The sequence below is a fragment of the Manis pentadactyla genome, chromosome 1 (genome assembly GCF_030020395.1).
Source record: "Manis pentadactyla isolate mManPen7 chromosome 1, mManPen7.hap1, whole genome shotgun sequence".
NCBI lineage: Eukaryota > Metazoa > Chordata > Mammalia > Pholidota > Manidae > Manis > Manis pentadactyla.
The window spans coordinates 128714312-128786400 of NC_080019.1; positions in this window are offsets into that span (position 1 = coordinate 128714312).

Here is a 72089-nt window from a genome sequence, read left to right on the forward strand (position 1 = left end):
GTTCATTCTTTGACTCTGTTGTCTTGTTTATGGCTTTGATATCTAAATAGATGCTGCTGCCAATTTTTAGGATTAGAAAATAAGGGATAAGACATTGAATTCCTTTAAAGGTTCTCTTTAAATTTTCTCAAGCATGATATAAAAAATAGCTACGTTTTAATCTATCAAAAGTCTGTTTTAAAAAAAGTGATATAAAACTTCTACTTTGTATAACTTTAAATATATATTTATATTTAATTTAATTTTGTTGACAAGAGTAAGATAGGTAGTTGTTTAGATATTGGGTTTGTGTATGTATGTGTGTGCATCTGTATATATAAAAAAGGGAAATAATATTAAAAGATGACTTATCCTCTAGAACTGTCTTAAAAGGCATCATCTGTTTTGCTTTGTTTCATTGTATATTTTCCATCATCAATACCCTAGATTTATTGTGTCAAGGTAAAAGACTCTGATGAGTTTACAAACTAGTATCTTGAGGGAAATAAAGCACTCTAGTGAAATGGAAAAAAAAATGTTTGTGGAACAGTAATGGCCTGACTAGTTTGGAAAAAATACAATATTGTTGGAGTCATGCATTCTGGAAACTGATATAGAAGACCCCATGCTGTTCTACACATTGGATCTAATTTAAATTCATAATGTTTATAATGCCACCTGCTACCACTGCCTTTCTTTCTATGAATTGTAATGATTATATATGGCATTTAGCAGAGCTTGATAAACTCTAGGGGGAAATAGAGGGTTTTGTTATTGTTACTTTTCTTATTATTGAAAAGAAAAATATATTTTTAGCTTCTATGGCCATATAATCTGAAGAATGACATGAACATACATATTTCATTACATGAGGACTTAATAAACCAAATTTTGTGATAGGGGAATATACATTTTACTTTCACCTTATCATTCCTTATAATAAGATTGGAAAGAAAGAAATTAATTTCTAAGATATCATTGAAGATTTAAAAAATACCACTATAAATCTGTTCCTTTTAAAGTTGAATGATAAAATGTATGCACATTGCAGTTGAATTAGAACTATTAAAATTAGGAAGACTGGATTTTCATATTTAGGTTTTGTTTTGGCATGAAACATAATGTTATAACTATAAATGAATTTGAAAGTAAACAGTGCTGATTAAATAGATTACTTTAGCTGATTAGTGCATACAAAATGATGTCTTATGATTTCGTTGTCACTTAGCAATGATATAAAATATTTCTCCATATGTTTTTCAAGTGAACAATGTGATAAGATGATAACTCTTTAATTGGGTCTTGACTGCTTCGTCCATCTAATGCTTGCTGTAGCTTCTACACTAATGTAGTTGCTTATATGCTAATGCTTGTTAACTTGGCATTTTCCAGATATGTTGACAGGAGAAAATTAAAAATGAATTTTCTAAATGTTAGTTAATTATAGATAATAAATTTTCTTATGCAAATGTGGAAATGATTTAATTTTTCAACATATATTGAGCCAGTAAATTAAAGCTTACCTTTTATTTGAAATGTTAAATTGTCAGTCAGAATGAAGCTTATTCAATTATAAGAAATTATAAGTTTCTAAGTGTTTTTTTAAAATCATTTCCCTTAGAAGGAATCTAGGAATCCAATTATGGTCCTTTGAGGCACCCTTTAGAGCTTTGAGTCAATGTTGTAACATATTTATGCCCTGAAATGAAGCCCTCAATGGTTAAGGTAGATCTTAGAGTAGGTAAAGCATATTAGAAAATTCTGAATTTTTACTATGTCATTCAAGCCCACAAAAGTTATTCCTTTTATTTGAAAAATAGGTTCAGTATGATTAGTTTTATTTTCCAGTACAAATGATAGAGACAAATCTAGCTATAGAAAATATATTATCCATGTGATAGGACTATTCACTATAGCTACCTTTCTGTTCCTCCTTCCAGCTAGAATGATGTCAAATTTACAATTTTTCTTTCATTTCTTCCTGTCTCTTTCCCTCACATCTACTTTTCCTCCTCCCCTACCAATTCCACAGAGTAATAGAGGTGACTTATTATAAAATTCAACAGCAAATATAGAAAAATTTAGTCTGAAATTTACACAGGAAAGAAGGGAATGGTAACAGAATAATGGTATGACATAGTCACCTAGGATGACATAATTACCATGGTCTAGTATTAAATTTAAATCTGAATATTTTCTGAGATAAATACATGTGTACATCATAAACAAAATGTAAGAAGGTATAGAATTCTGTTTCATGGCCTCCTCTCAATTCTCCTGCTAAGCCATGTTCCCCCTGCCACAGAGCCGGACACCGCCCACCTCCCCAGAGTCATTTTTGCCTGTCCCTAAATGCACTACCTCCCTTTACCTTATGGCACTCACTCCGCCTTCAGAGCTCAGCTCACATGTCAGCCATGTTTCGTTGTTATATATTTTTTCTTACATTTATTTCATAGCACTTTTCACAGTTTGTAAAAATAGTCTTACTTTGTAATGTTTGTTACTGCACTGGTTTGTAAGCTCCGAGAAAATAAAGACTGTTTCTAATTTTTAGTTCACACTATAATATATAGACACATAATATATGATCACACAATATTTATTTAATGAATACAAATAATTTATATGGATATAAATATGCTGTTCATTTAATGAGTGGACATATGTATGTCCTTATAAGGACATATTACACATGTCATTATAAAGTAGAGATTGAATAAAATAATAAAGTTATTTGTAATGGCTGATTTGAAGAGGTATCAATTTTTCTCATAGTCATGTTTCATATGAGTTGTGCTGAAAGCTAAAAGCATACGAAAATGAAAAAGAATGAACAAGGCATTTGTTTTGTGAACTTGCTTGGCTTCCAAGGCCAATGAAGTCAAGGTATGTGGCCTTTCAGTCATCAAACTAGACAAGCAGAACTTAGATTACAGAGAGCAATGAGTGGTTGCAAAGCACTCTGCTATGTAATGTGGGGATAGATTTGTTTGTTGATTTGCAAAGGCAAATGTTGAAGTAATTTTACAAGCAATACTGCATGCCCCATTTAGGTATCAATTCTGTATAACCCACATATCTGTAATGTTGTACACATCTGATGGGATTCTTAAGTGGGAAAGTGTTTATGGAGAAGCTTACCCGAAAATAACCCAAGATATATATAGATAAGATAACAACCACTATTTTTGAAGTGGTAACATTAAATTTATCCAATTAATTATAATATCTGTGATAATTTTACAGTGACACAAATAGAGTTCCCTTTAGGCCAATGGCATCTCAAGCACATCGCAGCAGATTAATAAGGAAGACTTCTGCCTGTTGGCATGGCTTGGTTTCTCTAACCCAAATGCATCCCAATTCCCGTATTTGGGGAAGGAAGCCCATTGGGACCATTCTTCTGTTGTTTGGGAGGAAAAAGCTCATTTAAAAACTGCCTGCTTTTGACTTCCTTCCCTATATGTCTCAAGATCTCTTTTTTTCCTTCATTTCTTAAATAATAATCACCTTACAGATAAAAGATGGGTCTCCACCTAAAATCTGATTCCAATGTCATCACATGCACCAAGATGGTATGAAAAAGATTTTTTAGTCACATAATGAGGCTTAATATGGAGAGTAGGATGGGCTTTCCAAGTTGTTCAAAAATATGACAAAGAAAGAAAAACAAGCATAAAAGAAAATTAGCAAGCAAGCTTGAGAGAGCAGAGGAAGGAGACTGGTTTGGGATTCTTTTTGCAGCTAGGTGGTAAACTAGGAGTGTGGGGTAGGATAGCAGGGACAGGGCACAGTTTGAACCTCCATTTGAACCTCCTACTGGCACCGAAGAGAAAGTACCCAGGCTTCCTTCTCAATTTTCTCACATGTAGAACATAAAAAAAAGAGCAGTAAAATATAAAACATAGAATCAGACCGTTTCTCTTCCTCCCTCTTGTCCCTTCTTTCCTCTTTCCTTTGTTCCTCATATGTGCACTGGACATTTTTCTTTGGTGTGTCAATCTCTTTTTTGTTCTCATTCTAATTTAGAATTGTCACATATCTCTTATGAAACCCTATATTGGTAGAGAAACTACAGCCCTTTTAACACTATTCCAAGCAAGACAATTTATCCAACAAAGCAACTCCTGTATAACATGACTTCATGTAGTTTTTTTCCCTTCTGAGTATCCTCAGTAGCCATTCAAAGGACGTGCCATGTACAGAAATAAACAGAGTTGATTCATTGATTTGAGCACCCTCCTAACATGTCTCTGAATTATTGAGCCTTATAGCAAACTATGATATTGCTGAGTAAAATCACAAGTTGATAATTTTACACTAAAATAAAAAATGTTTTCCACAATATTTTAACCTTCACAATATTATAAAGCTATTATGTAACTGTGTGTCAAGTCAAAAAAAAATCATAAGATAATCTAATTACCAAAATTCAAGTGGTTATGTAAGTTGCTCATAAAATACTATAGTTTTTCTTTCAGATATTAGGGCTTCTCTTAGGGCTTAGATTCTGAGTGCTATTTCTTTAACCCATAATTTTAATCATGAATTTGTAGATAAACAATTGTAGTTCAACAGACTCTTAAAAATAGCTAGTTATATCTTTACATATCCATGATTCATTTTTGTCACCACAAAGTAGAATTTAATATTTAATAAATGTATAACTGGGTAATGAAGGTACAATTTCAAGTTTATGATTGATTCTTCACAAAGTCAGTCATTTAGTTGTAAAGACTAAAAGATGAAACGACATTGCAGTTTTCCCATTTGCACCATTTTTTCTATTTGCACCTGTTTCCAAGTGGAGATGACTTGATGTTACTCTCTGTCTCCTAGGCTATTAACAGCTTTTGCATCTATGTACTGCTTCTGATTTCTCTCTTTCATTCACATGATGTTTATTCTCAGATAAATCTCCTACTGTTCTTACCCCTTTGAATAAGCTTTATAATTTTCAGCATATTTAGATTATATGATCAATTTTCCATGTTTCTTTTTAATATATTGTTCTAATTCATGAATAATTCTATATACTTTTTTCAGTACTGCTATTACTTTTCCAATATATTCAGATGCTTCCATAAAAGCTTTTTAGGAACTGCTGCTGTTTGTATTGAAGTGACCTCCCACTTACTCGTACAATAGAGAGAGAGAAGTTGGAAATGGCTAAAGGCTACTTATTGAACCATAGGGACTATATTTTGAACTTTTAAAATGTTATGTTACTACCTTTTAAACAACAAATAGAATTTTATACCTGATAAAACTGTACCTTAAAGAGGATGTTACTTTTAAAATTCATTTAATTAATACATGCTCAAGTAGGGAATTTTTAAAGCAAACTTATTTGATTCCCAATACCTCATTTTCCCATCAAACCATATTCAGATCTTGGCTGTCTCAATAAACTTTATTTCTTTTCCATTAATTTTTGTGGCTACTTTAGGAATTAAAACATGCCCTCTTAAGTTACTACAGTATACTAAGAGAGATAGCATTATATAATTTTATATAAAATACATGAATATTATACTTTGATTTACCATATTTTTATGCTGTAGTCATATTTATATACAGAATGAAACTAGGAAAAAAATATGTTTTCTATTTAAACAGATGTGTTTTTTAAAGAAAACAAAGCAAAAATGATAATTTAAATTTAAAAAGTAAACATTTACTTATTGTTTCCAATAATCTTTATTTGTTCCTGTAGTTACATCTTGTGTTATTTCATCTGTTTTCTTTTGGTGTTATTTAGCTGCAAATTGAACATATTGTGATTTCTTACATTAACATATTCTTTGCTTTTGCTTATGTGTCAGTTTATTTATTTTGTCTTTTTTTCTGAAATTTAACTTAATGCAAAACTACAAGTTGGAAGCTTTGTTTCAGGACTTTAATGATGTTCTATTGTTTTTTTTGATTCCATTATTTTTTATGAGAAATCATTATTAATCTTGTCTAGTAAGTAATGTATCATTTGTTATTCTCAGGTTGCATTTAATATTTTTACTTAAATTTTATTTTGAGCAGTTTGACTATAATGTGTGTCCATGTGTGTTGTGTTTGTATTTATTGTTTGGGAGGGTCATTGAGGTTCTTTATTCACCTCATTTGGAATATATTTGGCCTCTATTTCTTCAAATGTTTTTGCTGCTACATTCTCTCTAGTCTCTTTTTTGGAATTATGATTACACATATATTAGGCCATTAGATATTTTTCATAGATCATCAAGTGTCTATTTTTTCAAATGTTTTTCTCTCTATTCTTCAGGTTAGATAATTTTCATTTATCTTTACCCAAGATCACTAACCTTTTTTCTATAATTTACAATTTACTGTTAGGTCAGTGCAGTAATTTTTTAAAGATAGTTTACTTTCCTCTTCTAGAATTTTCCCTTATTCTGCTGAAGTTCCTCATATCTTCATTTATGACTAGCATTCTCTCCTTTAAGTTCTTGAAAGTATTTATGATATCTGTGTCTACTAATCACCACACTGGGTCACATCAGGAATGGTTTCCTGCTACAGATTTTTTTTGAACTATGTCTCTGTTTTTCCTGTTCAGTCATTTTTATTGCATACAGAGCATTTGAGGTGATATGTTATAGAGATTCAGTATTGTGTTTTTCTCCACTGAAGAGTGTTTTTTATTGTTGTTCTTGTGGGCCATTAGCTGGGTTGACGCTATCACATACGTTTCTTCTTAAGTGAGCGGGAGACAAAATTTCTGTTCAGTTCTTCTGTGCTTCTAGTTGGTTTTAACTCAGCTCTTTGTAATGTCCTTATATACATAATTTAGGAATCAGTAAAAAATTTGGTAGGGTTTAGTTACAGTGTTTGGAAAGTAATTTTGTATGGGTCTTTCCATTCTATAACATTTCTTCTAACTTCCAGGAGCTCTGACATTCTTGAATTCTGCTTTCTGATTTTTCAGAAAAATAATATGGTAAGTTTCTGCTTTGGTTTTACATGCCCTACTCCCTACATATGGGGAATGGCCTCAGGCTAAAAAACATTATAAACATGAAAATTACTAGTACTGTTTAATTTTTTCAGTGTTCAACTCCTCTCTAGTTTCTGTTTCTTCTGGCCTCTCTACATCAGCATCAAGTAGTTGTATTTCATATCTTCTCCAGAGTCATGACTGTTAACTGTGTAAAGGTTGATTTTATGTAAGCTATTTTGCCATATGTAGAATAATCCTCCTACCACACTTATTTACTTATTTATAATATATTTTTATACCCATTTTGTTTTATATATTTGTAGTATAGTTTTTTTTGTGTGTGCCCCTTTATCCCCCTCAACTCCCCACCCATCTACCCAACCCCCACCCCCATGGTAACCACCAGTTATTTCTCAATGTCTATGAGTCTACTGCTACTTATTTTTTATTTTTATTAGAGTGTCATTGATATACACTCTTCTGAAGGTTTCACATGAAAAAACAATGGGGTTACTACATTCACCCTTATTATCAAGTCCCCCCTTATGCCCCATTGCAGTCACTGTCCATCAGTGTAGTAAGATGCCACAGATTCCCTACTTGTCTTCTCCGTGACCCCACACACACCATGTGCACCAAACATGATGCCCCACAATCCCCTTCTCCCTTCATCCCCACCTCTCCTCCCCCACCCCTCCCCTTTGGTAACCACTAGTCCCTTCTTGGAGTCTGTAAGTCTGCTGCTATTTTGTTCAGTTTTGCTTCATTGTTATACTCCACAAATGGGGAAATCATTTGGTATTTGTCTTTCTCTGCCTGATATATTTCACTGAGTATAATACCCTCTAGTTACACCCATGTTGTTGCAAATGGTAGGATTTGTTTCTTTCTTATGGCTGAATAATATTCCATTGTGTAAATGTACCACATCTTCTATATCTATTTATCTACTGATGGACACTTAGGTTGCTTGTAAATAGTGCTGCACTAAACATAGGGGTGCATATGTCTTTTTGAATCTGAAAAGTTGTTTTCTTTGGAATTCCTAGGAGTGGAATTTCCGGGTCAAATAGTATTTCTACTTTTAGTTTTCTGAGGAACCTCCATATTGCTTTCCACAATGGTTGAACTAATTTACATTTCCACCAGCAGTGTAGGAAGGTTCCCCTTTCTCTGCATCTTTGCCAGCATTTGTTTTTCTTAGTCTTCTTCATGTTGGCCATCCTAACTGGTGTGAGATAATATCTCATTGTTGCTTTAATTTGCATTTCCCTGATAATTAGTGATGTGGAACATCTTTTCATGTATTTATAGTGCTCTAGTCTCCTGGTGAAATTTTACCAACTTATTGTTCAAGGACCTTTTAACTGTACTTTACATATAGTCTTTTTAAAACAATTTATAACACTGTATTTAGCCTTTCACAGTCTTTCCACTCACTATGACTTTGTTAATGTCAAGGATATTTTTACCCACCCACCTTGATATTTAGTACATGCAGACTTATATATGAAAAAATACTCAAATTTATCCCTCTAATAGGTATTAGTTTCCAATTTGATTATTTTTAATAGATTTTATTTATAGAATAATTTTAGATTTACAGAAAAGTTGAGATGGTAATATAGAGAGTTACCAAATATCCCGTTTCTTCTATCATTAATAGCTTTCATTAGTATGGTATATATTAGTTATAATTAATGAATCATTATTTATTAAAGTCCATAATTATCCAGATGTTCTTATTTTATAACTAACATCCTTTTTATTGTTCTATAATCTGATCCAGGACACCTCATTACATTTAGTTTTCAGGTCTCCTTAGGCTCCCCTTGGTTGCGACCATTTTTCAGATTTCTCTTGTTTTTAATGGCTTTAATGATCTTGAGGAGTACTGGTCAGGTATTTTGTAAAACGTCCCTACTTTGGAATTTGCTCGGCATTATTCTCATGGTTAGATTGAGTTGATGGGTTTTTTGGAGAGAGACAAGATAAAGTGCTGTTTATACTATAAACATTTATCACAATTGATGTGAACCTTGGTCACCTGGATGAGGTATGTCATGTTGCTTCACAACCTTTTTCTATACTTTACTTCCACATCCCTTTTCCATAATTCACTCTTAGAAAAGAAGTAAATACACACAGTTCACTTACAGACTGTGGAGTTATTATGCCTCTCTTTGATAGAGGACTATTTACATAAATTATTTGGAATTTGTGATGGTTAATTTTAGGTGTCAGTCTGGCTAGGATAGGTGTCAGTTGTTAAACCAAACACTAGTCTAGATATTGTGAAAGTATTTTGTAGATATACTTAATATTTATAATCAGTTGACTTTAAGTGAAGAAACTATCTCCATAATGTGGGTGGGCCTCATCCATTTAGATGGAATATTAGGATAAAAATAGGTTTCTCAGAGCAGAAGAAATTCTGCTTCAATATGATAATATAGAAATTCTGTCTGAGTTTTTAGCCTCTGGCATGTCCTATAGATTTTGAGCTTGCCATTCCCCAAAATTGAATTAGCCAATTCTTTAAAAATCAGTCTGTATTATCTACCTATCAACCTATCATCTTTCAATTGAGCAATCATTCATTCATTCATTATTTCTTATTGGTTCAATTTCTCTGGAGAATCCTGTTACAGAATTCATCTGTACAGAAAGTTTGTCTTTCTCTTAAATTTGTTTACTTAATAATTAATTTATATCAATAAGTCCAGATGGCTATTTACTTTATACTTTGGTTTAATAATCCAATGCATCCTTTATCCATTGGATTGCTTTTGATTTTTTGTGAAAAATCACTTGACTATGTATTTGTGTGAATCTATTTCTAGGCTTTCCATTCTTTTTCATTTATCTATGTGTTTATTCTTTTATCAAATATTATGCTGTCTTGATTGATTACTGTAGTTTATAGTAAGTCTTGAAGACAGTTAGTTGAGTTATCCAACTTTGGTCCTTTTCTTCACTAGAATGGTCGGTTCTTTAGGTCTTCATACATTTCCATATAAACTTAGGACTAGCTTGTCAATATTTACAAAATACCTTGCTGTAATTTTGTCTGGGATTGTGTTGAATCTCTAAATCAAGTTGGTAAGAATTGACATTCATCAATATTGACTCTTCCAACTCGTGAATATGGAATACCTAATTAATTATATATTCTTTGATTTCGTAATTAGAAGTTTAAAATTGTTCTATATACAGAAAATTCAAAATATTGGTAGGTACTTTACCCAGGTATTTACTTTTGAGGGGTTGCTATTTTATTCAAGTTCCAACTGTTCATTTCTGGTATCTAGGAAGGCAATTGACTTTTGTGTATTGTGTACTGTGTACTGTGTACTGTGAACTTCCTATAAACACTTATAAATTCCAGGAATTTTTGTCAACTCTTGGATTTTCTACATAGAAAATCATGCCATCCAATTTTTAACACTAAATAGGATGTTATCTATAGGTTTTTATAGATTTTAACAATCAAATTATAGAAGGTCCTTCTATTTAAGAATTTTTATTCATGGATTTTATCAGTGCATTTTCTACATCATTGACATAAACATATAATTTTTCTTTTTTCTTTTGCTGATGTATTTGATTATAAAAAGTGAATTTTGGGTGGTGAACTAGCCTTGAATATCTGGAATAAAACCCACTTTTGTGATACATAATTCTCTTTATACATTGTTGGATATGATTTCTTAATATTTGTTGAAGACTTTTGCATCAGTGTTTATGAGAATAGCTGCCTGTACTTTTCTTTTTTTGCAATGTCTTTATCCGGTTTGGCATAAGGATAATGTTGGCCTTAGGATGGTAGGATGTAGGTCCTCTTCTTGTAATTTCTAGTAGATATTGTGTAGTGTTAATATCATTTCCACATTAAATGTTTGGTAGAATTCATCAGTAAAACTATCTAGTTCTGGTAATATCTTTTTTTGGAAGTTTAAATGAATTGTTGATTCAATTTCCTTAATAGATATAAGCCTATTCAGATTACATAGCTATCATTGTGTGAGTTTGGTAGATTCTGTCTTTCAAAGAGTTGGTCCCTTTTATCTAAGTTATATAATTTGTATGCATAGAGTTTTTCATTGTCTCCCTTTATTATCCTTTTAGTGTTCATGGGATCACTAGTGATGACTCCTCCATTTGTAGTATTAGTAACATGTGTCTTCTCTCTTCTGTCTTGGTTTCTATATAAAAACCTCATTGGAGATCAGAAGGATTAAAGATGGTGGCATGAGAGGAGAGACAGAGGCTTCCTCCGAAAACTGGATACAATTAGAAAATTTAATTGGTGCAACTAATCCTGAGAAAGCAACAGGAAAGAGGACGGTGTCAGACTGCACACACCTGGAGAAAAGAGCAGACCTCACTGAACGGGATAACTTATCGGAGCTGTGGCTCCGCAGGATTAGAGCCCCTCTCCCACCCCAGTTCACCAGCGGGAGGAAGAGAAACAGAGCAGAGAGGGAGTGGAAGGCTTGGGACAACTGAATACCTAACTCCTGAGATCTGCTCTAGGAGCACAAACCTACATTTCATGGTGCTTTCATGAGACTTGCATGACTACCGGTTTGGAAAGTTAATACAGGAAGAGTTCCTGGGGAGACTGGGATTCTGGCTGCTTGTGGAAAGCAGGGATCCATATCTGGCTGCCCTGGGATAAAAACATACCTGTGTGACTAGTCCACTGGCTCAGGCAGTGGAGACAGGCACAGCAGCCGGGAAGTGGGGAACAGCTCCCTCCTCCCCCCAGGCACCAGTACAGCTCCCCTATGACCCCAGACATTGCTTCAGGGGATGAGCAGCTCCAGAATAGAGCTTCTGGACACTAGAGGGCACCATATACAAACATGAAATGCCAAAGGAGCCTTGTCCAGAGTAAAATTGTTAATACAACACCCGAGAAAGATTTAAATGATATGGACCTCGTGACTCTTCCTGAAAGGGAGTTCAAAATAAAAATCATCAACATTCTAGTGGAGGTATGGAAAGACATCCAAGAACTCAGGAATGAATTCAAGTCAGAGATCCAATCATTGAAGAACACAATGGAGGGTATTAAAAGCAGATTGGATACAGTGGAGGAGAGAATAAATGAAATAGAAACTATAGAAGAGGAATACAAAGAAGCTGAGGTGCAGAGAGAAAAAAGGATCTCTAAAAATGAAAGAATATTGAGAGAACTGTGTGACCAATCCAAGCGGAACAATATTCACATTATAGGGATACCAGAAGAAGAAGAAGAGAGAGAAAGGAATAGAAAGTGTCTTTGAGGAGGTAGTTGCTGAAAACTTCCCCAATCTGGGGAAGGAGATAGTCTCTCAGGCCATGGAGATCCACAGTTCTCCAAACATAAGGGACCCAAGGAAGACAACACCAAGACACATAATAATTAAAATGGGAAAGATCAAGGATAAGGACAGACTGTTAAAAGCAGCCAGAGGCAGAAATAAGATCACATACAAAGGAAAGCCCATCAGGCTAACATCAGACTTCTCAGCAGAAACCTTACAGGTCAGAAGGGAGTGGCATGATGTATTTAATGCCATGAAGCAGAAGGGCCTGGAACCTAGATTACTTTATCCAGGAAGATTATCATTTAAATTTGAAAGAGGGATTAAACAATTTCCAGATAAGCAAAAGCTGAGAGAGTTTACCTTCCACAAACCATCTTTGCAGTCTATTTTGGAGGGACTGCTATAGATGGAAGTGTTCCTAGGGTGGGATAGCTGTCACCAGAGGTAGTAAAACCATGATAAGGAGGGTGGAGCAGCTGATTGCGAGGCAAATGCAAAATTAAATTGACTATCCCCAAAGTCAATCAAGGAATAGACAAAAAGTACAGAATTTGATACCTAATATATAAAGAATGAAGGAGGAAGAAAAAGGAGGAGAAATAGAAAAGAACATTTAAATTGTGTTTGTAACAGCATACTAAGTGAATTAAGTTAGACTCTCAGATAGTAAGGAAAGTAACCTGGAACCTTTGGTAACCACGAATCTAAAGCCTGAAAGGACAATAGGTACATACCTATCAATAATTACCCTAAATGTAAATGGACTGAATGCACCAATCAAAAGACACAGAGTCACTGAATGGATAAAAAAACAAGACCCATCTATCTGCTGCTTATAAGAGACTCACCTCAAACCCAAAGACATGTACAGACTAAAAGTCAAGGGATGGAAAAAGATATTTCATGCAAACAATAAGGAGAAAAAAGCAGGTGTTGCAGTACTAGTATCAGACAAAATAGACTTCAAAACAAAGAAAGTAACAAGAGATAAAGAAAGACATTATATAATGATAAAAGGGTCAATACAACAAGAAGGTATAACCATTATAAATACATATGCACCCAATATGGGAGCACCAGCATATGTGAAACAAATACTAACAGAACTAAAGAAGGAAATAGAATGCAATGCATTCATTTTAGGAGACTTCAACACACCATTCACTCGAAAGGACAGATCCACCAGACAGAAAATAAGGAAGGACACAGGGGCACTGAACAACACACTAGAACAAATGGACCTATAGACACCTATAGATCTCTATACCCAAAAGCAACAGGATACACATTCTTCTCAAGTGCACATGGAACATTGTCCAGAATAGACCACATACAAGGCCACAAAAAGAGCCTCAGTAAATTAAAAAAGACTGAAATTCTACCAACCAACTTTTCAGACCACAAAGGTATAAAACTAAAAATAAATTGTACGAAGAAAGCAAAAACGCTCACAAACACATGGAGGCTTAACAACACGCTTCTAAAGAGTCAATGGATCAACGACCAAATTAAAATGGAGATCCAGCAATATATGGAAATAAATGACAACAACAACACAAAGCCCCAACTTCTGTGGGACACAGTGAAAGCAGTCGTAAGAGGAAAGTTTATAGCTATCCAGGCATATTTAAAGAAGGGAGAACAAACCCAAATGAATAGTCTAACATCACAATTATCAAAATTGGAAAAAGAAGAAAAAATGAGGCCTAAAGCCAGCAGAAGGTGAGATATAATAAAGATCAGAGAAGAAATAAACAAAATTGAGAAGAATAAAACAATAGAAAAAAACAATGAAACCAAGAGCTGGTTCTTTGAGAAAATAAACAAAATAGATAAACCTCTAGCCAGACTTATTAAGAGAAAAAGAGAATCAACACACATCAACAGAATCAGAAACAAGAAAGAAAACATCACGACGGACCCAAAAGAAATACAAAGAATTATTAGAGACTACTATGAAAATCTATATGCTAAGAATCTGGAAAACCTAGAAGAGATGGACAACTTCCTGGAGAAATACAGTCTTCCAAGACTGACCAAGGAAGAAACAGAAAATCTAAACAGACCAATTACCAGCAAAGAAATTGAAGTGGTAATAAAAAAACTACCGAAGAAAAAAATCGCTGGGCCTGACAGATTTACCTTGGAATTTTATCAGACATACAGAGAAGATATAATAGCCATTCTCCTTAAAGTTTTCCAAAAATTAGAAGAGGAAGGAATACTCCCAAACTCATTCTATGAAGCCAATATCACCCTAATACCAAAACCAGGCAAAGACCCCACCAAAAAAGAAAATTACAGACCAATATCCCTGATGAATGTAGATGCAAAAATACTCAATAAAATATTAGCAAATCAAATTCAAAAATATATCAAAAGGATCATACACCACAACCAAGTGGGATTAATCCCAGGGATGCAAGGATGGTACAACATTCGAAAATCCATCAACATCATCCACCACATCAACAAAAAGAAGGACAAAAACCACATGATTATCTCCATAGATGCTGAAAAAGCATTTGACAAAATTGAACATCCATTCATGATAAAAAATCTCAGCAAAATGTGCATACAGGTCAAGTACTCAAAATAATAAAGGCCATATATGATAAACCCACAGCCAACATCATACTGAACAGCGAGAAGCTGAAAGCTTTTCCTCTGAGATCGGGAACAAGACAGGGATGCCCACTCTCCCCACTGTTATTTAACATAGTACTGGAGGTCCTAGCCATGTCAATTAGACAAAACAAAGAAATACAAAGAATCCAGATTGGTAAAGAAGAAGTTAAACTGTCACTATTTGCAGATGACATGATATTGTACATAAAAAACCCTTAAAGACTCCACTCCAAAACTACTAGAACTGATACTGGAATACAGCAAAGTTGCAAGATACAAAATAACACACAGAAATCTGTGGCTTTCCTATACACTAACAATGAACTCATAGAAAGAGAAATCAGGAAAACAATTCCATTCACAACAGCATCAAAAAGAATAAAATACCTAGGAATAAACCTAACCAAGGAAGTGAAAGACCTATACCCTGAAAACTATAAGACACACTTAAGAGAAATTAAAGGGGACACTAACAAATGGAAACTCATCCCATGCTCCTGGCTAGGAAGAATTAATATCGTCAAAATGGCCATCCTACTCAAAGCAACATACAGATTTGATGCAATCCCTGTCAAATTACCAACAACATTCTTCAATGAACTGGAACAAATAGTTCAAAAATTCATATGGAAACACCAAAGACCCCGAATAGCCAAAGCAATCCTGAGAAAGAAGAATAAAGTGGGGGCATCTCACTCCCCAACTTCAAGCTCTACTACAAAGTCAAAGTAATCAAGACAATTTGGTACTGGCACAAGAACAGAGCCACAGACCAGTGGAACAGACTCCAGACATTAATCAAACATATATGGTCAAATAATATTTGATAAAGGAGCCATGAACACACAATGGGGAAATGACAGTCTCTTTAACAGATGGTGCTGGCAAAACTGGACAGCTACATATAAGAGAATGAAACTGGATCACTGTCTAACCCCACACACAAATGTAAATTCAAAATGGATCAAAGACCTGAATGTAAGCCATGAAACCATAAAACTGTTAGAAAAAAACAGGCAAAAATCTCTTGGTCATAAACATTAGTGACTTCTTCATGAACATATCTCCCTGGGCAAGGAAAACAAAAGCAAAAATGAACAAGTGGGACTATATCAAGCTGAAAAGCTTCTGCACAGCAAAGGACACCATCAATAAAACAAAAAGGTACCCGACAGTATGGGAGAATATATTCGTAAATGACAGATCCAATAAAGACTTGACATCCAAAATATATAATGAGTTCATGACCTCAACAAGCAAAAAGCAAATATTCCAATTAAAAAATGGGCAGAGGTGCTGAACAGACAGTTCTCCAAAGAAATTCAGATGGCCAACAGACACGTGAAAAGATGCTCCACATCGCTAGTTATCAGAGAAATGCAAATTAAAACCACAATGAGATATCACCTCACACCAGTAAGGATGGCTACCATACAAAGGACAAACAACAACAAATGTTGGTGAGGTTGTGGAGAAAGGGGATCCCTCCTACACTGCTGGTGGGAATGTAAATTAGTTCAACCATTGTGGGAGACAATATGGAGGCTTCTCAAAATGCTCAAAACAGACTTACCATTTGACCCAGGAATTCCACTCCTAGGAATTTACCCTAAGAACACAGCAATCAAGTTTGAAAAAGACAGATGCACCCCTATGTTTATCGCAGCACTATTTACAATAGCCACGAAATGGAAGCAACCTGTGTCCATCAGTAGATGAATGGATAAAGAAGATGTGGTACATATATACAGTGGAATATTATTCAGCCATAAGAAGAAAACAAATCCTACCATTTGCAACAACATGGATGGAGCTAGAGGGTATTATGCTCAGTGAAATAAGCCAAGCGGATAAAGAGAAATAGCAAATGATTTCACTCAACTGTGGAGTGTAAGAACAAAAGAAAAACTGAAGGAACAAAACAGCAGCAGAATCACAGAACCGAAGAATGGACTAACAGTTACCAAAGGGAAAGAGACTGGGGAGAATGGGGACGTATGGAGGGATAAGGGCAGGGAAGAATAAAGGTGGTATTATGATTAGCATGTATAATGTGGGGGGTGGGGGAAAGGGGAGGGCTTTGCAACACAGAGAAGACAAGTAGCGATTCTACAACATCTTGTTATGTTGATGGACAGTGACTGTAATGGGGTTTGTGGGGGGGACTTGGAGTAGGGGAGAGCCTAGTAAACATAATGTTCTTCATGTAATTGTAGATTAATGATAACAAAAAACAATTACTTGTACCCTCTGAAAAAAAAATATCAAAGGATCTGAGGGATCCTTAAATAAATGTCTTTAAGAATATATAAAAAAAAAACCTCACTGGATAATTATAACATGAAATAAAATTATAGCAAATAAGATGAATGACACCAATGTTATGAGGAATAGGGGCAGGAATTGGGAATAATCTGTTTAAGGTAGCTGTAATTAATATGAGGGGGTATAATGTCATTTGAAAGTGGACTTCGATTATTTGTAAATGTGTATTGCAAATGCCAGTGCAAACAAAACTGCAAAATTTTGAAAGAGTATAATTGATATTCTATGACAGGACAGACATTAGAGTCATAAGATGCTCACTTAAAACCAGAGAAGACACAAAAAGGAGCATCCAACTAAATGAGTGTCACTTTAATATCAATGATCTAAATAGTCCATTTAAATGATAGGAATTGTCAGAGTGGATTAAAAAAAACCTGTACATTGTCTACCAGAAACTTACTTTAAGTTTAAAGACTCAAGCAGGTTAAAAAGCAAAAGGATAGAGAAAGATGTACCATGCTAACACCAGTCAATGAAGAATGTAAACAAAGCAGACTTCATAACAAGAAAAGTATCATGAACAAAAAGAGGAATTACATAATGATAAAGGGGTCAGTTCTCCAAGGAGACAACCAATTTTTAATGTGTATACATCTTAACAACAGTTAATGAAAATACTTTAGGTAAAAAATGATAGAACTGCAAAGAGAAGTAGACAAATCCATTACTACAGTTAGAAAAATCAGCACCCTTTTCAAAAATTAGTAGATCAGGAAGGTAGAAAATCAGTAAGAATATAGTTAATATGAATATTATTGCCATTTATAGAGTACTCTATCCAAAAGCAGCAGAATAAACATTTTTCTCAGGCTCACATGGAATATCCATCATGATAAATCACATTATGGGCACTAAACAAACAATGACATATAAAATTAGGGAAATCATACAAACTATGTTCTCAGATAACAACGAAGTCAAACTAAAAACCAATGACAGAAAGATAGCTGGAATATACCAAAAGATCTGGAGATTTAAAAACATATTTCTAAATAACACATGGGCCAAAGAAGACATCTCAGAAAAATTAAAAATGGTTGAACTAAAGCAAAATGAAACACAAGTTATCGTATGTGTGAAATGCATTTAAATTTGTACTTGAAGGAAAAAATCTATGGCATTCAATGAATATATTAGAAAAATATATGTAAAATTAATAGTTTGAACTTCTTTCTCAGGAAGCAAAACAAAGAGAAGCAAATTAAGCCTAAAAAACAGAAGAAAATGAAAAATAAAAACTAGAGCAAAAAATCAATAATGTTAGAAAAAGGAATAAAACCGAGAAAATCAATTCATCCAAAGTCTTTCAGTGTTTTTCCTTTACAAATTAATCCCCCAGCCTAGAAGTTTCTCATACTCTTAAAAAAAATCTAGGCTGCATTGCACAGATGTGTGTCTCAGAGCACATGTTAACTAAAGTGCTTGAATCCAAGGCTTCAGGTACAGCTTGGTTATATTTATTTGGTGGAAAACTTTAGTTATCTGTCTTTCAGCATCAACTTGGAAGTAGATTCTTTTTTCCTACCTCTCTCCCATTACAGGAATTCAAAGAATCATAGAAGTACATAGTGTTAAGGAGCATGCCATCCAGTGACTTTTAAACTTTAAGGTCCATCTTAGTCATCTGTAGATCTTGTAGAATTCTGATTCATTAGATCTGGAGTAGATCATGAGATTCTTTATTTTTAGGAATCTTAGTGCTGCTGTTAATCCTTTGAAGAACAAGGATATAGTTAAGACCTCTCATCTTACTTGAAAGGAAATAAACTTTCAGAGATCCAGCTGCAATTGTCTGTCAAAATAGACTATTCAAAGATGTACAAAGTCTGAAGCAATAATATTAATTTAAAGGCATCTTTGGTTCCATTTCTGAAAGTTAGTGTGGTAGAGGGAACTGTCTTAACTAGATTATTTGTTGTATTACTTTCCTAGGTTTGGGAGATACTCTAATTTGATTTAAGCAATTTTTACTTTTGAATCTGGTATAAAATATTGTATTACACAAAAGATTCAGTTAGAATCTAAACTAGACAGTCGGCAATTTCCCAAGATGTCTGAGAACTTATGCTATAAAGACATAATTCATAGAGTCTTCAGAACCCTGCATATAACCTGTCATTAGACTAATGTTGCATTCCATGTTGGCCTGTCTTATCAGTCTATATAAGTGAAATATGACAGAGGGAAAGTTTACATAGGGACTGAAATATTCAGGGTGTTCATTGCTAATACAGCAGATATTTGCAATTCTGGATAAAGAAAATTGATATGATATAGTCTTCTGAGAACACATCACACATTATGTAAAAGAAGGATCATGTAAAAATTCAAGAGGAAACAGAGCTGGAGGAATCCTCAAGTCACCTGGATAGCAACACACTCTCCATACACCAAAGAGCATATGTAAAGAGTCATCTACTTGCCTCCAATCCATCATAATATTTTTCATCAACACTTCCATAAAAGTGGAAAAATTAGATTATATTCTGTGTTTTTTTATATGAGATAGTATAAGTATAATAAAAGAACCAAATCAACCTGTGTTTCTTGTTTATTGCTCATAAAATTCATATCAACGGTCATCAATAACTGATGGACAGATGTAGATGCTCTTTGTTTACTAAACCCCTTCAGGGGTAATAGTCATTTTATTTCTGAAGTTATTGCTTCCACTCTTATATCTATCTGAGAATTTTATGTTCTTGGATATCAGCAATTGAATCTAATAGTGGCTTTCTGGATATTGTTTGAAAACAAAAGCTGTCTAATTTACCTGGGCTTAAAATAATTTTTAGCCCTAAGTACCTCTTTCAATAGTAAAAAAGGCTAAAAGGATGCTATACTATGGCTGACAGTTTTAGTTAGGAAATACTTAAAAGCAGTGGCTCACAAAGAATAAAGAAAGATTTTACATGGCAAAAATGAAATTCACTTTGATATTTATTTTCTAAAATTTTTCATTCTGACACAACAGCATTTTTTCCATAAACCTTTTGTTTGTTCTGTTTCATTGGAATGTTTGATTTCTCAGAGCTTATTGTGGACAGGTCTGTAGTACAGATGTAAGAACTGTGTGTATGTGTAAGGTATACATGAAAGGATATTTATATAAATATTTGTATGTGGTGAAATATATGTCTACATTGTATTTCTGATTCTGAAAAACTAGTATTCGCAATTTATTACTCCGTCTATGAACTAAGCCTTATTTAAATGCTGATGTCAGAATTCCAGGATCTCACACTCATCTGTTTTATATTCTCTGTAATTCATTACAAATTTGTGAGGATTAAATAATATTGAATGCTTATTTGATGCTGACTAATTTGCACAGGCTGTTTGAAGTGCCATACATATTTATACTCATCAATCCTCACTGCAACTCTATGACTAGGTAAATACTACTGTCCCATTTGACGAGTGAGGAAATGTACACTCACTAGGGTTAGGATCTTGTCCCAGGAAAGGATTGAGATTGGATTCTGAACAATCTGACTCTCATCAAGTAACATAATAGATGTAAAATTCATTTTGCATATATGACATCAAGAACTTTACAACAAATACTATTTTTTCTCTACATTTGCTCTCATTTTCTCTCCTTTCTTCTTTTTTTCCCTTAAAGTACTCATCTTTTTCTTAGTTTATTTAATGTAGGTAAAGAGAACAAAGAGAAAAATATTTTGTAGCACATGTCATTATGCACATTATATAGCCTTAGTTTTCAAATTAAGATTAACAATGGTAAAATCACAAATTTCATTTTATATTCTCTATGGTACTATAAAAAGGAATTTGTTATTTTATACGATGTTTCTGGCTCTTTGCATTATTTAGGCCCATTTTCAGATAATATGATTTTCAGTTAAACTGTTTAAAAATAGATGAATGCTTTTTTTAATTGAAGTATCATTGATATACAATGTTATCTTGGTTTCAAGTTTGTAATACAGTGGTTCAACAGTTAACCATATTATTAAATCCTCACCCCCGCTTGTGCAGTTGCTCTCTGTCAACATAGGGAAATGTTATAGAATCATTGGCTATATTTTCAAAAATAGCTGAATATTTCTTGACAGAATGGCTGAAAAATTCTCATTGACTATGTCGTTATATGTTTTGTTATACCTTCTGACAGCATCGATATTATAGTCCTTAAAATAGTCTAATTTTTTCATATGTTAGCATAAAAACTTAAATGAGGGTTTAAAAATCTATACAATTATACTAGACATCCAAGTATGACTTTTGGTTACTCCTGTATTCTTATGGCAAGGAAGAAATTGAACAGCGCATACAGCAAATTTGATTATACCTTCTACCTATTACTATAATTCATCATTATTTAGTAATTGCATACTAGAGTAAAATGGCAATTTAACAGGTATATAATGGCAGTCAGTTACAGTGTACAAAATGAAATGTCTTTCATAAGGCTGCAGGGTTTTAAATAAATAGATTTGTTAAACTAATAAAATGTTGGCATAATAAAATTACTTACAGTTTTATGATTTTGATAAATTGCCTTGACACATTTCAAATCACTGGGTTTGGAGTATTTTAAGAGTTAATGATTTGAATTATTGTTTGGAATATTTAAATGGTTTTCTTATTCAGTACAGACTTTCCAGTGCAAGTCTTTGTGGGGAAAGTTTATGCTTTGAAGCAAGAACTACTATTTGACTTGCAAAAATCTCATTCAAAGAGTGAAAAGTTTATGACATGTTTTCCAAATATTCATATATTCATAAACTAGCTAGGTTAAATGTTTGGATAAAAAATTATTGATTAAACAAAGCTTTGGACCACAAATGGAAGAGAAAATGATTTTCAGCTCTTACATTTTTATTTTTAAAAAAGTCAGTGTTTTGAACATTTGAAATATCTCTCAGCAGGTGGGGTTTTGGGGATTTCCTTAATATCATGCCCTAAGAATGATTCATGTTATTACTAGAAAGCATGTAAGGATACTAATACTCTATTTTTCCTAAAATTAGTCTTAGTAAATGGAAATGCTCTTTGATTATCATTTATTTTTAGATAAAAAACTGATAAATGCCTAAGTATCTCTACCAGACCTTTCAGGAGACTACCAAAGAAGAATTCATACAAAAACCCCAGAATTCTGTGGTTAATTTATCTCCCTTCATGCTGAGTTGCAGCACTGAGACATTTGCTGTATTTCTTATAGCCATCAAAATTCCTTTTGGAACATTGTTCTGCCATTTCTGGCAACTTGACTTAGTTTTTCAAGAAAAACAATAAAGCATTTATTTAGCAAAGTTGAACAACTGTTAAATATTATCCTTGGCTTCTAATGTTTTCTCTCATTTAGAACATTATATTAAGAAGAGAAAATCCTTTCTATTTGGCTCAAAAGTAGTTGAATCTGGGAAATGGGTATTTCCAGTTGCACATAGCAGATGAAACACACACATTTTTTTTCTACTTCCTTAATAAACTTCTGTTCAAATGACAAAAACAGAGATAAAAAGATTAAACCAAAAGGGCAAAGGAAATAGGAAAGAGGAGAAGAGGGACAAAGTATGTCAAACATTTTTGGGATATGGGCACTAGGTGAATGATCAGAGGAAACCATTAACAGCTTGATAGATCCTTTCCATTGGCCTCTGGAGTCCCGAGGGTTAGATGCTCTCTCATGCCGAAGTGTTCTCCCCACGTCATATGGTGAAGTCCAAACCTGCAGTGTCTCAGAATGTGACTGTGTTTGGAGATGTGGTCTCTAAAGAGACTAATGTTAAATGAGGCCCTGAGGGTGGGACCTAACTCAGTATGACTGATGTCCTTTTAGGAGGAGGAGACTGGGACACAGACACACCCTGAGGGACACACCGATGAGATGGCCACCAAGCCAAGGGAAAGGCCTGAGACTGGAATCAGCTTTGCCGTCTCCGTGACCTGGGGCTTTTAGCCTCCAGAAGCTGTGAACATGTACATTTCTGTCAAGTCACCCATTCTGCAGAACTTCGTTATGGCAGCCCTAGGAAATTTATACAGATGTTTAAGTTAGTAACATAGATTCAAGGAATATATATGAATTTACCAGATCCAAGAAAGAGGAGAGTACTCCTGAGTTTGTTGTATACTGAATCATGCCATGCCGCTGAACCTAATTGTAGAGATTGTTAATTGGTATCTATTAATTTGTTAGTAGCTCCTAATTGAAATAATGAATTTCAGCAGCATCAGAGAAGTAATGCAAGTGTCCAAAAATCTAGCAGTACAGAAGAGTCACAGGGCCCCCGAGCTGAGGGCTTTCTAGAGCTGAGATGGCCGCACCCACTCAGCACCACCTCTGTCCGCATTTGGGATTCATGAGAACTTGCTGATGCTGTTGTACATGCTGTGATTCCACTTCATTCTTCCTTAAAGCTAAATAAACTTTGTATTTAGTGAAGGCTACTGGGCCTTGTGAGTTCACCTGACAATCTAAACCGAAGGCCTCTGCTCTTGGTTGAGCAGAATGGGAGCTGAAACTATAAACTGAGACTGCCCAAAGGGAAATTAATGAGAAATTAATGAGCTCACTTGCCTTGCAGAATGAAGGAGAGGCTCAGGATATGGTATAAGTTGAACTATGAAAAAACAGAAAGGATAGTGAGTTATGGGGATATAATACAGAGTCAGGTAGAAATCTATAGAGAAGGGTAGACCTTTGAGCCCTTCTCCAACACACAAGCCAAGCCACTGACTCACTCTTTTCTCCTTACCCTGTCCCCTCCTTAAGCTCTGGCCAAAACTGTTCTGAGGAAATTAGAGAGCAAGGACAATTCAGGAATACCAGATATCATGGAAGTCAAAGGTGAGTTAGATGGCTGAAAATAGGTATATTATCTGAAAGTCTGCTTACAGAATGATAAAACCTTCAGTCCCTATTTCTACCTGCTCTTAGAACTCATGTAGCCAGATATGATTTTTCTTTTGCATAATGTTATTCTGCATTAAAAAACTGGTTGCAGAGAAAGTGCATGAGATCCTCATTTTAGGGCCCCAAATTAAAGCCTACTTGTCACAAGATTACACTTCAATAAAGCCTACTAGTTGACATTTTTTTCTCATGCTATACCTTTCTATGAACTCTTTGTCAGATAACTTAGAGAATGTATTTCATCAAAATGAAAAAACAAACTAAGAAAGAGGAAGAAACTTAGAAGGAAACAGCAAATTCAGCATAGGAGGGCAGGAACTGTCCTAGATCAAAATCTCTGCGATGGGTCTAGGGAACAACTATTTCATATTGTAGCAGGCAAGCTCTTGAAGGAATGTCATGGAGTGGAGAGTGGGGGAAAAATAAAACTGATAGATTATACGATTCATTTGATCATATAAAAACAGTACTGAAAACTGTTTAAGAGCTTTGAGTTCAGAAACAGCAGTAGAATTTTAAAAAACAGAGCAAATAAAAAATGCTACAGTTATCAAATACATGAGAAAAATTAAGTTTTAAGAAATGGAAGCAAAAAATAACAGTTTTAATAAATGGAAGTATAATCATATGACACTTTTATTGGTAGTAGATAAATTTACAGTTATGCTATTATAAATATCGAATCTAGATTTAACCAAAATTATAACTTAACTATAATAGCTGGATAGAATAAAGATGGGGAAGTTCAAAGAAGTTAAAACAAAGGATATCATACCATACAATAGATCATATCTAAAATTGACATGTTTGGAAATAACAGTGAGCTAGATTGTCTGTTGTCAATTTGACAGGCATTATGCCCAAATAAATCTTTCTAAGGTCTTCTCTAAGAATTAGGAGCTGGGAATTACTTTCCAGATTCCTCTTCTCCATACTCTTCATCCAATGAATAGTACTTTAATGAGATTTGAGAGGTAGAGAAGGACAAGATTTTTTTACCAGGTGGCAATTAGAGATAGATACCTGACTGAAGTGAGATGTCAAGAGGCCTCCAGTTGAGCTTTTGAGAATCATCCTCATGGTGCAAATAACTTAGGTAATTGGAGAGGAAGGGTCTAGAGGTTCTTGAGATTTATAGGGTCTTGGAGGTGAACATAAAAGACCCACTTTTTTATACACTTAAGCTAAGATCTTCATTGGGTGTTTTTCAGACTTTTTCTCCTCAGCCTCTCTAACAGTCACATAACCTTTAACTTCTTGTATTAAAACCATTGAAAGATGTCAACCAGCTTCTGTTTTCTTAACTGTTTTTGTACTTAAATTAGCAGTAAAAATTTGTATTTGAAATAAAGATAACCTGAGATATAACAGCTGAAAGTTAACTTTTGGAAAGTAGGAGGAGTAAGATAGGTATTTGTACTATAAATACTAATATTATCCTAAATGTACATACAAAGTTTCCAGGACAGAGAAGATTATTATTTACACACAGCAAATAAGCATGTAGTTTCCCAGTGCACCAAATTTCTTAGCTTTGGGGTGAAGAGATGAGATCCAGATGTTATCCTATGTATACTGGTTTGTTAGTACATGAAGAATACAAACAAAAGGAACGTGGGCACTTTGCTCCTCAGAAAGGATGGTTTTGCTCTAATGTTTTGGAAGTATATAAATCTCTCCTGGGGAAAGAGAACAGCCATATTCCAGCTTTGCAGTGTCTTTATGCTACATCTTCATGGTCTCAGGTCTCAACTCCCCAGCTCCCTAGATAAATTTCTCTGGCATTCTCTCACTACCTAAATAAGTCATAATTTATCTTTCCAAACTTGACCATGTTGCAAATTTCTCTAGAACTTACTCAGAAAGCTTAAACTATGTAAGTGTAAAAATATTTTCTCTACAACCCCATAGAAGATTATTCTATTTTTGAAGAAGTGTGGATCATATGAAATTTAAACTAGGTGTACATGTTACTATAATTAGTACCTGTATTATTATTTACTACTTTTTTAAAGAATGCAGAATATTGGACCTGGATCAGACTTGGTGGGTATTTAAGTACATCCATAGCAAGAGCAGAACTGCAGCGACAAGGATGGGGCAGATCTTAAGCTGATTATTTTATAATATTTGCACACAGAAATGAGAGGCCTTTAAGATTCACATATTTTGTTGAAGGATCTATGTGTCCCTTGTGTGAGATAATTAACTGTCACAATGTCAAAGTCTGCCTGTGATGCATACATTCAAATGTTAGTCTTCAAAAGACTATTTGGCCATAAAATTTGCTTTAATTTTTATAGCAAGGCTTTTAATTTTTAGAAATAAATATTTTTATTAAGTACACTAGTGATATTTTCCTCCAGGATCATAGTTGTTAACAGTTATTTTATACTGAAACTGATTGACAGATTCTGCTTCAGCTTCTGGAAAATGAAAAGCGAAACAAAAACAAAAACCTCAATAAATGAAAACTGAAGTAGTAGCAGTACCAAACAGAAGACAAGCCTTAGAAATTGTGGAATTATTTGCATGCTTATGTTGTAATTCCCAGGAATACATTTGATGTTTTCCCCCTCTTCCATGGTAATGTATTTTATTCCTGCTGACAGCAAGAGTAACAGCTTGGAACAAAACAAAAGCAATTGTGTGAGAAGTTCAGCCTGATTTTATTGTCCTACCTCTATAGTCTCTGCATTTCCCTTTGCATATCTAAATGTGTAAAAGAAAGTATTTTCCTGATTTTTGAAATATGAGATTTTGGTAAGGGTGGTAGGACATATTCAGAGAGAACATGCACCTTCTTTATCTCCTATTGTTTTCAGATTGAAATACTTCTAAGGGTATTTTATAGCCACCTGATAATTTGTGCCTTTTCCGAAGTTTGGCCTGGAGTATCAATAATTCTGCTAAAAAATTACACAGGACAGTTTTTCTGGGAATACTGTTTAGATCAGACCTTACCTGGTTTCCAGCATCTGTATTCCTTCTTCCCTCTCAACTCTCCTATTTGTAGCTTCCACTTGTAGCTTCACCTAACACTGCTGTCTCTAAACCAACCCCTGTCTAATTCAGAAAGACTTAAATAGATTGAACACAATCATACAAAATTCAGTGGTTAGCCAGTCATCTCATCTTCCCATGTGACTAGATTCTTACCGAGGGGAGCTCCTTACCCCTGTGCCTCTTGGAAAGTTCCTGCACCTTGAGACTCAGTCCCAGCACTCATTCCAGGAGCCTATTCCTCCAGCCATACTCAGACTAGCTTTGGTACCTGTCATCCCCGTCACTCTGTCCACTTTTATTTATAGGTTGATCACACTATGTTAGAATGCTTCACCTGTCTGAGAAATCAATGGCAGAGTATTTGATGGCAAGGAGTGTGGTATATTCTTCCTAGTTCCCTCCAACACCTAAGAGAGTACAGGCACAAGTAAGCACTTAAAGGATATTGGCTAAATGACTGAAAAACTCCTTGCAGATTCAGTATATGAATGTAGGAAGCAAAGAGATTTGAGTGTCATCTGGACCTTGGTTAAGTCCTAGACAATTTACTAGGATTTTGGAGCATCACTAAATATATGGCAAGGCTTAGGAGAAGCTGATTAGAGGCTACCTCACTTTGTTGATTCTACTTTAGTGCTCTTTCAGTTGATCAACATTTTTTGATATAGTCCCAATTCTGAATTTCAGCATCCAGATAAGACTTCACTGCTTTGTTCTTTCTTTTTTGAAGGAATCTTTATAACAGCTGCAACTCTGCTTAAAGCAAGGTTTAAAGAAATAGGCAAAATAAGAAAACAGACAAAACACACAGAAAAAGTGTTCTTTAAATTATCAGGATCAAAAAATCAAAGAAAATAGCCTCTTTCATTAATAAGTCACACTCTCTATTTTTGAAAACTGCAATACATTTTTTTCATTTTTTCATTGTCTTACTTAGTTTATAACTAAATCCAGTTGATGAGCTAATTTTTGGTAAAAATATTTGGCTACTACTGAATTTTATCATTTCACTTATTGATTAAACTGATTTATTATGGAGATTACCAAAATAATCAGGTGCTCATTTCAAACAATTGCTATTTTAATAATGAAAATAACTAAATTGGATTGGCTATTAGTATCAGTTATTAATGAACTAAACTTATGTAGGCAGTTTTATAAACTTACTCCTAAGTCAATAAAATTTCAGATCTTTTAAATTTCATTATCCAAAATATTTTGTGTACTCTTTGTATTTATAGCATACTCTTGAATCATTTCTGCAAAAAATTATTCTTGAAAAAAGTTATGTTTCTAATAGTCATCACTATTGCTATGTGTTTTAAAATTTTACCTTTATATTATTTCTCACCTTTAGATACTTATGACTTAGATTCATTACATTTTTATTCTGGCAACTCCTGATTTACATCCAAATTCCAAAGAATAAAACTAAGATGTTAAGATCTTACACTTTTTGAATTTCCTGAAAAAGCTACCAAGAAACATAAAAATATACTCCTTTACCTTTTAAAATAATGGATAATGGAAATAAATTTGTCCATCTTATTACTTTTATATAACAAATTTAGGATAAAGAAACTAACAAATTTAAAAGGAAGTTCAGTCATCCTAGATTAATTTTATATAGGTAAAATGTGTTAATATAGATATATTTCAATGACTGCATACTTTTCAGGCTAAAAAATATACTCATATTTGAACTCAGATTGGTACAATAGTTGACTATAAATTAATTTTTTCTAGGTTTCAGTGATCTTATTAACAGAAATAGTCATAGTATACTTTAGGGTATAAATCAAAAGGCCCTGAGGATTTTTCAATGTTCCTACTGTTTGCAATATGTCCTTACTTCCAGGGTAATCATTGAACATATGCTTATGAATTTATTCTGTTATATATTTTTGAAAAAAGATCCTACTCTTCCATTTTCATAATGCTTGCTAACTATATATTCATAATACTATATTGAATAAAGCTCTTCAGTATTCTCTTCATATCATATAAACTTGCTGTTATTTTAAAATGACATTTCTGGAGAAACTTTAAATGCATGATCAAAATGGCAGTATTTCATGTGCTACGTGTCTGCAGCACAGTTCTTTCAAAACTGTAAAGATGTGAGAGAAATTGAGTCAAACCCTTGAGGCTCCTTTGAGTATCTCCAGATGAATTTTAAATGATTGCTCCAGCAATGGGTTATGAATATATTTTTGTTATTAGATATCAGTAGTGAAGATAGGTTAAAGCTTCAACTTATACAGGGACAAAAATAAAAGTTGCTTGACATTTTATTTCTTCCCCGAGGAATCTAATAATCTCTTTCTGAGAAGAGCAGCATTCACTTAACCAGAACTGTTAATAAGGAGCTTTCTGAGTCATAATATTTAATTCAAAACTCCAACGTCCATGTCACTGTCAATGTTCAGATAAGGTAGAAAAGACCAATGGAATTTTCAAGCTTAAGCCAACTTTCAGAAATTCTTGAACTCAGTGAATATCACCCCAAATCTCAGAGGCTTTAAATATTTTAAAGGTTTAATGTGATAACATTATTAAAAGGCATGTGGGTAAAATTGCAGTATTTCCAAAATCTCTCACCTGGCCTTAGTGCATCTCCATAACAGTAGGTGTCCATCTCCGTATCAGTAGGTGATTACAAGGGTTGGGGGGAGCAAGGGCATATCTTGACCAGAGAGGTCTGGTCGGGTCTCTTCTTGCAGCCAGGTTGTGAGACACATGGACGAGCAAAAGTGGATGACTGATTGTAAGCAGTAGATATGTTTCTCTCACTTAATTTCTCCCTTTGACTGCTTTTGATTTCAAAGGTTATATGCTTCAGGTTGGGAACATATTTTCTCTCCAGAGTTACAGGCAACCAGAAGCTTTTTCTGTGAATATACTATGAAATAGCTTCTTCACAACTTAGAACCTGGAAAAGACATTAGACAAAGTCTGCTCCTGAACCTTGAGTGGAGCTTAGGGTGTTGATCCTTGGATTCATCTCTCTCAATTAAACTGACAGAAGTTATCTTCCAATTAGACACTGTCAGTAAGAGTGCCCATATGAGGATTTTGGGAGAATCTTTCAGAAGTAGATGACTGTAGGAAGTAGGTCTAATCAAGCAGATGATGGCAGTTCAAAGTACATCTTCAAAGACTACATCTGCCCAAGGTCCATAGAATAAGATTAAAAGAACTATGGATGATTACACTGTAATCTGCATGCATTTGTGTCCCTTTATCTTAGATACTTTCCTTCTCATTTGCTTATTTCAGATTTGTGAATTTTTACAGACATGTAATACCTCTTGACATTCCAAACTTCCTATTCTTAATATTGCTTTTTCTATCCCCAGTCACTTCTTGATATAAATCCAAAATCTGGATGCACTTTGCTCACTCTTTGGCTAAAACACGTCATGAAACCAACTGTTGGATTTGTACTCTTTCATTCTGATGCTATTCAGGTTTTTGTTTGTACAAATTTCTGGTAGAAGAGACAGACATGAGCAGCTGGGGAAAGAAAGATTAAGTTCAAGGGAAAACTGCCCAAACTGCCAGGGAGGGGGTCCCACATGAGGACAACAAAGAATTTGCAGGGAGATAACTTTTTGCCTATCAGACCAGGCCAAACTGGTCCCACACAGGTCCCAATGCAAGTGCAATGGAACAAAACTAAGAACCATCCAAACACCTCCTCATAACTTTGTTAAAATAAAACTGTGGTTTTGCACCCTACTCCCCTCCTGTACCCTCATGGGCTTCTCTGTGTGCATTATGTGAAAAGACACCAAGAGGAATGGGTGTAGAACTAGAACTGTCAATCAAGGGAAGTGCATCCCAGCTAGTGGTGGAAATAGACCCACCCCTAAAAGTTCTATGCCTTTACCGTGACTCTGGCCCACCTTTCCCTTGAAGTGTATTCAAGTAAAACTTTCACTTTGCTTAACTACTGTGTCTCTGTCTTTCAATTATTTGTTGCCATGGGGACCAGAACTAAGGAGAATGAACTCGACCTGTAACTGTACCAAATCTGGTCTTCTAAGTGACTTTTTAGATGGCAAGTACCACAACAGGCCCGAGAGCCAGAAATCTAAATAACATACTTAAGGTGGGAGTTTTATTTCTGCACTGAAACAATCCACATGGACCATTTCTGTTTGCTAGATTTTTAACCAAACTTTTACAAAATTAGAAACTGACAAGAGCTAAGGAAATCATGGTTTATATGCCCAAACTGTCTCACTTTTAAAAAGATGCCCCACTTATGCTCAATCTCAAGCTCTTTTCTTTAGATCCTCTTGGTGATCTTGCTACTACAAAATTTATCTCCTGATATGGGACTGTTCTTGATGAGTGAGCCTAAACATTACATAGTTATTCAACATCCCCAAGTTATATTTTGGGTTGAAAATGGGTCATGGCATAATAAGGAGTCTTACTCCATTTTTTAAAAAAATATTTGACTGCTAACACCATTTAAACTTCAATATTCTTTCTTGCATTCTGGTTCTCACTTGGGCAAGCTGATAAGAAATCCTGGGTGCTCACTCCTTTGATGCCAGAGATTCAACCATGCACACTCCCGGCCGTGTGAAGGAACTTCACTTCAGTCCCATTTTTATTTCATGTCTTTGAGCACTTTAATTATTTACTCATTAAAAAAATTTTTATGGTATTGTGACAAGAATATTTAACATGGTAACTTCCTTCAGCAAGTTTTTTACATATACAATACGTTGTTGTTGACTATAGGTACAATGTTGTACAGCAGGTCTTTAGAGCTTATTCATTTAACTGGAACTTTATGCTCATTGATTAATGACTCATCATTTTCCCCTTTCCTTAGTTCCTAGAAATCACCATTCCACTCTTTGACTCTATGAATTTGACTTTTTAGATACTCACATAATTGGAATCATGCAGTATTTATCTTTGTGACTGGCATCTTTCACTTAGCATAGTGTCCTCCAGGTTCATCCATGTTGTATGTATTGTAGAATTTCTTTCTTTTAAGACTGTATAGTATTCCATTGTATGTATTTACTACATTTTATTTATCCATTCATCTATCAATGGACACTTAGGTTGTTTCCACATCTTGGCTATTGTAAATAGGGTTTCAGTGAACGTAGGAGTGCCAATATCTCTTCGAGTTCCTAATTTCAATACATTTCGATGTATACCCAGAAGTGGGATTGCTGGATCGTATGGTTGTTCTATTTTTAGTTTTCTGAGGAACCTCTATACTGTTTTCCATATTGACTGTAGTAGCATTTAGCTTTCCCACTGACATTGTACCAGAGTTTCAGTTTCTCCATATCCTTACCAACATTTATCTTTTTTGTTGTTGTCAATAGCCATCCTGCGAGGTGCAAGGTAATATCTCATTTTAGTTTTGATTAGCAATTCCTGGATGACTAGTGACGTTGAACATCTTTTCATACCCTACCAGGCATGTCTTCTTTTGATAAATGTCTATTCAGGTCAGTCCTACTTTTAACCACAATAAAACTCTGAGCCAATCTCCTTTCCTTGCTATTTCAAGGCATTTAGAACTTGCTTGCAAGGCTTACTCTGCTCTTCTGACAGATCTCAATTCAAGTAATAAATCTTCTTAATCCTCTTTGTGTATGTGTATTGTCATCATTTTCAACATCCAAGCCAAATTTTCTGTATTTACAGAATGATCACTGTGGGACCGAGGGCAGGCCACCCCAAGATGTGCCACTGCTACATGAAGATTATTTCAGAGTTGAGAACGATCAAGGCTCAAATGACTCAGAAAGACACACTGACCTCCCAGCCCCCAACTGCATAAAAATAATTTAGATTGAGGACCTGCTCCAGGAACACAGTTATCACCGTAGATAATTATATTGAAATGTAAACTAGGTGTGGTAGCCAGGGAGGGATGTGGCTAAGTCTGTTACAATTCTTCTTTCTGCCCTCCACTATTGTTTCTGTGTGACCCAGCAAACAGTCATTTATCAAACATTTACTCTTTTCATATTCCTATGAATTATTTCTCTTTTCCTTTGAAGTCTTAGACACCTACCCCCTTCTTGGTTCAGGATCACATACATTACCATATTGTCCCTGACTCTCTTTGGACCATGTCTATGGCTTCCCCATACATACTTAATAAAAACTTTGTTTTTTTCTCCTGTGAATCTGTATCATGTGAATTTGATTCTTAGACCAGCTAGAAGAACCTCAAGGGGTAGAGGAAATGGCTTTCTCCTCAACACGGCAAAAGATGTCACTGATGAGTTCTCTAGCCTCACCTGGAAAATGACCAAAAGTAGTTACTGAAACAACCTGTCTCAAAAAAACTTAACCATTTGCTCAGGAAATTCTTACTCAGGGAGGTAAGATTGCTAGTCAAAAATTATGTGCTTTAGGAAATATTTGCACACTTATGTGACTTTGTTCATCTGGGCAAATAGTTACTTAATCAGATCAACAGTCTGCTCACCCCAGGTAAGTCACAGATAAGTCTGCTAATCATGACAATAGTCAGCTCATCAAGATTGGTTTTAGGACTTTGGCCTTGCTATGTTTACTGATCTGATACCATTGTGCCATGAGTTCTGACATGAACTCTCAGTCATTTTTCTTGTCTTGAAAGTCCTACAACAAAGTAGTACTGGAGTCCAGGGAATAAAACTTTCCTCCCCTTTTGATACTATTAAGAGTTTGTAAAAATAGAGGTTTTCATTTCTATAATAAGTTTAGTAAACTCAGTTTACCTTATCAGCAGTTGCCTTTTTTCCAAGGGATAATCTTGGCAGCAAGTCTAGAATTAATATATATTATACCTTGCTTAAATCCTTAATTTTTTTCTAATTGTTTTTTACATGGCTTAACATGGTTTACAAGTGACTGCTGTTTCTTCAAATTTTAGTCATCTTCAACATTAACCCTAGTATTTCACTGATAATTTTTCTATTCTGATATATTTCTGCCTCCATCAAGTATCAATTAAGCTAGATTTCATATATATTCAGGAATAACTTATTAAGATCAAGAGACTGTCTGCTATCTGTGGCACAGTGATTACACAATAAGTACCAATGAAAAGCTATTGATAAAACTTGTGACTTCTATCTTTATTCCCCAACCTATAATGCTTCATATCTTGGGCTAGTTGTTTCATGTAGTTGATTCTTTAAACCAGAGGGTGGGAATAATTTGTGTAATTAAGTATAGTGCCCAGAACCAAATCTAATGTTCCAAAAAGAGCACAACAAAGAGTTTTTCAATCTCAGATATGCTATTTTTGTTTTTGAGGCCCACAAGATTGCATTGATATTTTAACAGGCACATTGTGTCTCCTACTGAGGCAGGACATAACTGGTGGGGTAGGTAGAACAGGACATGTTACCCAATTAGAGATCAGCTAAGTGGGACACTAACATCAGGCATTGTGGTCAGCCGGCCAAGTGGAATGTGTAAGAAACCATCCCTGAAATGGCCAGCCTGGGAAACAAGGGGGTTTTCTGAATCTAGCCCAGCCCTAGCAGCAAGTCCAGGCAACCAGGTAGACTTCCTCCTTTCCAGTGCTTATAATCCCTTGGACACTGCAGCCCAAATGGCATCCTCTCTTGCAGTCCTCACTGATTAGCAGGAACCCTTTCCTTTTCACTCCTCATTAAAATATTTGCTGGTTCCTCTGTACTCTTGTCTGTTGGCTTCATCCTTCATTGCTTCCAAGACATGATTTTTGGAAAAACAGCATCTCAGCTGGTAACACTGTTAAGTATAAAATTAACTAAATCCTTACTGTCTACTTTTTTTCACCAGTTATGATGTATTTGTATTTCTATTCCTATTATTGTTTCTTTGGATCAGAGTCTAATTATCTTGTTTCTTTATCAAATTACTCTAACCTCTCAAAATCTTGTTAAATATTGATTCTGTCTTATACTGTATTCATTATCCTTCCCGGTTTTGAAATAATCACAGATTTAGTATTATACTCTCTAAATCTTTATCTTGATGATTGATGAACATCTGAACTACACAGATAAAAAAAGAGAACTTTGTGACATCATGTAGGAGACCTACAGTCATGAAAACATCACCCTCTGTGACAAGGCCATTTGGTCTTATGTATTTAGACTGGCTACATGAGGAAAATCTGGATAATTTTGGATAAACTGGATAAAACCCTTCCATGCTTGGGTCTACTGATAATCAATGCCTTTGAAATGAAACACTGATACATCTGTAGTTTGCATACAATTCTAAGCCCACATTCCCTGATAGAATTTTGATTTATTCTTTAAGTATCATCTTTGATATTTTTTCTGGGTATCTTTCTGATTACATCTTCCAAGATTTCTTTAGATACTTCATCTATGTGGTCCTATAAGACTCTTTAATACTGCTATTACAGAAGTTTCACACTTTATTTATTGCTTATGTACATGTTTATATTTCATACTAGCATAAGAACCATGAGAAATGGGACTTTATTTTGTTCATTAATTGTACCTGCAGCTCCTAGATTTGTGGCTGACATATATTCAATAAATATCAAATATCATCCCATATACAGTCATATTACTGTCTAATGAATAAAGAGACATTAACTTCTTTTTTTTTTTCTATGGCTGATCTAATACCCCTTATGAACCTCAATTCCACTGGGTATCAGACAAATTTAAGCCTTAATTTAACAAAAAGTCAAAAATTTTTCCAACATATTTTCCAAGTTTGACTCCCTATTAGGACTTTTAGAAAAACATTTTATGTGAAGGATCAGTTTTTCTTTCCCCTTTTCATTCACTCCATACCCTCTATTTCCTCTTTCCAAAGTGGTAAATACTTTTATGAAGGAGTGAACTTCTTTATAGGACATGAAAGAAGACACTTTTCTGAGCCATGAAGTCTTCTGGATCCCACTGGCTCAGTGCAGTGGCTGGTTTTTCTGTAACAAAGAATTTGGCTGGCCTTTGTCCCTAGTTGCGAGAAGTAGCTTCTGAGTCTTTAGAAATTCCCCCAAGTAATAGGAGAATCTTTGTTTTATATGGTGGGCTCTGGTAGTTTATTCTAATAAGGTGACTAATAGTGGCATTCTAGATAGTTTATGCTAATGAGAAATGACTGGAAAAGGGCTACCAGGACAGAAAGACCAACCATGTGATTAACGGCTTCCAGTTTTGAGTTATGTGGTATCTGCTCAGCCTGTGATCAGAGGAAGGGATTGCAAACTGAGTCTAATCACATGACCAAGGATTCACTCAATCATGCCTACAGAAGGAAACCCCATAAAAGCTTTGAACACCTAAACTCAGAAGAATGCCCCTGGTTGGCAATATGCTGTACATATTGTTATGCATTGATGTGCTGGGAGGGTGACATATCCTGACTCTAAATGGACAGAACAGTGGAAACTTTGATTTTGAGATCCTCTGAGACCTTGATCTTTATGTCTTTTCTTTGGCTGGTTCTAATTTGAATCTTCTCTACTGTGATAAATCTGTAATAAGGATATCACTTTACTGAGTTCTATGAGTCACTGTAGCAATTATCAAACCTAAGGGACTAGTGAAAAGCTTAAATTGGTAGCCAGTTAGTCAGAAATGAGAGTGCCCCTGAGAACTCTCAGGCTTGTGGCTGGTATCTAAAGTAAGGGGAGTCTTGTGGAGGATTGCACTCTTAACTTTTGAAATTTGACCCAATTCTAAGTAATTAGTGCAGAAGACATTGCATTGGTATTTTCTGTGCTCTAAGTCCTGAACAATTCTTACAATGATCCTGGCTTTTTACAGACCCACCATCCTTTGTAGAATGCATGTGGCCCTTATCTAGAGGATTCTGTCAATCTGAGCCCCTGAAAACTATTTGGACACTGCTTGAGGTGCATATATCCATTTGTCATAATTTCTGGCATGCCATTATTCTCTAGCTTATTAAAAATGGCAGCACACACTGAAGGGTAGTATTACCTGTGAAATTTTCAGAGTGGATTACAAAATCCATATACAACCTAGATTCCCCTTCAGGACTAAAAGACTTAGTCCTCTAGCTTCTCAGAATGTTGCTAGGTAGCAACTCTCAGAGAACAACCCTGTCTAGAAAATGTTCACTCTGGAGTCAGTTGTTTTGCTCACGGTAAATCCACTTCGTAAAGATAACCTTCATTTAATCATGATAGATACAGCAATATCAGACCCAACCCTCTCATGACAATGCAGACAGTGCTGGAGGAGCATCATAGCATCAGAACTATTTGTAGGTTTGCTTGAGAGTTTTGTTTGGACTCTATTATGGTTCAGCTTCTCCTCCTGGCCAATCATTTCATTTCTTTTTGAAGTCTCCAAATGCTGATCTATGATAAAATTCTTGCACGTTAATCTTCCTAGATTCTGCTTTCCACAATCATGTTTGCCAGAACTGGTCAGAGAAATAAGTGATAGAATTCAGGAGCTTCCTCACCTGCTAGCTCACATCTAAGACCCATCACTAGTGTTAGATGAGCACCGATGACTCTGGCACAAGGGAGCGCGATGCTGCCGTTAAACTTTCTCTAGCAGTGAACTGGACTGTTGCATCAGTGGAGAGGAGCACACTAGCAAGGACGAGGTATTACAACATTGAGAGAGATGGACTTAGTAACAACTGACATAAACAACTGACAAGTGACATCAAGAAGCTGTTGCTAAGTGAAATAGATGCTTTGAGAAAACCTAAAGGGTAACTGTGATTAGACAGAAATGAAAAATTAAGTGTGAAAGGTAGGGGGTTTCCTTGGTAGCATAGTGAACCCTGACTGCAGCTAAAGAACAGTTAAAGCTGAAGACCAGGTCAAAGACGTCATGATTAAATTACCAAAGTTTCAAAGAAAGTAATACAGTGAACCAAGGTAGTTCTATATGAAGTCAAAAGCTGTGATTGAGCAGTACAATGACAGTCATATGATGTAGACATCTGGGTTGATGCACTAAGCAATCTTACATTCACAGATTCTGCCAGCCCATCTGTTCACGTAGAAGTAGCCCACTCCTCCCTATTAGGGACCAGCATACTCCCTCTGCTGGAGTTTCTCCACTAGACGAATATGTGTGTTCCCAGCCTCAGGATCTGCCCTCATCTCCTTTCCTAATTACAGAACCATTCGGATTAAATCCAAACATAATTCAGCTTCTGTAAATGTTTAGTTGGATAAGGAATAAAGGGACTGTTATTCAAGGAGCTGTGGAAAATAGTCTCTCTTTCCCTGGAGAGAGAAATAAAACTCATCCTTCAAAGAAGGTTATGAGAGACCATGGAAATACATGGCACAAAAATATCATCCCAAAAACATATTTTTAAACAAAAGAATGAGTGACTCAGTTCAGGCTACCACCTCTAAGAATACTCCACGTTCTTTCAAGGCAGAAACACTTTCTTTTGTGCACACTGATAACTTCTCATTCAAATTGTTGTAGGAGTTAATCTGTTGCTGTTATTCTTCAGAGACTTGTCTCTTTTATGACTGGGGAAAATTCTGGGGACTAGTGAGTATGCTGGATTCATCTTTGAACACATAGCAGATAACTAGCACAGTATTTGGCTTTGAAATGAAACACTGAAGCCTCCAATGTGGTTTCTAATTCTAAACCATTCTGACTAAAGAAACATTGACTCATTTTTAGACCTCCTTTCAGATTCACTTTTTCTTAATATGTTTAATATTTTTCAAACTAGTGAGTGAATAGGTAGATAAGGACAATGTTGCTTTTTTAAAAAAAAATTCAGTTGAGATGGTGGGGACCTTCTCTCTCAATGGAATGTCTTGACACAGCAGACATCTGGGTATGTTTGAATTTGAGTTGGCATGGTGATACTAAAATGACACTAAATGGAATTTTCTTTTCTAGACATCAGTAATTTTGGGGAGGGATTTCTTCATTGGCCTACCAAAAAACAAATGAACAAACAAACAAACAAACATAAAATTTAAGAAAATGGGTAATCCTAATCAATTCCATCGTGCTTACATCTAGTGTAATGGTGGAACGTTGTCAAAATCCAACCCTAGGAATCAAGGTTGTTACAACGTGTGCTCAGCCTGCCAATTTGAAGCTTAAGTAAGCTCTGAAAAGATAGCTGAAAGCAGTACCTCTATATAAACTTAAGCCAACAAGCTTAAAGCCATTTAAATATATTTTATTGGCATCTAAGTCAGGAAATGCATCAATGCAACCAAATTCCAGTTGCCCAGAATGGTGGTGAAGCTTCCCAATGCTCAGTTCCAAGTGACAGATGCAAATGCTTGGAAATTGTGCTAAAAGGGAGTTAATAAACTGGCTGAATGATGAAAAGAACACTCTTCATATTCATGTGATATATGGATTCAACTGGTGCTGTGTACAGATCAGAAAAATCTATTTTTGTGCTAAATCCAATCTATGATGTTCTAAAGAGAACATGTGGCATGCACTAATCCACTATCAAAGCTGATCTTCCTACTTAAAAAAGACTGACATAAAAAAGAGAGGATTAGAGTCTGTGTTATTTCATTCTCCCCAATGTTATCTTTGGGGGATTAAGGATGACTGATAGGGATACACTGAAATGACCAGTGTAGGCCGAGTGATTCTTGACAGAGAGAAATGAGGTATCTATCTGGCCATGCCCCTGAACACTGGGAAAATACTGATGAAACTTTACTTTGAGTTTAGAAATGTTCATTTTGATAGATTTTATTTATATTTGAATCATGCAGGAAAGGGGAGAGCTGTGTGAAGTCTGTAAGGAGTGGCACATTTGGAATGTCAAATTGGCATTTTCATGAGTACCATTCCTATTTCCTATTAACATTAAAATAACTAGAAACATATACCACAGTGGTGTTTATTAGAAGCTCTCTACAGATTTATTTGCTAAGGAAAGACCCTTTAAAATTTCCCTCCTGTTAGTATGCTACAGCAGTGAGTTTAGTATGGAAACTATGTTTTGGTAGAGAAACTTTCACTACCGTGGGGGTGTCAACACACAGGCAGTGCAAGGCGAGCTTCATAACTGAGCAAAATGAGCAGAGCCCAATTTCTTGTGTCCTTAGACTCCAGCAAAGTGTCTGGAAAACATAGGTATTGTCCTGTTTAAAAAAATTTTATGTCCTCGTACAGTGAGGATAATTAATATTAGCTTTCCCAAAAATTTATCAAAAATTGGAGTTTAAATACCATCTGGAACATATTTTTCCTTTAACTCATGTCTGTAATAATATATAAATGCTCAAATTTATTTGTATAAATTTTTTTATGGCACATATATTAGACATGGTTATTATAGCATATCATATATGCTATATATATTATATGCATATCTACATAAGTATATATTTATATGTTATATAAAAATAAGATAATTGGGTATTATTTTATTTTGGAAGAATCATTAGAAGATGTAATTTGTTAGTCTAATATTCAGTGATAATATTTTCTTAGATCTTTAAAATAGAAAATTTTCCTAAGTGTCTTTTCCAGAATTCCTTTCCCAACAGTAAAATCTTACACAAAGAGGTAACAAATGTCTTTATTTTTAAAAAAATAATTAGTGTAAACCACCTTTATTGTTGTGTTGAAGATTAGTATTAAATAAGGAAGTTGAATGTGGAGATTTTTTTATTGATGGAACTGACAAAACTAGAGGCTTAAAGTTAAGCATTTGTAACAGAAAGCATTTTTAGATAAACTCATATGATGTTATTTGCTTCTTTGGATAAGATAATATGTTATGCAATGTTGTGCGAACCAAAGTTCACAAAAGCAGTTACTCTGATCTGTTATGTGAAAGATTAAAAGCTGGGAGACATAATATACATAAAGAATACTAAAGAAGGCCAATGACATTACTTTTTTGCTGAGTGGAAATTGTTTTTTGTGCTTCTCTGCCACAACCAAGAATTCTGGGAAATCCAAACCCCTGAGTCTTTAATTGCAATCTTAGGACATTATGTGGAAAAATAAAACACAACCTTGGAACTTTTAGATTTGATTCAGGTATCATTTTATAAGGGATTGTTATGTTCAGATGCTGGATTCCACCTCACCAGAAATCAATGCCTCCAGCACACTTGCCTGTGGCAATTCAGAGAAAAAGTAGTATCACACAAGCTTTATATATTCACACTACTACTTTGGATTCCACTATTTAGTAAAGATAGTTTTGAATTATTCTGTCTTCATGTGTATTTTGAAAGTAGGACCACTTTTTAAAATCACTAAGTATCAGTATCTCTTCTTATTGATTTTAATTGACTCCTCAAAACCCTACCACTAAGTGAAAAAACGTTAAATGAAAAAAAATTTCTTTAGTATTAATAGGAAAAGAACATGATACATACTTAAACCAAAATATCTAATTTTCACAGAAGCACTTGTCAAGTGAACACCTCAAAAATGTTTTATACGGGTTGAAAGGAAAGGAGAGACACACAGCAGCAATTCACCAGAGAATTCCGCTTTATTAGGGAAAGGTGCTGGGTTATATAGGAAGGGGCATGGGGTGATTGAGGTGTCACTTCTATGGGGCTGGTGGCTATTGGCTAGGTGCTGGGATTGGGAGGGGGGTGAGGGGTGATTGGGCTTCAGGTGGCGCTGGCGGGAACTGAGGACCCGGAAGAGAAGCAGGAGGTTCACCATCTTATGGGTGGGGGCCCTTCACAGGTTATAAATAATTTGAAATTAAATACATAAATACAGTTTGTACATAAAATGAAATGTATTAAAGTTCAATATATTCATTCTTTTTCCTTCTTTCTGTACCATTTTCTCTAAATGTCTAGTCTTTTGGGGACTCATGTTTATTGTACATTCAATTCATGTTAAAATAGAGCTTTACCACAGGAAATACCTCTAGGGCAAAATAAAGGCTAAACTCCAAAGCTCGGGAAAACCATGGGAAAACCAAATATGAACAATAGTCCAAAATCATAGCATCTCTTCCATTTTACGTAAGTATACAAAACAAAAAGGACTTTTTGCACTCATCCAAATGAGATATACCATTCAATTTTGTTTCATAAAATGTTTTTGAGTGAAAACCTTTTCATTGAGTGAACTGGTATGTGTCTTTTTTCCTGAAACCATAATGTCACAATATCACTACTATATAGTATTTTTGGGGGAAGTTTGGAGTAAAACTTTACCAAACAAATAAAAAAGGATACATTATCAGAAAAATGCAACATTTTTTCATAAGCTGATATGGATTAAAGTCTGACTACCATAGACTTTTCTCACAAAACAACTAGTAAGTCATAAACATTAAATTAAGTAATACATTTAATTCTGAACAACTTCTTTTTGATAGCTCAACCTAAAACATGATACACTTTACATCTCTTTGTTTATATTCATTTCATTCATCAAGAGCATCTTGATGTTCAGGCTGTCTTCAGACCCTTGGAGCGCTCTGTTTCCTCTAAATTAAATAATTTAATACTAACATAAAATATACATAAAATTCACTAGTTAAGACTTAAATTGGAGGTTTAACTTCATTCTTAGGCTTTTTTTAAATGGAAATTTTAAACTACTTAGGATGATGGAACCGTTAGGGAAAGGATCTTGAGTTACTGTTAGCACTTTTCTTTTTTTATCCTTAGTAGTTTAAATTCACTGGAGAAATGGTAATTTTTATTATTTAAATAGACATGAACAGAATTCAAGCTGACATTGCTTATGCTGCTCTTCTATTTTTATTTCGCTTTCATCAGCTGCCCACACCAGGAATGCTGAAGGGGGGAAGACTTACTTTTCTCTCCATTGTAGCGAGAGATGCTCAAATTGTCAGAAATTTTGAGTTGGCCTGAGAACTTCCCATTCTTTAATTCTATCATGAATGAGGAAAAAAATGGAAGGTTACTCAATAAAACTCTCTCTTTTTTTTTTTTTTGGCCTAAGTCAAACAATTAGCAGGAATCTGCTGGAGAATATTCTTTTGAAACTTAAGGTTACAAATTTTCAAAACAGCTGGATTTTAGTGTCTGTTGTGGGGAGGCCAGGGATCAGAAGAGGACATAATACATGAGCAGAAGAGAAATATGGTAGATCCATCCTCATCACTTCTTACAATAAAAAAAAAAAATGATATTAGCTCTCTCAGCTTGTTTCAGACACCGACATGCTGTGGATGATCAGAAGGGGCAAATACTGGAACCTGAACCTAAGAATCCAAGGTACCTGTTTCAGGCTACCTCTCCCTATGTTCAGAATATTTGTTTCTGGCTAACACCATGTATTTAGTTTGCAAAGGCTGCCATACTGGTTTGCCAGGGCTGCTATAACAAAGCACCACACCCTGGCTGGCATAAACAACAGAAATTTAATTTCTCATAATTCTGGATTCTGGACATCTAAGATCAAGGTGTCAGGTTCTCCTGAGTCCTTGCTATTTACCTTGTAGATGTAATTGGCTGTCTTCTCCCTGTGGCCAAACTCAGCCTTTTCTTTGAGATTACTGGTGTCTGTCTCTTCTTTCAAGGACACCAATCATACTGGATTAGGGCCCATCCTAATAGCCTCATTTTAACTTAATTACTTCTTGAAAGGTTCTGTCTCCAAATAAAGTCATATCTGAGAGACTACAAGTTAGGACTTCAATATATGAATTTTTGGGAGAGGCAATTCAGTCCATAAAACTGTTTACATATTATATTGTGTCTTTATGTTATGTTATATTCCTTTATGTAATAATTGTTCATAAAAATAAATGTTATACACTCTTACCAAGATGTGAAGACTTGTGTTCTAAACTAACCTATTTAACTGAAGGTCATCAAGTGCAAAAGTCTTTAAACTCTGTAAATATCACTAATACTTTTTTGTGGGCACTAAGTCCAATGCTATTGAATTAACTGGATATTTGTATGGAAAATATAAACATTATTTTTTCAAAACCTAATTCATTTTGTGAACAACATTTATTCAAAGCTGAATCATATATCTGAGCAAAAATGCTAGAGCCATAAAGTTTGTAAAATAAAACAGGAGAATATATTTGTAACCATGGGAATAGGCAAATATTTTTCAGAAAGGATACAAAAAGAACTGCTAAAATGGAAAAAAATTGGCAAATCAGACAAAATTTATTATTTTTGCTCATGAAAAACACATTTAGAAAGTGAATCAGTAGCTTATAGTTTGCTCACAGGTAGAATATAACTGATGTTGAATACACACATATAAGCACACATACAAATTAGTATCTCTACAAATTAGTAATCAGTAACTATAAACTATAACAGTCTAAATCTGGAAATAAACCAAATGCCTACCAACAGGAGAACATATAGACAAATTCTGGTAAAACTACCCTGTGTGTTACTCAACAATAGAGAGAAGCCATTAATAAGATGTGAGACAATGTGGATAGGTCTCTCAGACAATACCTGAGACACAAGAAAACTTTCTGTGATGACAGATGTGTGTTTCATGAAATGTATTGAACTGACTATTTAGAATTTATGCATTTTGCCTGATTAAAAAAAAATTAAAGTAGAAAGGAAAACACAATGTTCACAATCATTTTGGTGGCTATAAAAAAGGCTGAACATCTTTTTTATGGCTATTAGATATTGTTGCATTGAAATTTCTGGAGAGATAGGTCTCAACTAAATTATTTACCATTACAGGCAATATTCAAAAGGTAATTTAATTTAATGTCTTTGTGTATGAGAGAAAGAAAATTAGTTAGCTCTTGGAAAAAATAGGCATTCACACACAATATTTATAAATATTCTCAGAACTCTTTTAGAAGGAATCTAAATACATTTTATTGTGATTTTGCTAAAGTTTCAACATGTGAAATGTATACACTTTTTATTCCTGTTCTATAGGTTAAGCCATAAAAAATGCAACATTAATCCTTGTCATCTGTAAAAGTCTCTGATGACTTGCGAACTTCATGCAATTTATACTTTAATCACTGCTCCTGATAGTAGAGAAGTGACTGGCTGTACTAGAGTCCCCTTGATGCATGTAGAGGTTATAAAAGAGGGAACTAAAATAAAAGCTCTATTTGGACCCATTTTTTCCCCTCTGAGAAGCACATTTTCAGTGAGAAAAGAATAAAGCCTCTCCCACAGTTCCCCTAATAGAAAAGTTTCCTAGAAAAACATTTTAGCTATATGATAAAAGATTTGAGCATGGTGTTGGGTAGGAAAGTACATCCTTTGGTGTAGTCTTCAGGGAGCAGGATGGGCATATTCAATCAGCTGCTTGAACCAACATAAGTGTCCAGTTTCTATTTCCATTTCATATAGTCTTATTTACAATTGAGTGACTCTAATATGTCACAGAGAAACTTCGATTAGAATAAATAAATGGCTGAATAAATTAAATATATCAAACAATAGTATGGAAAATTTGGTGACCTTTATACATCATGTTATTTTGCAGAAATCCAAATAATATGAAAAAATGAATGCAATAAACTAGGACCAAAAATTTCAAACACTTCACCAAAATCAGCTATAGAAACAATAACCAAAAAGAAAAAAAACATCTATATAGTTCTAATTCAGTGGCAGATACGGTTCTAAAGAATTTTATGTACCTTGACTAATTGAATACAATGTTATGAATAAGTACTAACATTATCCTTATTTTCCTTATGTGATCTTTGAGGCTCAAAGTGGTTAATTCACTTGCCTGAGGACACACAGATAAAAAAGCGGTACCTGGGACTGGAACCCAAGTTGTCAGTTATCAGTCTGTCCTCTGTATTGTATGATTCTGAACACACACACACACATACACACATATATATTTAGAATATCAGTTGCAGAAAGACAATGATGACAACACGAGCAAGTGGAAACAAATCCCCTTCCACCTGGAAGACAATCATGGATTTGACAGTGTATGAACAAACAACTTCCGTCATCTCTGAATGTCTTTTCTCTCTTATCTATGGTGTTTACAACTACCTACTTCCATGTTTATACAGCCAGACCCAGCATCATTTTTCAGGCAGAAAATTTCTCTAGAACATTGTGCCACGAATGCATGGATGAATAAAACAATTGATGTTCCTTTATATTTTATGCAGTGAAATGATGTTCAGTAATTTTTTTCTGTTAACTTTAAGATTAGGACAAAGCTATATTTCTTTGTATAGCCACAGTTATAGACATGTCCCTTAACCAGAAATTTACCTCATGTGTCTTAGTTCCTACTCTGCTAGGTAATTCAGGAACCATGTGTGTGCAAAAAATTTCCAGTTGACATTTTCAGGTTGACTCCCTTCCCTGTTGGGTTTCCCCAGTTGAAGGCACCAATGTGAGATGAGAAGCCAAAAGCTGCAAAGAACCCTGAGTTCTTCTCCGGCTCTAATTCTGCTCTTCTGTTGTTGGGCAGTGTCTCCTGACTGTCTCTTCCAATCCCCCAACATCTGAGAGCTGCTCCACCCCAGTGCTAGTTCCTACAGCACCATTTCTTCCCTCTGTTCCCTAGTCTCAGGGGTGGAAACTGTTAGCTGTAGTTCCTTATCTTGAGTTACTTCACTTTCCCCTTTTATTCCTCCAGGCTTCTAACATCTATATTACTAATATCCTGTATTAAACCCATTCTTTTTGAAATAGCATGGTTCTTCTATTTTTTAATTGGATCTGGATTAGGAACCCTTACACACTCATACAACAAATTCATATCAATGACAGTGAATTGTTTTGAAAACAAAGGGAGAAATAGATACATTTTATTATATAATATATTATATGATTGTATGTCATAAAGGCTATTTATAAAATATCTAATATTTATTGAGTTAACCATGGACTAACTACTCTTCTAAGTGACTTACTTATCTAATCCTCACAGCAATCATCAGAGGTAGATGCTGTAATTGTGCATATCTTTCATATGATGGCTCTGAAGCAGAGAGATTTTAAATAACTGCTCTTAGCTAATAGAATTAGTATAGGACAGAGAAGTATAGTTTATCTATAAGGGAAACAAAGAATTGAGAAAGGCTTGCTGAAAAAACGATAGTAAAATTATTTTTTTTCAAGATGAAATATTAAAGCATTGTTTTCAGATGGCATTAATCTAGAAGGGTGGGGAAAATTGATGGTATAGAAAATACAAAGTGCAAGAGTGTATAAGGAACCATGTTGGGGAGGAAGAATTTTCCTCTACCCTGGGGAGGAAGAATTTTTCTCTATCCCTCAAGTTTCTTCTAGCTGATTTAAGAATCACATTGATGGGAGAAAGATTAACAAGAGAAAAAACCACAAAGTTTAATTATGTACATATGGGGAATCCATAAACATGGATTCCAAAGACACTCAGGGAAAATGAGATACATACATCAATCACCCTGTTGCTGGTCGAGTTTGTTACCTTGGTTCTTGTCCCTACCAAAACAAAGAATTAAAAGGCAGAGACACAATAGTGAGGCACAGTTAAAATTTATTTGAATACACTTCAAAGGAGGAGTGGGGCAGAGTTAAGGTAGACAAAGGCCCTGATTCTTTAGGCAGGAGGTCTTTTTATTACATTCTGTCTGAGAGGCACCTTTTTGATTGACAAGTGAGATCATTTGATTGCCAGGTCCATTCATACAGCCATCCCTCTCAGTGCATGTGTCCTTTCCCAGAATTCACACAGAAAAGCCCGTGGTGTGGGGGTGGGGGGGCAAAACTACAATTTTATTTTAATGAGATTGTGTGAGTAAAATTGCAATATTTCCAGAATCTCTCCCCTGGTTTTACTGCATCTGCATATCAATAGGTGTTTCCAAGGGGTGGAGAAAGGTTGTCCATCTCCACATCAATAGGTAATTACAAGGGCTGCAAGGGTTTATCTGGATTGGAGAGGTTGGGTGGACTCTCTTCTGCTGCACCCTGGTCAAGAGAGAGACTGGATGAATGCTTGTAAGAAATAAATGGGTTTCTTAACTTTCTTTCTCCCTTTGACTTCAGTTTCAGATGTATTTTTCCCCAGGATTTTTCCCTGTAGTTACATCTGGTGGTAGTCAGTGGACCTCTGAACCCAAATCCTGTCTAAATGGGTGTGACCCTTGGGTGGGTTGCCTCTAGGGATGGTGGGGAGGCCCCAGTGGCTGCAGCAGTAGAGGATTCAGCTTTACTCTGGAACCCTGTATATGTGAGGCTACCAATTGGGAAGTACTTAGTGGGGAATTGGTCTAGAGTAAAGCACCCCTTAGAGGGTTGGGGCCTTCCCCAGAATTGGGGGAGAGTGGAGATGCTGGAAGCTGCAGAATTAGCCCTCCATCAGTTAGAATACTGCTTAGAGGCCCTGAGTGGCCGTGTAGCAGCTGGCATTGTAGGATCTCTTTTCATCCAGATAGTGGAGAGGGTTATCGAGGAGAGAGAGAGAGAGAGAGAGACTTCAGCAGGAAAGAGAGAGATACACTTCAGCAGCGGTTGGAAGGGCTGGGTGATGACCTGTGGGATGCCTTTAAGGAAGAGAGACAGTTATTGAGAGGTCAGGTAGCACTCCTGGAAAATTCCTTAGCAGCAGCGAGGGGGGAGGCAGCAGGAGAGTCTGCATTGCAGAAGGTCACTGGGGAGAGGGGAGGAAAGAGAGGTGCCTTCAGCTCCAGAGATGGTGGAGGAGGTGTCAGGAGAGGATGAGGGGGTGGGGCCCAGGGCCAATCTGTTGCTGAGGCCACCGCCTGAGACACCAGCCTCTCCTGTATTAAAGGCCCACCGGCTGTATTTAAGAAAGTAAAAACACAACAACTGCAGGCTCCTGAGGGGGAGGAGCCATCCCCCTACCCAGGTTGTGGAGCACTCCATGCTCCGCCCCTACACCCAGGAAGAGCTGGTGGATGTGAGCGTCCGGTATTGGCAGAGGCCATCAGAATCTTTGCCTACATGACCTTTGTATCTTTGGGATATGGGGGTGGAACACATTGTTATGTTGGGTTCCCAAATAAGTAGAGTGGCTTCTCTGACAATGCACCCTTCTCTCTGGCAGTGGTTGCAAAGTGCCTGTCACATCTCAGAATCAGGTGCTTCTGGACTAGCTGACAGCTGCCATCAGGGCATTTTGGCCTAATCAGGGTGATTTACATTTACCCAGTAGCTGGAAAATATATGCAGAGCTCTAACAGTGTTGCGGGAATTGGGCATGAAAAATGTCATCTATAATATGGACCCCCTGGGCCCCAGTGAGGAGTTGTGCACTGTAGGAATGAGAAATCTGGTGCTGCATACAGCTCCCCCATCTCTCTTTGGGTCCCTAGTGGCTATTCTTACCCTCTACATAGGGAAACCCATAAGTGAGGCTACTCATACTTTATCAGATCTGGTGGAAGTTGAAACAGTAAGAGCATGGAAGGGAGTACAGACTACAACTGAAAGGAGAGGTGCAAAAGGCCCCGTGAAGGTCTCGAGGTCCCGGATGGGGGTGGAGTTGATAAAAGCCAGGGTAGCAAAAGAAAAACTTGATGGTCAGCCCAATAGGATCTTATTAGAACCATGGCACCAATTAAAGCCTGAGCAACAGTTCTAGCTGCTGAGGTCCAGGACACGGAAGCTGGAGGCAAAGCCTGTGTACCTGTAAGACTTCCTGGGAGACAGTACTCAGGCTCTGCCTGGGCTCTCACCTCCACAGGATGATGATTGGGCATCGCAGTTTGACTGAGGGTATGGTCAAGGCTCCCACCTTGGGGGACATGGTGGGGATCAGAGGGCACATGTGGAATTATATTCATTGGTCCCCTGTGAATGTACAACATGTCCTGACCCGGTGTACACAGAAGCTGAATGCTCCATGATTTATTGTGAACCAGAGAGTTTTCCAGGGACCCCCCCACCCCAACTACTGTTAGCAGTGTGGGGCTGAGTGGAACAAGCCCGAATCCCCTTGGGAATAAGGTGTCTAATACTGTGTGTGATGATACACTCATGTCTGATTACCTTACAGATAAATATGGCATTTTTGCAAAAGGTTTTGGGTCTTGTAGGCTGCTGGCGAGTGTTTATTCTGCACTTGTCATAAATTCTGCAGCCTTTATGCCATTTGGTATGAAAGGGCGTCAGGTGGGGCTGACATGAAACATGTGCTTTTACCTCCACTGTTGCAAAATGAACAGTCAAGGCCGTGAAGGTCTTGAGTGAGACAGACCCATCAGGGCCCTGTGAACTAGATGTCCATGTGACTGAAGATGGCTGTGGCTGGAGCCTCGGCAGTGCCTTGCAGCCCAGGTGCATTGGCTAGCAGAGTAGCCTCCCTTGGCAGAGGACAATTGTAGGCTGTAGCCTAACAGTGGGGCCTGGGGCCTGTCTTTGAAGAGGTCAGCAGAGCCCTGTCAGAAATGCCCTGTGTGACTGAGTCCCACAGCAATCTGGGGACTACGTGGCCTTGGACATTTTGACCAGTGAAAGCTGGCCCTTCTGGCATCTTGGGGACAAGGCCTGGAAGCTGGCCTCCTGTGTGTTCCTGGAGTAACTACAGAGTGGCCCCCAAAGATGATGGTAGTGTAACCAAATAGGCTAAAGATAAGAGCATCTTACCGGGTAGTTTTGTCTTACCACTGTGGCTAGTGCACGTGCCTCCCAAAGCCCTACATACTGACTCATCCATCAGTAACCTCCACAGGGAGAGGGGTGAAAGGCTGGTATGCTACATCAGTATGAGATCCCATTCCTGCCACTGTTCTGTCACAGGACCACTCTCTTGCATGTATCCTACCTGACAGACAAGATTTGCCTATGATGGTGTCATTAAAATATGTATAAGCTTATTTTCTTCCACAGTCACTGTGGCCTGGACACGTCCCTTGGCTGCAGCTGCTGCGTGATTGCTCTGAACTCCCTACCTGTTCAGCTACTGACTGCCTGTGGAATGGGTGAGCTATGGACTTAAGATTTTGAACCTAGCCTGACTTTGAACCTAGCTAAAGCCTCCAGCTTGAGGATTATCATGATTTTATTGCTGTTGCTATTTTATGTTATTAGCCTGGTTACAATGCTCCAGTTTTCTCATACAGAGGCCATTGCAGAAGATGGAGAATGTGTATTGTGAGGCGAGATTTCTGGAGGGGTGCACTGTGGGTAAAACTGTAATATTTCCAGAATCTCTCCTGGCTTACTTGTTTTTAGGAGTCAGATATTCTGAGTTTGTACTCTGTGTTAACTATTTTATCTGGATCTCAGGCATCTCATCTGTAATATGTGGATAATAGTATCTACTTGAAGGCTATCATTTTGAGGATTGAATGAAACATTTGGCAGGATGACAAATATACAGTTAGTATTCAATAAGTGTGTTCACATCTTTCCTCCCCCATTTTACCTCTCTTAACTCTCCCTCCCTCTGTTTGTGTGTGTGAAAGACAGAGAGAGAGATGAGTGTCTTTTTAGTTTAGAGAACAGATACTAAAAGAGCTCACTTTGTTATAATAGGACAAGTAAATAAGAAAACTACATTCCTGAATATTTACTCCTTTTCTCCAAAAAAGATTAGAGACAAGACATTGAGATTCTTAGGCAAACTCCAATGATACATTTTGAAGTGCTATGTAAATGTTAAAATCCCTGTCACAGATTCTCTGTACTCACCTATTGATTACATCTGTGGATTCTCTACTCTCAATTTTCATAATTTGTATCATGAGTCTTAAGACTGTACAATTTTTTTAAAGTGACTGGATATGTTAGAGGAGGCAGTTAGTTAGACATAAGCAGGAGAAAGGGGCCATCCCATCACCAAGGTAAACTCCTCCTTGGCCAGCCCCTAAGCCCTCCTTAGTTCCCAGTTCCACTGTCAAGGATGCCTAGCTTATCAGGAGTTCCAGACAGTCAAGGACACCTAACTAATCAAGAGGCCCAGGACTATAGGGTCTTTCCTGACTACAGGGCATGTGCAAGGTCTGAAGACCTTGTCTAAAAGCTACCCCACCTCACTGAAAAAACATCTAAATCTAATTAGCATTGTGGTTTTGGCCCCCCCTGTGGGCTTTGCTCAGGGGCTTATGGGTAATGTGACTGTGAACTGAGAAAAGGCTATATAACCTAGAGCTGTCAATCAAACTGTCAACCAAAGGACATAAGATGCAAGGCAGGACTTACTGCCATCTTAAGACAAAATAAAAGCCAACCTAACCCTAATGGTGGGGCTGCTTCTGGTTTCCAGACAGCCTGCTCTCCTCTCTCAAGATGGTACATTTTGCTTTAACCCAATAAATTCCTCACTGCTTTTTCTTGCTATCTGGTCTCTCAACTGAATTCTTTCCTTTGAGAAGACAAGAATTGGGGAAATGAAAATAAGATTGAGAGATGTTTAATCTCTTTGGTATTAACGGTGACAGCAAAAGAAATTAACAAATTGACAACTGCTTTCTTGAAATAAATTAATAAAAGTATATTAGTTATCAGACAATTTTAACTCTACAGATTTAGAGAAACACATCTCTAAAAATAAAGTGCCCCTTTTGTATCAACAGAACAAAAATATAGATTTTGCCAAATTGAAATTAATACATTTATCAACATATTTGTCATTTCTTAGTGTATTCAGTAACTTCCTAATTGCTATTCAATTTTCCCCTAATTTTTTAGCTAAGCACTTATGCACAACTATATATATATATGCACAACTAATAAGTCCTTAGATGAGTCAATGGATGATTTATTGGATGGATGACTATTATCAACAGTTTATAAAAATATGCTCTTTTTTAGGCATATTATATATTAAAGAAATTTGGGCAACCTACTTATCCAAGAATCAGCTAATAACACCTATGATGATTGATTTTAGGGACATTGAAATAATTTTATTTCTCAAAATAACTTCTCTAGAAATTCTTGAAATTCTTCACACAATGGACAGAAGGATTTTTGCAAAATATTATTTTGGACACAGATGATTTTAGCAGAAATTACTATCATTGATAATACAGGTTACTTGAAGTTGAGGTTATTTGATGACTTCATTTGAAAGTGACTAAAAAGGGACAAAAAAGGAAACCCAATTAAAGGATAGACACTTTTCTGGAAATAGGTTTTAATAATGGAGAAAACAGAGTGCAAGGTGCTTACTCAGCCCCAAACCGATGCACCAGCCAGGATACAGGATGTTGCCATGGCAGTTTTGCTCAGCACTGGCTTTGTGACACAGGTACCTGAACTAGAACACCCAATGGCAGACCTGTGGATGAAGTAGACAGCTGTCCATCACTAAGCCTGGAAAGGTAGCAGCAGGACTGTGTTAGACAATGTCCTCCTTCAATATTTCCTAGGAACCTGAATTTAAAAGCCACCATTTTGGTAATTTAAGGTGATTGACAATATGACATAATACTCCAAAAGGGTAGTTTTAGGAAAATGACATTAGAATGAGTAAGGATCCTGTGTGTGAGATCTCGTTTTGGCATCTCTTTGTGCCTCTGGGATGATGGAGTGGCATGAGTGAGGCAGTCAGGAGAGACAAGAAAGAGGAATCCCAGTAATAAGGTGATACAGAGAGAAATGAAGGTGTGCATGCAAAAAAGCCAAAATGAAATTCTGAAAGTAGGAATATGACTCTGGTATTTCCTCTTCATTTTCACCATATCTGAGGTTAATTTTCTGTGAGTTCCAGGGGCTGCCCTGGTTTCAGGGAACAGGAACACTCAACAGAACTGAGAAGGAAGAAAGAATGAAAAGACAAGGAAGTGCACAGGTAAATAAATAAATTGTCTTCCCTCAATCCCACTCCCACACAAAATTTTAAGGTCATTTAAGCTTAGAAGAATCAAAGTTAATAAAGTTTAGAGAATTATGTATGTTTCTTAATCCTATTAAGATACTTACTAAAGTTTATAATGTGTATGTTTTAGTGTTTCATGAAAAAAAAGACTCCTGCTCTTCTTCTAACCTAGTATATGCAAAAATCCTTCATATGTGTATATATTTTTAAGGAATCTAAATTGCAGAACAGAAGGCTAAGAAGGGAGAGACATGGAAAAGAAATCCTTATCACCATGGAGGAAGGCCAGGGGATTTTTAGTCAGGTGAGTCACTATTTTAGTGCCTATTTAGTGACTCAAAATATGGCTTTATTGAGACCCAAATAGGTGATTGGGAAGCACTTCACTTGGTTACAACTATTCACAATATCTTGGAATAAACATTGGATATTCTGATGCTCTTCACTTGTATGTGCTCTCAAATGAGGTTATAGGAAACTAGTAAAAGGAATATAATGCATAGATTCATGTGCGAAGTGAAAATCCTCACAAAACTCACTCTTAAATATCTACCAACAGGGCTCATGGCTCATGACGAAATAAGGAATCATCTTGTTAATTCAAATGCCAATCTTAGGCTCCTTCTTCTCTCTTGGCTTCCAGGAAACACTAGTATCAACCAGTTGCTTTCTGGTCTCCCAGGTGCTCAGATGGGTGCTGTACATGGGGTCCCTGGGAATTTCATGCCGTGTTCTCTCAATTCTTTTGAAATCAGCTTTCTGGTTCAAGCAACATGCAGTTCCTTTCTTGAAGAATTGCCAATTTATTTTTCTCTCAACACATGACTGTAAGGAAGCCTGTCTGTATTCACAAATGTAGCTCATCCTTCCTCCTTAATACTGACTTTTTAGCCTTCACAATGACTCTCTTACTCCTGTAGCATCATGGAAACCATGTCCTTGCAGCGAGCCAACTCTGTGTCCACAGATTTGACTTCCAGGTGGCAAGAGTCAAGCATATATATAGTTTTGAATAATTGAAAAATTACAGGTGTAAAATGTTTTTAGAAAGTTTTGTTTCTTATCCATACCTTTTTTTCACCTCAAATTATCTTTGGGTATGCATTTTTGAAATGAAGAGTGACCAAACAAATCTTGTCTTCTGCAAACGATAAAACCAAACAAAACTAGTGTTTTAGACTCAGCACAGTACATCAAAGCTTTTATTTTCTGATCTTTCTCTTACCTTTAGCCTAATGCTCTTCATTATTATTAAAATTTCTGTCTTTGCTATTTTGTTTAGATTAAGCTTTATGAAATGCCTGTGGACAAGAATGAGCAATAAAAGAAAGAAGGCCACTAATCACCTTTAGAGTCTTGAGTAAAAGCTGGTCAGCATCTCTATCTTTGTAGTTTATATGAATTTCCACAAATGATCTTCTCTATCTTTGTAGTTTATATGAATTTCCACAAATGACCTTTTGTTATATTTTTCTTTTACTTAAAAAAACAATCTGTGCAATATTCATTTAAATTTTTCAGTCATAAGAAATACATGAATTCAAACCCTGACTACCGAATGAAACAGTCTGAGGGCTTCTCATAAACAGATATATTTGGGAAAAAAGTGGGTCGAAAAGAAGCTAAACAAAGAAATTCAATACCATGTATCTGAGTACATGCTAGCAAAGATTGCATAGTCAGACTTCCAAGATAGCTATCTTCATACACAAAGGGCTTTACTGAATTTGCACCTTCAAGTAGACCCACTCTGCATATTTTTATTAGTGACATGGTTTTATTGGGAGACACTTCTTCCTTGTTCTCTCACATTTTTATGGGTCTCATTTTCTGAACAAAGGCATTATCAGCCAATTTTTTCTGGATTGTCTTTTCAGGATGCTTCTATAAGCAGATTACCTTGAAGAGGAGAGCCATTCCCCTCTCTGGAGCATATTTAAATTTCAGAGTAATAAAGGTAATGTCTTTCTCTCTCTCTCTGGAGAGGAGGTTGCACCACTTTGCCAGCGTGACCTGTATAAGATCAGGGGCTTCCTAATATCAGTGGCCTTCTCCTCTAATTCATTCCAGTGTGTGGGTGGGAAATCCTGACCTCATTGTGTTGCCCTGTGGGAACTGAGGCTCAGAGAACAAGGGCAAGATGTTGCTCTGGTCCACACTATCTCCATGTGCAATAAACTCTTTTTTGCTTTGACCCAGAAACCTCATGTCTTTCTGCCAGTATCTATGAAACTGTGACAGGCTAATCTGTTAGCTGAGGTGACAAGTTTATTTGAACTCTAGGAAGTGCCATAACAGTTTTTCTTGCCTATCATATTCTGTCATTGTTTAGAGAGACATTTGCTCTTTTATACCAAGAGGTACCTTATCTTGATGCATAACTAATATATATTCATTGTACAAATTTAGAGTAACTCTAAAACAGAAAAAAAACCCGTTAAGGATACCCATTGTTCTACTGGTGTTGGGCAGCTGCATCTGGGGAGGTCTTTCCCTGAACACTAGGTAAAACCTCACCCTGGATGGGGGAAGGTTCTTGACTGATCAAGAAAGAATTCTCAGAAGGTGGGACAAAGGTAGGTAAGGAAGCATGTCATTAAAGTGAGAATAGTAGTGAATGGCAGCAGCCATGTAGGTAGAGAGCAAGGAAGAGCAGAGGGAGGAAAGGAAAGCCCAGTGAACTCCTGCAATGAACTCTTTTCAACTCCTAAAGCCAGAGTCACCTGGCATCCAGGGTCCACTTGAATCTGCATGGCATGGAACTAAGCTCCTGCTGCCCCAGGGTTTGGGGAGCTGCAGAGCTCTGGATTGAGTGAGTTATGCTCTGAGAACTTCCCAAATGCAAAGAAAGGAGATTTTTTTTGGGCAGGCTACCAAAGAGCATGATCTTACAAGTACAGTCCTGTCCAGGTCACCCAGACAATGGGAACTTGAAAGCTCAAATCAGAGATTTCAGTAGCCCTTCCCACTTGTCTAAAGTAGGTCAGAGAGAGTGAAGACTTGTGTTTAAGTCTAGAAAATAGAGTGAAATAGCGAAGTAGCAAAGACTCCACTGGAAGAATGCAGAGACAAAACAGTAAGTTGAGCAGTGAAGGTCTTTATTTAAGGCAAAAAGTACACACTTGAAGAAAGGGGAGTTTCGGTAACCTCAGAGAGAAGGCACACTTTAAGGGCTTAGGATTCTGTCCTTTAAGGCTTTCAAGGATGGGAAAAGGGGCCAGGGGAGGTGGGGGAGTGAGCTTGACATGTGGTCTTATGATATTTCTGGTGAGAGACATTAAGTCGCCAGTCTGTCTTCTAGATGTTTTGTAAGATAAACTTAACACAAAGAATTTCTTGACCCTGTTTTTTTCCAAGATAGTGGTTACCCTTAAGCAATGGGGATATATCATTTAGGACTGCTTGGCCTGCCTAAAAATAGGGCTGGTTATTGGCTGAGTACCACTAAATGTTAGGAATCTTACCTCCTAACTTCCTGGTTTATAAAATGGAATCTTAGCATTAAGATGGAGTCCCTCCTATTCCTACTATACTATTTATATCTCAGCATTTTTAATCATAGCCAATAAAAATTAATCATGATGCTTGTCCCATGTCTCTGCCTTACCTCACTACCACTTACAGTAAATCATCTATAATATTTCCATATATTCCTAGCTATGCCCTTTTCTTGGAATACACACACACACACACACACATACACATTTACACATAGGAATATAGTTTTATAATTTGGCACTATACTGTATATGCTGTTATAGTTTGTCCTCTAATTCTAGAACCCAAAAATCTGCCTTCTTATTTAAAATTCCCAGTATGTGAACTATCATTTTTGGGTTGTAAAAGATACCACCTCATTTTATTTTTCTTATTATCTCCTTTGTCTCTTGTTCTCCTTCCCAGTTCCCACAAACTATATTTTAAGCTAACACTAACAGGGAACTGACTTTTCCTGTACAATATACTAAAAGATTTATATACTATTTTTGTCATAATCTCAAGAACCCAAATAGAATGTTGTTTACATTTCTATGATATAATTCATTATTTACTATAATATAATTCATTATTTTCTATGATATAATTCATATCATCTTTGGAAAGACATTTACCCTAAGATAAAAATTTTTGTTTTTTTATTGCTTTAAATTTTTATATTTAACACAAATGTAATATTTCCAATAATTATGATATTTAACATTTATTGGGCATTTAATATGGTCAAGTGCTTTTGTAAGTAGTGTGTATATATGATGTCATTAGATTCTCAGCCTCTTCAAGTGGTAGTATTATTTCCCTTATTCTAAACTAGATAAGTTAACTGAAGCAGAATGAGTTAAAAATTTTCCCAAAGTCACTGAGCAAGTAGGTTGCAAAGCTAGGGCTCACTTTGTGCTAAGTCTCATTCTAGAACCCTCTCTGAACAACTATAATGTTCTGTTTTCCAGAGTTAATCAAGGATCCTATCACTGTTTCTTGAATAATGTTACTCATTCGTTAGTCAAAATGCCTTTTTAATGATACGTTTAGTTCAGACATGGATTTGGGTCTGTTTGTGGGCCTTCTCTTCTGTTACAAAGACCTGGCTGTTTGTACCTTACACACAGCTGCTTTGAGGGAACAGCCAGAACACCCTGAGATACATTCTTCCACTGAGGACTGTTTAATGTACATTTGTAAGGGTTGTATATGTGTAATAGATAAAAGAATTTACAGTTTATTTAATAGATGTCAATAATTTGGGGAATGAAGGGATATGGAAAGGTAAGTATCAGGGTATTATAGTCATTTCTCTAGTATGTTATGTTCAAGCCCTGGAATTATTGTGTAGAGACTTTATTGTAGTCCATCACAGTGTCAGGACTGATGGAAGGGTGCCCTTAGGGGTCTGCATCCAAGGAAGCTAGCCAGATTGAAGGCCTATGTCTTAGTCCATTCAGTCTGTTACAGCAAAATACCATAGACTGGATGGATTATAAATAACAGATACTCATTTCTCACATTCTAGAGGCTGGAAGTCCAAGGTTAAGGTGCTGGCAAATTCAGTGTCTGGTAAGAGCCTGGTTTGTAGAGGGCCATCTTCTTACCATGTCCTCACGTGGCGAAGGGATAGGAGTGCTAGCTGGGGTCTCTTTTATAAGGGCACCCATCCCGTTTACGAAGGCTCCACTCTCAGAACTAATCAACTCCCAAAGACCCCACTTCCTAATACCATGACCTTGGGTGTTAGAATTTAATAAATTAAGTGTGACGGGTCATAAACATTTAAACTATAGCAGCCTATGGAGAAGGAGGGATACAAATTCCATCCACAGGGGATAACAGAGTATCTTCCGAGATTATCCTTGTCAAGATATCATTGCTGGGAATGAAGTAAAACAATTCCTTGGATTTTCTTGTTTATAGCATGTTATCTTTAATTAAGACAAATAGTCAGGACACTGTCTTCTCCCCCTCTGTCTTTATGATAGCTAAGCCTGGAAGTTCCTCTTGCCAACGCAACCTTGGCACATGTGCAGGACTGAAGTGACAGTTTTCTTAACTCTCAATCTAATTTGTGATCCCCTGCAAGCCTCCTAAATTTATAAGCTCTTTTGCTGTTAACTTTTTTATGTAGCACTTTCGGAAATTGTTTATCTTTATAGCAGTGTGTGAGTGAGGCTGAAAGGTTTGGGGAAAAACGTTTTTATTTTTCAAGCTATCAATACATATATATTTATATTTATTTTAAAAGTAAAAAGTCTTATATAGTTTTGTGGATTATTTCCAATAATTATTTTCTAATTTTCATATTGATGACTGTAAGAACTATGTCTATCACTGAAACCATGAGTTAAATTCTTGGTTTCTGTTGGAGGGAAAAAATGTTCTCAAGCATCAGTTTCACACATACTTCCAGTTTTTCACATTCACTTTTCAGAGTGTGACCTAAAATTGTTAAGATATTTTTATTTGAAGTGGAACATTGCTAATTAACTAATTATATTTTAGCTAGAAACATCCCTAAGTTTTTTCACACTTTCTAGGGTTTGTATACTCTGTATGAAATGTGCCTTCAAACAAAACTTCTATTATTTTTCTGTTGTGGGCTAGTGCAAAGTGTTCCTCCCAATGGCTTCATTCCTACAGTGCACCAGGGAGAATCAGGGAAAATTTTTGGACTATGGCCTGACTTCACACATAGTCACAACCACCACTTAATTCCATGGATGCATTTATTTGATTCTACCGTTGCCAGAAAGCAACCAAAAATAGTTTTGAAGTTATGGGAACTTGATGGGGAAGTAGGGAGAAGCGTGTGGCTCTCTCCCTTTGCTCTATGTCCCAGATTTATCAGCAAGTCTGTTCTGTCTCCAGAATTTCCTGCACACACACTCACAGAGTTGTGGACACTGAGTTGTTATTCACATTGCATAATACTGTCAATAGCCTGAGTTAGGTTTTGAAGATTAAGTCAAGAGTAATAGTTCTCCTTGAAAAGTTTGGAGGTAGATCATCTGTGATTTTTCTTCTTAATAATTCATGTTAATTTTAAGACTGGAATTTCTTATGGTAAAATTGAGAATTAGTCATTTAGTTAAGTATACTGTGGTTGCCATTTCCTTCTTTCTGCAAGACATAATTTTTGAAAATTATTGCTTCCAAGAGAATTCAGTTGCTATAGATAATTTTTCTTCTTTTAAGAATCAATTTGAAACACCATATATATTTAATAATAAGTGTTTTCAATATGGTTTCCTGGTTGGAAAGTATTTTTTTATCCATCTTTGAAAATGACTATAACACCTATATTGCTATTTCTTAAAGAGGTTAATAATGAGAAGTCTTAACTTATTCTCAAAACTTTAAACTTTGTTCTACATTTTTTATCCTTTAATAAGCTTATTAAAGCATAGGTGAAGATGCTGGCTCAGAAATGATGAGTGACAACTGAGGCCATACAGGCTAGGTTTGGACCTAACTCTTTTGACTCCAAAACCAGCGAGTTTTAAAGTTAGCACTTAATTTTTCCACATAAAAATTTCCAACTGCCTTTTTATGACATTAAATATAGGTGTTTTTAGGTTTTAATGTATCCTATGAATTAAAGAAAGTGATATAGGGTCTTTTACTTTTTGTATCTTCAATCAATGATTTTCTTCTTCCACCTCACCCCTTTGAAACATCCGGGGCATGCCTACCATAAACTGGTCATAGCAGGTGCATAGAACAATGATAACGTCCTGATCCTGAATATTAAAAAAGCCCTCAGATTCAATAAATCTAAACTGAATAATTCCACAGCCTTCCCCATTTCAAAGATAGTACTACAATTTATCCAGATGCGCAACTCAAGAACCTTGGAGAGAGGTAGTGTTTAATTAGTGGAAACAAGAGGAGAATTTTGGGATTCTGAAAATACTCTGTTTGGTACCCAGGTAGTAGATACATGACATTATGCATTTGTCAAAGCCTAGGGCACATTACAGCATAAAGAATAAATCAAAGAAGAGAAAAAAAAAAAAAATCAACCAGAAGGTCAGGGGATATGAGGGAAGAATGTAGACTGTGACAAAATAATTAACTATATTGCGTATGTGATAGACCTTCACTGATGATAGTTGGGTGGTAAGGTTGCTGATGTACACAACACTGGAAAATGATGCTTTGACTAAAAACTGTAAGATTAAAAAGAGAAGGAACTGTATATAAACACATTACTTTGGTAAAGCTAAGGATATGATAACTAAATACACTGTGGTGTTCCATTATGGGATCTTGGAACAGAAAAAGGACATTAGGGGAAAAGCTAGTAGAATTCAACTAAAGTGTGGTATTTAATTATTAGCAATGCACAGACTTTGATTTCTTAGTTTTGACAAATATACCATAGTAATGTAAGATGTTAACAATAAGGGAAACCTATGAAAGAAACACTCAAAATCTCAGAGTAATTTTTGCAATTTTTCTGTAAATCTAAACTATTCAAAAATTAAAGATTTTCCTTAAATAAGTATTATTTAAATAGATAAACAAAAATAAAATATTATTTAAATAAATTTAAATTAAAAAATAAAAACTTAAGCTCATTCTTGGAAGTTCTATTTCTGTCTCTTCCCCCAACCTCTATATCAACAACATTTGTTGATCTAGTCTCAAAATATACAAAACTGTGTTCATTTCCCTCTATCTCTATGACTACCGCCCTAGCCAAAGACATTGCCAGGTTTTGTCTGGTTTATTTCAATAGCTTCCTAACTAGTTTCCTTATTCCTGTTCCTTGATAACCCATTCTCTACATTGTATCAACATTTTAATTTCTTTTAAGAGTGACTTGTAGTTTTCAGAATATAAGTCTTTCACTTCTTTGGTTAGGTTTATTCCTAGGTATTTTATTTTTTTTGATGCAATTGTGAATGGATGTATCAATATTTTAAAAATAGAAATCTTTACACCACTCACACTACTTAAAACCTGTTGATACAGTCTATGGCCATTAGAAAAAAACCCAGCTACTTCCCTGTATTAGTTTAAGTAATGCTAGCTGGTACAACAGAGAAACGTGAAAATTTTAGTGGCTTGATAGAGTAGTTATTTATTTTTTGCCCACGTGGAATTCATTACAGCTTTCCTGATAAGGGCATGACTCTCCTTCATGGTGAACTAGTAACACAAGCACTTTTCATTTTGTGGCTCAGTCAGCTTCAACAGGTGACTTCTAAACCAAGCCTAGGGAAGTACCATGGAGTATTATGTAGAGAGACTTCGAGGAGTTAAGTCTGGAAGTGGCCTGAAACATTATGTAATGATTTAGAATCACATTCAGTCACATGACCATAATCTGGTCACAAAGAAGGCTGGAAAATACAGTCCAACAGTGGACCAAAGCAGTCTCAGAGGGTCTGGATGAGGTGATCAGTCTTAAAGACGGCAGCTTCTCCCTAACTTGCTACCACCTCAACTGTCCTACATAAATGAGACCTGGAGGGATCAAGTCCCTTATTCTCTAACCACACTAAAACACCTTTTTTTAAATTTAATATTTCAACTCCATATACCTCTTTAGATCTTTTTTTTTGTTACATTAATTACTTTATTATTTATTATTTAAAAATTTTTTTTATTAAGGTGTGATTGATATACACTCTTATGAAGGTTTCACATGAAAAAACAATGTGGTTACTACATTTACCCATATTACCAAGTCCCCACCCATACTCCAATGTAGTCATTGTCCATCAGGTAGTAAGATTCCACAGATCCACTATGTGCCTTCTCTATGCTACACTGTTCTCCCTGTGATCCCCCACACCATGGGTACTAAACATAATACCCTTCAATCCCCTTCTCCCTACCTTCCCACTTGCCCTCCCACACCCCTCCCCTCTGGCAACCACCAGTTCTCTCCTGGAGTCTCTGAGTCTGCTGCCATTTTGTTCCTTCAGTTTTGCTTCATTGTTATACTCCACAAATGAGGAAAAACCTCTTTAGATCTTTATATTGGCTTTTTTCTTCATCTACAATATTTTGAGATCCTTTATGAAATCAATGCATTAGATTAAATGTAACCTTCCCAGGGAGACCTTAGATAACTCTGAATTCAAAATAATCCCCAATTCTTCTCTATTTTAGCAAGACTTTTATGTATTTCCAACCCTTATCATATTCATCCTATTAATTTTTTAAAACTCTTATCATATTCATCCTATTAATTTTTTAAAACTCATTTATAATTTGCCTCCCTCCAATGCTCTATGGGAGCAGAACCCGACATTCTTATTCACTGCTCTGCCATCAGTACCAGGAGAAGGCCTGGGACCTAGTAAAAAATTCCTTGAATGAATTCTTTGAATAAATGTACAGAAAAAACTGATCTTCATCTCATTGAAAGGACTAGAAGGGAAAGAGCTAATTCTTCTTTGTGGAAAGAATGGAAGAGAGGAAGCACCAGAAGTGATAAAAGAACCTTAACAAATTTACATAATAAGTGAAAAGTCAACTGGGGACAGAAAGTGGAGTTTCAGATGCCTTATCTAGTCTTCTATTAAATCATAAAGCTTCATTGCAGAATTGTGCAGCGCTCAGTTTAGGAGTCAAACATTTCCACATACAATGTAATATAATTCCTGAATTACACAACTCCTTCAAGGATTTACCAATCCTTCTCTATATCCATTATTTTTTTCTAAACTGAAGGACTAGCCACTTAAATGAAGGAAACACACTTGAACTGTAAATATGTATCATGCTATTTGTGACTTCCAAATGTTTTTTTACTATTTTGCTTTTTCAGTTTATCCCTTTCTCAACTGATTTCTTGGATACATTTTATTTATTTTAATTTTTTAAACTTTTTTTTGGATACATTTTAGTAAGAATGCTAATAGAAAACTTTTGCTAGCTGAAATTTTTGAATAAAATATAATTTGAATACTTTATTGTATTTTATTAGTATTTTGTTCACTAAGAAAAAATTTTGATATGTTATGAATAATCTATTGCATTTAAAATTTTCAGAAATGCTATTTATTCACATACCTGCAAATAAAAATACATGCGGATCTCTGTTCAGCAGAAATATACATATGAAGCACTCCATTGTTATTTGGCAATTTGGCATTTCTTGAAAAGCTAAAATGAAACTTATTATAACAATCTATGACAGATGAAACTAGCTTTAGGAAATACTTTATAAATAAGTCAAGTCACGTTAGAACAATAATCTTTAACAGTCTTTTCAAGGTCTAGCTAATAACTCCATTTTTCAATACAGTGAAATTTTGCTTTAATGAAATAAGAAGCCCAATAATTTGTCTGGTACTTTAGACCTTGTGTAATTGAATTGTAAATCCATTCTAATGGAATTTGCCCTTTGCACATCTTGAACCAGCTCCTTCCTGAGCTGGCTTCTTTTTCAGTTGATATTTATCAGCAGTAGGTTTTTAGAGATGTGAAAGATTATGCAGGTCCTAGGGAGCAGGTTCTGTGTAAGGTAAATTTAACTCAACTTTATATCTCAAAGTCTCTGGCAGTATTTCATATCTAAAACTTCTAGTCACTGGAAGTAGATGATGGAAATTTGTGTTAGAAAAGAGGAAAACACTTGTGTTGTGGCAAGAATCAAACCCCACAGGGTTTTGTGAAAGATATACTTGGCTGTGAAAATGTAGAAAAATAATAAAGTACGTGCCCAGAACCATTTCTCAGCAGCAGCTAAGTTGCCACACTGAATTCAGAAGTCACAATCTATCTATGCTTGAGAGAGAAACTAGTCTTATTTTTGGCTAGAGTAGTGTGGTGAAAAGAAACATTCATGCAAGCCATCTTTGCAAGGAAACAAATCAGTGTTGTTATGAATACTACCACTGAGGCCTTTGTGAAGTGAATGCCTAAAAGATAATTGTGCAGGGCACAGTAGTGCTTTGTGAGATGAGATTTCCTACAAAACACCTGCACTTAAATCATGGCTTTTGCCTCTTTGTACCCATGTGTCCTGAGACAAGTTACTTAATGCTTTGGATTTCCAACTTTATTACTTGTAAAATTAGGGTCATTAAATCCAACTTAAAGACACTGTTCAGATTAAATTAAATGTGATAGTAAATGCATCAGGTAAGCACATTGTAACTATGATGAGGTGATGATTTCTAAGGTAACAGAATTTTCCAGAGAAACCTATAAATGCAGTTAACTTATCTAGTTAGGTGTTTCAATTTGTAGATCACCCATAAAAGTATTGAGTATCAACATAGCTTCATTATGAAAGTCAACATATCTCTAGCATACTTAATTTTGCTTTCTGTGGAAGAATAATTTGTTTTAATGCTAGTCCTATTAACTGTAGAAAATTGCAATTTCAATCCAGTAACCATTCCTTATTACATTGTTTATTTGAAAATTGTTAGCATTTATCTTTTACTGGCCCTAATTTAGTTACATATGATGATATAAATATTAAATAAAACCTAATGTGTATCTTGTGTTCATTAGTTGGTGCCAATAATGGTCACAACCATTTGACCCATTAAAATAAAATTAAATCATTCTATGGGGCCTGTTGGTCTAGGAAGAATAAAAAATGAAGACATATCTTTGGACAAAAGTCACACTACAAGATAGTATAATTGCTTTTATCTACTTTTTAGATTTTTCATGTAAGAGGTGATTTATGGCTTGTTAATTTACATCAGCTGTTACACATATTGGTTAGCTTGCTTAGAGTGATCATTGGTACAGTGAAATTGAAAGTGAATAGCAAAAGATCCAGCACTTTCTTAAGCAAATGAATCTTGGAATTGAGGGCATGTCCTGTCATTCACACACAAGCAAACCTACTAAACATTTTTATCATCTGAGAGGTATTACAGAGAGATGTGCAATCTTCTGTTAAGATGACAATTGGTCCAAAGATAAAACAGGGAAAGAGCCTGGAAGAAGAGACCAAATGGCTTGCCATTCAGGAAGGACAGCATGATAGTTCCATTGCCAGTATCTGAAAAATTGGGCTAAAGGAGAGATTCATTTTATATGTTCACTTAGTCATTACATTTTTATCTATTGATTTACTCATTCATTCATTCATTAACCTATCAATTCATTTAGTATTAACCTCACTAAAACAATTTTTTCTCCTGTTTGTTTGGGGCTGCCAGTGAATGGTAAATTGGGATATTTCCTGAACATTAGATACTACGTCAAAAACAAAAAGACAAATCCTAGAAGCTAAGAAAAATTCAAATTCCAAAGATGCTTTTAAATTAGCTGGTATGTCTTTGCTTTGTAGGCTGACCTGATTCCAAATTCTACTACTTAATTAGCAAATGTGGTGGTAAATAGGTGTACTATTTTTGTTCTAACATTATAATTTTTACATGTAAAATGTGGGATTCTAGTCATAGCAGTATCTATTAAAATTTCAATTCCAGCTAAGTTAATGAGTACATGAGGAAGGAAATGCTTGCAAAATTATTATAATTAAGTTGCTTTAAATGGCCACATTTTGAGAACACAAGGAAATGAGTAGTTAGTTCCCTAAAGACATAAGTGAGCATACTATGAAGAGTAAAATGTACTTTAAGATTTACAGTAATTTCTTGCTTTTATTACTTCAGAGTTGCTGATTGGAGTTAAATCCACTGTAAGATGACACATTCAACCTGACAGAGACAGTCACTATACTATGTTGGAAAGTGAAGAAACAAAATATAACAATTTTTCAAAAGAAGTCAGTTCTAACTACCATGTGCTTTAGAAAACAAAAACAAAAACTAGAGTAGTCTGTGGTTTTGGAAGTTATTTTTCTCATTATTTTTATCTTATATGCTCCAAGAAAATACCATAAAAAAAGACCTTTTGAAAGTTTAATTCTGTTTTAGAGATCTGTAAGTCCGGGGAGAGGAAATCCCGGGGCAAAATACCTCTAAAATAGAAATCAGTCAAATGGAGAAATAAAGTTTAAAACCCTTTTATTGCTTACAAACTGCGGTCAGGGGGACATCTCTCTCCTGCGCTGGCAGAAGCAAGAGAAGCGCCCCCCAACCCCTCAGGTTCAGATAAGCCCTCGGTTGCCCAGGTAATTATCCACTGATATGGAGATGAACTACTTCTCTCCACCCCTTAGGAATGAACACCTGTTGATACAGAGATGCTCTAAAGCCAGGTGAGACATTCTGGAAATTCTGCAATTTTACTAAGAGGCCACCCCTCCAGAAATCTCGCCTTACAATCTACTCGTTACCCCTCTTCTGCAATGGTCCCTGGGCAAGAAAACTGGAAGCATTGTGACCAGACTCATGACATACAGTAGCAACAGCAATAAAATCATGATAATCCTCAAGCTGGAGGGTTCAGCTAGCTTCAAAGTCCTATGCATGTTAAGTCCATAGCTCACCCATTCCAGCAGGCAGTCAGTAGCTGAAGAGGTAGAGGCTTCAGAGCAATCATCACACTGCAGCTGCAGCCAGGGGGCATATCCAGGCCACAAGGACTGCAGAAGAAAATAACCTTAAGGGTGATAGGATACATGTTTTAATGACACCAGGTAGGATACATGCAAGAGAGTGGTCCTGTGATAGAACAGTAGTAGGAATGGGATCTCATCCTGGCCTAGTATACCAGACTTTCACCCCTCTCCTTGTGAGGGTTACTGATGAGTCTGTATGTAGGCTATGGGAGGCACATGCACATATAATGGTAAGACAAAACTTTCCAGCAAGATGCTCTTATCTTCTGGCCTATTTGGTTATGCTACCATCATCTTTGGGGGCCATTCTACTGTTATTCCAGGAACACACAGGAGGCCAGCTTCCAGGCCTTTTCCCCAAGGAAACAGAAGGGCTAGCCATTGCTGGTCCATGTGTCAAAATGTCCAGGGCCACATCCATTCAACAGTGTCTCCAGGGTTTAATGCAGTTGGGGCTGGCAGCAGAATGTTGCTCTGCTGACCATATCCTGTCTTCAATAACTCTTCTTTGGTTTGCACATACACTTGTATAGGAGAGGCAGCAATGTGTGTTAGCATATCCACAGGGCTCAAGACTCTTTTTAGGAGCTTCTTATTCAAACACTATAGCACTGTCTATAAGCAAACTGACCAGCCCTGTAGACTATTGATGTCTGACTTGTGGCTGATTTCAACAAACCATAGGACCTCTCTATCATGCCTGCCCTGGTAGGGTTATATGGTACATAAAACTTCCACTTTGTTCTTAATTGCTGCACCCATCCTTGTAATGCATGTCCAGTAAAGTGGGTGCTCTGATCACTCTCAATCACCTGGGGCCGGCCATAAGCTGCAAAGAGACACTTTAGGCCCCTCTTGGTGGTTTGCTGATCTGCACAACATACAGGAAAAGCAACCAATAGTCTTGTAGCTGTGTCCACACAAGTCATGTCATATATCATACTGATATTCTTCTGAAATGGGCAGAGGCCCAATATAACCTATCTGCCATCTGACGAGGGGATTGGCCCCCTTACTATTGTCCCATGCTGCTGCGGGACTCAGTATAAGTCCCTCTTAGAGCACACAAGGCACTCCTTCCAGGCTCAGCTGATCTTTTCAAAGGTCAACGGCAGGCCCCACCAATGGACTACAGCCCACATTGTCTTTTGCCCCGCGTGCAACAAACGCTGATGTAGCCATTGGGCATTCCTTCTAGCCAGCACACCTGGGCCAATGTGTCCACTTCATCACTCCCTGGGGATGCCAAAGGCAAATGGCTAGTCACATGATATACAGTAACAGTCTTAGTCTGACCAGAGGCCCATAGGTCTTGCCACAGCTCTTGCCCCCAAAGGGGCTGGCAATCAACCATCCAGTTGACATGCTGCCATGTCAGTAGCCACAGGGTCAAGCCCCAACAGATGGCCCAGCTGTCAGTGCAGATAACTATAGGCGAGGGATCCTGGGTGATCACCAGCCATACTGCCCACAACTCAAACCATTGGCTGCTCTTTCCCTCTTCATCCTCCATCCATATTGTCTCAGTCTTAGGATAGAAAGCTATAGACATTCACTTCAGAGGCTGCCCACCACTGGAGCTGTCTGTATACCAAGCATCTTCAGGTATAGGGGCTTTTCCCTCCTGATAAGGAGGGACTCTTTAGGACTCTCGGCTACCAATGGCTTAAAAGCAAGTTATTCCTGTTTCCTACTGTTATAGGTCACTGGTCACAATAAGCATTGGAGTTCTCCATTTAAGGGACTAATAGGTGTTATGCTGCTGTAAATATGTGCCCCACTTGGCTAGTGTAGGCGTCTGTGCCATGCCACTTCATGGCCTTTGGGTCCAGTCTCGCACCCACCCTGCAATGGAACAGGTGGTTATTACCTTGCTTGGAGCTGTTCTGGTGATGGGCTCTGTAGCCCACAAGGTGTGGTCCACAGCAGCTGGTTGCTTCTTTATCAAGGTGTACTGGACCTCTGCTCCTTTCCACAGTTGTGACCAGACCCAATAGGTTGGCGTGTCCTTTGAAGCTGCTGCCAAAGATCCCATCTATAACCATCTTCGCTTACATGAACATCTAGTTCACAGGGCCTTGATGAGTCTATTACATTAAAGGCCTGCACGGTTTTGACTGCTTGCTTAGCAGCAGTAAAAGCAGCTACACATGTGTCATCCCAGTCTCACCTGATGCCCTTTCATACCAACTAGTATAAGGGCTTCAGAATCTGTGCCAAGTCTGAGATAAACACATTCCAGTAGCCCAAAAGATTCCAAAACTCTTGTAAGACTGCCACAGTGGTAAGGGTAGGGAAGGCCTGGACCTTGTCTATGACTTTTTCAGGAATAACTTTAGTTTTGCCTGACCAGACAGCCCCCAAGAATTTTACAGACCAACCAGGTCCCTGAACCTTGGTGCTGTTCACAGCCCATCCTTTCTCCTGTAGATGTTACAGCAGTCTTTAAACTTCCCCTTCTAGATCTGAAAGAGAATCAGATGTGAGCATAATATCATCAGTGTTGTGATACAACAGCACCATTTGCGGTTTCTTCCATATGACCAAGTGCTGGGTTACAAATCTGTGACAGATGGTGGGACTGTGGAGGTATACCTGTGGAAGGACAGTGAATGTCCACTGCCGGCCTTCCCATGTGAAGGTGAACTGTTCCTGACTTTCTTGTGCTATGTCAATAGAGAAGAAAACACTAGCAAGGTCTACAACATAATGATAGGTCTCCAGTTCATGACTGAGTGTGTCCATAAGGGCTGCTATAGAGGGGACAGCAGCATGCAAAGGGGGTGTGACTTTATTCAATTCTCTGTAGCTCACAGTCATATGCCAGGAGTCGACTGGCTTTTTCACTGTTCACACTGGGTAATTAAAAGGACTACGAGTGGGCTTTATGATGCCTACATTCTCCAACTCCTGTAGAGTTTCTCCAATTTCCTTGTGACCCCCAGGCAATTTATACTGCTTAGTATTTGTCACCCACCAAGTTATAGGCAGTGCTACAGGCGAGTGCCTAGCATGTCCCCTCAGAACTGCCTTTACCACATACACCTTAAGTCTGAACTTAACTGCAGTTTTCTGTAATCACAGGGCCTGCAGGATATAGACTCTCAAAATAAATTAATGGATGGGAGAAATGTTCACAGTATTCTCCTTTGAGGGTAAACGCTCTATCCTCAATGGGATTTGGGCTCTCTTAACCCTAATTGCCTTACCCCATAGCCATCTATCAGAGCAGGGGTCCTGGGAAAACTCTTAGGGTTGCCATAAATCAGAGAACACTTAGCTCGTGTGTCCACCAGCGCCAGGACACATTGTACATTCACAGGGGACCAATGAATTGCTAATTCTACATGTGGCCTCTGGTCCCCACCATATTGCCTGAGGTGGGGACCTTGACCCCCACTAAGCCTAACCATGATGCCCATCCATCCTCCTGTGGGGGTGAAGGCCCAGGTGAATCCTGAGTACTGTCCTCCATGAAGTTTTTCAGGGGCACAGGTTGGGCATGATGCTGTTACTCTGGTTTCTGTGTCCTGGACCTCGGCTGGACATGAGGCTGGAACTGCTGCTCTGGCTTTAATTGGTGCCACAGTTGTAATAAGATTCTATTGGGGGGAGATTGATTCAAGATGGTGGTGTGAACAAGTGAGATGGAGAACTCCTCCCAAAACCACATATAGTGCAAAAATATAGTTAATGCAACTAACCCTAAAACAGCAACAGGAAAGAAGGCTGCACCAGACTGCATACACCTGGAGAACAGAGCAGACCTCATAAAACAGGGTAACATACCAAAGCCTTGATCCGGTGGGACCCAAGCCCTTCCCCCACCCCAGTTCACTGGTGGGAGGAAGGGAATGGAGTGGGGAGGGGGTGAAAGCCTAGAACTGCTGAACACCCAGTCCTGGAGCCCTGCTTTGGAACACAAACCTACATTGTGTGGTGCTCTGGAGGTTGGTAGGGTTGGGGAGCTGGGACAGGTGGAGTGCTTGAGAGACTGAGATTCCAGCCAATTGTGCAAGATGGGGATCCGCATCTAACCACTCTGGGACAAAGGAAAGGTGGGCAGTCTGTGAGGCTTCCTAGCAGTGAGAGAGCTGTTGAAGGGACAGGGTTTGCACGGAGCTTGCTGCACGGGAGAAAGGATAGGTGGACAAGGTTGTCTGGGCATGCTCTGCCCAGCAGGTTAGGAACTTTGAGGAGCTTCAGGGGCTCCATCCCCCTGGCTGCCTACTCAGCTCCGAGGTCCCTCCACTGTGACACGCAGCATGCTGCAACTTCCTCCTGGCTTACCAGCACTGACTCGCGAACTGGCAGTAACTGTGCTGGCATAATGCCAACCAGAGAGAGGCCCCATCTACAACAAATAGAGACGCAAAGCACA